The sequence below is a fragment of the Gastrolobium bilobum genome, unplaced genomic scaffold, assembly GCF_033153095.1.
Source record: "Gastrolobium bilobum isolate Gb01-03AN ecotype WA unplaced genomic scaffold, APGP_CSIRO_Gbil_v1 utg12345, whole genome shotgun sequence".
NCBI lineage: Eukaryota > Viridiplantae > Streptophyta > Magnoliopsida > Fabales > Fabaceae > Gastrolobium > Gastrolobium bilobum.
The window spans coordinates 295340-366105 of record NW_026898413.1 but is presented as its reverse complement, the minus strand read 5'-3'; the positions used below and the strand labels follow the sequence as shown (position 1 = coordinate 366105).

Below are 70766 nucleotides of genomic sequence, written 5' to 3'. Positions count from 1 at the left end.
TATAACTAAGTAGTACGGACAAATATTTGGAAAGTTTTACTGAAATTTTTTATGATGGAAGAAATCAGTTTTTGTATTAATAATAAATTTTTGTAACACTGATAATATTTTATTGAACTTTGCTAGTGAATGACAAAAAGAATTTTAATTTGAAAAGGGTTAGTCCATGAGAGTCACTAACTACTTTTATAATACCTGCTTCACGCACTTTGGTACTTTTGCTTAAACTAAATTTTAATTCTGTGCTAATAAATTTTTTATTTGAATATTTATTTTTTTAGTTAATTATTAAATTCAATTCTTTCATAGCGAAAAAACAAAATTATATTAGATGTCAGAGATAATATCATTAAATTATGTGATGAAATAAATAATGCTTAAACATGGATGTAAGTTTTTTTTTTGTGTGCTTATCATCTATAATAAATTGTTTATATTCTGCTTCCCGCTATTTGCCTACGACTCTTATACTGTAATACAATGAACTTATTTTGTATACCTTGTATAATTGTAATAACACCTCTTATAATTGACAAACATCGTAACATCATATAATTAGGAAAATCTAAAGAAAATAGTACTTTTAAAAAAAGAAGTTAAAATAGTATTTTTTTTTTTTTAATGTCGTAAAGAGTGGCTGAAACCTAATTCAAGTTTGGGCCAGTCTGGAGGTCCAAAATCACTAAATTATATGTTCGCAAAATGAAGTGGATGAACAGTGAAATCAAGAGGGTTTCGAGAAGTCTCAAAGTTGATGAATTATAATTAATGATATTAACATTGGTTATATTTCTCTTAAGTTCTAAAAAGAAACAAATTTTTTATGGAAAAATATTTGTCCTTTTAAAAGATATAATTTGTGTCATTTTAGATCCTAACTGTTGATTTCCGTCAATCAACGGTAAAAATTTATTGAGTTTTATTGCGAATTACTAATTAATTAATAAGTTTGATCCAATAAATTCTAATCGTTGATTGACGAAAATCAACGGTTAAGATCTAAAATGACACAAAATTATATCCTTTAAAAGGACAAACGTTTTCCCCATTTTTTATATACACAAAAGAGGGGTGTATCTCACTTCTATTTTTTTTTTCTTGCCTCTTAGCTGTGGATCTTATTTGTAATTTTATTTCTATTACATGAGATAACTCTTTTACTACAACATAAGAAAATTATTTCTCATTAAAATAATATATAATCCCTTTGATTGTCATGCCAAAATAAAGGATCAACACTTTTTCTTTATTTTTGGTATCCAAGGATTGACACTTTTAACTTGGCTGGCAGCTCGCTGATGTTTCGACCTCAATCGTAAATTATTGATATATGATAACGGGTATAATGAGTAAAATGAATAATCAGAAGCCATCAGAACTATTAGTTCTTATATCTCTTATCTTCTCTATATTTATGTGTTAACATATTTGAATGTTGCCGTGTCCCTCAATTAACAACACAAATGAAAATTAGGGTGACTATTAACAGACTTGGTTTTATATATGAAATAATAGCTAGTCTTAGGAATGGTGTAATGCACTACTTGGGAACTTTGCTCTTGTAAAGATCGGCTTCTATCTGATCTGGTTTTCAACGCAACAGAAACAAAAGGATTCATGTGTAAGGCAAAAAAACAATAAATGTTAGAAGGGATTCAGTTGCTTTTGTAACTCTTCGTTGAGTACAGTGCTAAACGCTCAATTTTTTCTTCCGAACATTTAGCAGCAACAGCAAAAAATAAATGAATGGCAAAAAGTTTCAAAATTACCACGATTTTGTATGTGGTGAGATAATAAAAACAAGATGGCTCATGAATGAAGTAATAGTCATGAGCTGATGCTATTTTTTGTTCCAGTTCTGCTCCCATAAAAATTTGGTATCAGTGACTCTAATGTTACTCAGCACCTTAGGATCACCAATAATCTCCACAAGTGCATTTTCCATCCTCAAATCTGTGGAACCGGTTATTGTCCCTCACAATGATTACCCTTCCAGTACATTTGCTAATAAACTTGATCGCAGTGTGGCAATCACCACAAACACGCAAATTCTTCATTACTCTGATTGGTCGTTCCTGAGGGAAAGTAATAAGGCCAAATGCTATGGCTAACCTTTCACTATGATACCTAATAGTTTGACTCTTCTCATCGCCATCCACTTCTTTTAACACAAAAGACGTGTCTGCAACATAACCAGCTTTTGCCATTTCTTCTCCTAACTCCTCTAGCTTCTTATAAATTTCCACTGTTTTCCCATGTGACATATCCCCAGCAGCAAATGTGTGAACTCTATTTCCCTCCTCCACCCAACTCAAACCAGTTTCCTTCTTTATTCCTTGGTCCCTCAGCATCTTTCTTGCTTTTGCTGCTTCCTCCCATCTTCCAGCAGCAGCATAAGCATTAGACAGTAGGACATGAAGGCCAGAGCTTACAGGACCCAACTCAAAAACTCTATCAGCCACATAGGATGCCAATTCAGTATTCCCATGTATTCTACACCCTGTCAATAAAGCTCCCCAAACAGATTCCGTCGGTTCCACAGGCATTTCTCTAATCATCTTAACTGCATCCTGCAATTTTCCAGCACGACCAAGCAAATCCACCATGGTGGCATAATGTTGTGACCCTGGTTCAATACCATACTCTTTCATCAGCTCAAAGTAATGTTGTCCCCTCTCTACCAACCCTGCATGGCTGCAAGCATAAAGCACGCACAGAAAGGTGATGAAATTAGGCTTCATCCCAACACTTTGCATCTGCAAGAACAGCTCAAAGGTTTTACTCGTGTGCGCATGCTGAGCACATGCAATCATCATTGCATTCCACATGCCAAGGTTCCTAACCTTAATCTCCTCAAAAATCTCGTAAGCTCCTTCAACAACCCCGCACTTAGAATACAAGGAGATCAAAGAACTACCCACGAAGCACGATGCATCAAAGCTTGTCTTAAAGCACAATCCATGCACCTGCTTCCCCAACTCAAGCAGCGTGGAAGCGCTGCAAACCCTTAAAACACTAGACAAAGTAAAATCATTAACACCCACATCTTCAACCAGCGCCTGCTTAAACAGCCTTAGAGCCTCCTCATCCTCACCCATTTGAGCGTAACCATATATCATCCCACTCCAAGAAACCACATTCTTGTCAGGCATGTCATCAAACACTTTCCGAGCATACCCAATTTCTCCACATTTCGCATACATGTCAACAATGGAGCTCCCAACAAACACGTCGAAATCATACCGAGTTTTGAGCACGAAACAGTGCAGGGACTGGCCAACATCGACTATTGAGAGAATGGCGCAGGACTTGGTGGCACTGGGGAATGTATGGTCATCGGGGCGAACCCCATGACGGAGCATGCGGCGGAAGAAGTGGAGAGCTAGGAAAGGGAGGTCATTTTGGGCGAAAGAAGAGATTAGGGAGCTCCAACTAGTGGAAGACCTTTGAGGCAATTCGTCGAACACTTGGCGAGAGGAATAGGGAAGTTGAGTTTTAGAATACAAATTGATGAGGTGATGTGAGACCAGAGGAATGGCTTCAAGACCCGATTTGATGATGTGGGCATGCAGCTGAATCCCTTTGGGAAGTGACCGTGAGTGGGTTACACTGAGAAGGAGGTTGCAGATGTTTCGGTACTTTTCCGAGAATGGTTGTTGCAGCTGCAATATTCGAGTATCAACCTCAACCATTAGAGTATAACCACATCACAATCACAGTATGGGAAGAGTTTGAAAATGTTCGAACGACCCTTGTGTGAGTAAATTATTAAAATCCCGTAATGAAAATGTTATGTGACATGCTCACATGCATTTAACATCTAACAATACTATTACTAAGTAATAAATCATATTCAAATGGAAAATTAATAATTTTCTTACTTATTATGCTAATCCTCTACTTAAATTCATTTATTCTCTTAATTATAATAATATCAATATCAACAATACCTTTATCACAAACTAATCGAGGTTGATGTAAGATGAATCCAAATAAAAAATACGAAAAGATTGAAAAAGGATAGAAATGAAATTTAAGTATATATATATGAAGAGGTAAATAATTAAAAGGGAGGGATTTGAATCTCTTCTTTTCTCGGTTCTCATCAAACCAAAAGATATATATAAAGAGTGTAATGTTAAAAAAATAAAGTTGTTATAATCTCTCTTAATTTTCTTCTTTTGTGTTCGGCCTGTGGGTATCCCAAGGAACTTTTGGGGATGTTCCCTTATAAGAAAGCCATGGAGACGACTAAGGAAAAGGAGAGAAAGCCCCCAGACGAGATGGTCCATCTGGTGACCTTAGGAGACTTCCGTGGACCAGGGTTTGAAGAAGAAGGAAAATCATAACTGGGTGTACAGATAGCAAGGATTGATAATATTGTAGTTGAGACCATGGATGGAGAAATGGTGGAGAGAACAAGTGAGACAAGGGTAGAAAGGACCCCGAGACCTGGGGAAGCCCCAGGCATAACCAGAAGTATGCCAGTTTCTATTGACAGACACGTGGTCTCTTATAAAGATATAGTCCTCCAGCTAAATGGAAATGAGGACGACTTATGCAGTGGGAAGAGGACTGGATGACCATCCAGAGAAAGGAAGAGGAAGAGGATGATATCCTAGAAGAGGTTTGCCCTGAGAAACAAGTCAATCCGCTTTGTCCAGTGCATTACTTCTCAAAGAAACAGCATAAAGAGGATTGTAGAAGGTGGAGGAAAGCTCTTATAATCAAACTTATGGGCAGAAAAATTAGAAACCGTTTTTTGATGACTAGATTGAAGAACCAATGGAGACTCGGAGGGGGTATAGAGGTTGCCGATCTAGATAACGATTACATACTGATTAACTTCAAAGAGGAAAAGGACTACCAAAACGTCCTACATGGAGGCCCCTGGATAGTGGTGGACCACTACGTGGTAGTGCAGAGATGGAGGCCAATGTTTGACCCTTATGAGGAGGAAGTTACAAGAATAGTTGTTTGGGTTTGTATTCCGGGCCTGCCGATGAAATTCTACACAACCCATCACCTATGGAGAATAGGTAACCTCTTGGGCAAGACCCTCAAAGTACACAAAAATCTCCTGAGGAAATCTAATGGAAGGGAGGGAGAATACACAGAGAAAGCCAAGTATGCAAGGATTTGCATCGAGGTTGATATGAGGAAAAGCTTCGTATCCCAATTTCAGTTAGGAGAACTAGGTGACAAGATTTTATATGTGGCCTATGAAGGTTTGCATTTAATATGTTTCAGATGTGGACGCTACGGACACAGACAAGATATATGTAGTGGAGGGATATACACAGAGAAAACACCAGATATGGTCCAGGCAGGGATCCAGGTTTAGCTGCAGGGACCACATCACGACCACGGCTTCAGGAACGTCTCAAAGGAAGCATTTGGCTCCTGGATGGTCGTTCAGAAGCAGAACAGAGGGAGGAGATCTAAGAACATTCACCAAGGCTTACCGGAGGGGAAGAACAGAGTACAATCGGTAGAAAGAGCTGTTGGCCAAACCCCAAAGATTTTGATGGTGAGGGGCCCCAGTGGTGGTAGTTCCAATACCAGATTTGATATCTTGGTAGAAACAGACGAAAATGCAGACGTAGACTTGGTAAGTAGATTAGAACAGGGATCAGTCCCTATCAAAGAAGGGACCTCTTCGAATAGAGGCGGCGGACCAGCGGTTAAACACACAAAGTCAGTACAGGCTAGGCACGCAAAAGGATCTGATGGGAAAGGGAAGGCTATATCCCAAATGGATAGGGGTATGAATTACAATCCAAAACTGGCCCAAAAGGGGAATATGGGCCCAACTATTCAAACCAGCAAAGCTAGAGCTAGTGTTAAGGGCTTGGCCCAAGTTAAGACTCAATCCTTTACGAGCAACACATGTCCGACACCGTCGGTGACTGAAGCCACGTTAGCAGAGGAAAAAGGAGAGGAAGCTCAACTTAAACACCTAAAGGGAAAAGCGGAGAAAGAAATGCTCTCCCAAATGAGATACATGGATACCGCTCTAGACGAAGAGTGTAACACCCCGTATATATCCGGTAATGTTATCATTCTATCGTATTAAACTGCGCTTAATTAAAATGCGGAATATCTTTTTCTTTTCAATTATGATGTCATTAATCATTATCAACTTGATTACTTAACCATTTTCAAAACATTGCCTGTATGTATATTGCAATAAACAGCTAACTGGAATACCTCATTAATTAAATAAAATAAGTATGTCTCTAGACACGGAACTACAACACGTAGACCGGTCCAACTAGCAGTTTATACAACTCCAACTATAAGTACTAACATCAGTGACATTGACAATCCCCATGCTCACACACATAAGGCAACAAAGCCCACACCGTCTCAACAACAGTAACATAATAAAAGTAAGCTAATACATCAAATTAGCAGATATAACCAGCATCCAACATGTCAGTATAAATAACAGCAATATCATCAACTAAGGTCTGGCCTTCTGCCGCCAGAGACATCATCCCCCAAATTACCTGAACCTGAAATAAGCATTCCCCAAACGTGGGGTGAGATCTCTAAACAAGAAATCTCAGTAAGACAAAGGGTCCTCAAGGATCTTCCACCCCAAGCTCACTTACATGTGCAATATAAGTTCAAAAGAAGTTCATCAATATCATTTCTAAAACAGTGCAATGCAGCAGATAATCATGTCATATGTGTCAATACTATTCTACTGATCAGAGAAATGCAAGAATACGTCTATTACCCACACAATATGCAAGACGCTACTTGCACCCACCCACGGACTCACCATCTTGTATGACGCTACATACTCAGGCTTACCGACTAAGTGGAAACAACACATATATATTATAAGCCATTGCACATACCAGCTCAAAAGCATTTCAAAATATCCAAAGCATGTAACACAACATGCATATAACCATACCCCCATGGGACATGGTGAAACCACAACATGGCTAAACCGAGGACACGAAAGCTTACCTTGCGAGCTAACACTCCAAGCCAAGGGTCTAACCAATCCTCAAAGTCCAAACACAGTAGAATCACAATCTGATATGGACCAAATAATAAATCAATAAACATGCACTACAAGCATACATCATAAAGACAACGCCTTTCTTATACGTTTTACGTCTGGAGGCTTCACACAAAGCCATAAGCCCTTAGTCACTTGATTCTGACTTAGTCCAATTAATACAGAAGTTCAACTTCCTCAATCTAGGGTCCACAAACCCCCAATAGCTTACTGTATGAACAGTACAGCTACTGTTCTTCAAAATCTCAGAATATCCGGATATTCGTCGGGGACATATCCAGATATCAATATCCGGATATCAAAGCCCCCATATCCGGATATCAATATCCGGATACACATATCCGGATATTTCGTGACAGACAGCAGCTTCTGCATTCGCGAAGATATCCATCCAAGGTACCATTTTTAACACTTTAAAACGTCAAAGCATGCATTTTAAATCTGTTTTAGGTCCACATACCAGTTGGTTACTTGCTTAACCCATTTACATGCAAAGACATCACCTTTAAACCATTAAAACTCATAATCAAGGTTGGTACAACTTACCAAAGCTCAAAATAGAAAAGCAAAGGCTCTTGGAGCTCTCCAAACTGCCTTCAAGGTTCAGACTACCAAGGAATACGAAATGACAACACAAGCTTTGACCTTTCAACACAAAGGAAGCTTCTTGAAGCTCAAAATGCCACCACAATGGCTCCAACAACACCAACCCCCAAAATCAGCACCAAAAGCACCCAAGGACAACCCACCAACTCAGAATAACAAGCCTCTCACTCAACCCAACACAACCACAAGGTGTTTACAAGAAAGAACCAAGAGAAAAGATGATCATTTGGTGGTTTCCCATGAAGAAATGGTGAAGGCAAGGGAAAGAGACCCACACTCAGCAGCCACTCACGCACAAAAATTGATAAATCAAGCTAGGGTTGTGTGCATAAGTTGTATATATAGTCACTTAACAATTAAACACACAGTATTAACATTAATAGCTACGCTTAGCATTTTAATCACAAACTCAGGATTCTTAACCTACTCAATTTTACAAGAATTATTATATTTTTCTCATATTTTTCGCAGCACCTTTCCGGTACGCGCTTTTCATACCAATATCAGTTTCTGGCACTAGTTCTCATTATTTTAACTTGAAACTCGTTTTACAAGTCCTATATATTATTCTAGGAATTATCATGCACTTATTATATTTTTCCGGGATACTTTTTCGGTACGCATTTATACCGACTAGCAGAATCGGTATCTGCACTTTTCGTCAGAAAAACGACTTTCAACATTATTACTCACTTACTATAATTATTAAAGTCTCATAATAATTATTAGGGTCAATTATGGAATTATCTCATTAAACTTATAATTAACTGATTAATTTCCTTAATTAACGATGCAGGTTCTTACAAAAGAGGCTATGAGCAGAGGAATTGCCTGCATGCAACCCAGGACTTTGGTGATCCCACCCTCGGCAAGAAAGGAGAACTTACCTCCAGAAAGGCAAAAGGAGAAGGGGATTCAGAGATCGAGGAGTAATAGCCCAGCAAAATTGCTGATGGAGACCAGAGAATTGCAACCTCTTGTAGAAAGGAAGGCTAATGGGAGGAATGGGCCGCAGACACCCACCAAAACCCCCTCAGGTGTCCAATGAATGTTCTAGTATGGAACTGCTGAGGAGCGGCCAAGAAGCGGTTCAAAGGTATTATGGGAACAATGTCTAAGAAGCATAAGTGTGATATGGCTGTGATCCTAGAGCCGAAGGTGAGTGGTGTGCATGCCGCAAAAATTATTCGAAGTCTGGGGTACGATGATTCCATAATTGAGGAGGCAGTGGGATTTTCCAGAGGGATATGGATCCTCTGGAACCAGTCCAGCTGCTCGGTGAAGATAATTGAGAAGAGGGACCAATTTATTTTGATTCAAGTTTCCATTCCCAATAAGCAACCATTTTTGTTCATAGCTATATATGCCAATCCCAGAATTGAAATTCGTCAGACCCTATGGGACGATCTTCGTCGGCTTCATGCGTCGTTTGAGGAACCATGGTTACTTGCGGGTGATTTCAATGAGATTCTCACGGCGAGTGAAAAAAGAGGGGGAACACCTGTTAATCTCAGCAGATGTTCTGAGTTCTCCTCTGTGCTAGATGACTCTAAGCTACTGGACCTTGGTAGCTGTGGTTCTCGCTTTACATGGAAGGGTCCCAAGTTCTCCCACCTTGATCGTGTTTTCAAGAGACTGGACAGAGCAATGGCCAACACCCAGTGGAGGCTGTGTTATGAAGAAGTTGTGGTTAAGGTCCTCCCCAGGTTGTACTCTGATCATAGCCCTCTCCTTATTTCTCTGTTTAATTCTTCAACTGATTGGACTCCAAGACCATTTAGACTGTTCCCTCCTTCGCTAGAGCATCCTAACTTCAAGCAAGTTTTGGAGGAGAATTGGGACTCTCATTCTGAGACTTCTGCAAACCTCTCCAGATTAGTGCCCATTCTGAGAGACTAGAACTATAATAACTTTGGTATCATCAGTAGAAAGAAAAACTCCTTGATTCGAAGGATTGAAGGATTACAAAGGAAACTAGACTATGGTTTTAATCATTTCTTAATTAAGCTGGATATCTCCTTGAGATGCGAGCTTGAGGATACTTTGGAGATGGAATAACAACTGTGGTATCACAAAGCTAGAACGTTTTGGATTAGAAACACAAAGTTCTATCACACTGTGGCTATCACTAGGAGACGTAGGAATAAGATCCTGGCTCTAAGGAACGAAGTGGGGTTATGGGTTAGAAGTGATGAAGCTCTGAAAAATATAGTGACCAGTTTCTATGTCAACCTATTCACTGAAGACCAGCCAGTCAGGTGTTGGAGAAGTTCCTCAACCTCTTGGCCCCGTCTTGATCCCAAAGAGGTTCAGAATTTAAACAAACCTTTTTCGGATGGAGAAATTAGGATTGGCTTTTTCCAAATGGGCCCGCACAAGGCGCCTGGGCCCGATGGCTTTCCGGCAGCCTTTTATCAAAGCAACTGGATTTTTCTGGCAAACAAAATGTGCAATGATGTTAGAAACTACATTGAGAAGCCAGAGGATATCTGTAACATCAATGAAACTTAGTGGTTTTGATTCCCAAAGTTGATAAGCCGGAGAGAGTTGAACAATTTCGGCCTATAGCTCTGTGTAACGTTTTGTACAAAGCAATAACCAAGCTTATTGTCAATAGACTGAAACCAGTGATGGACAAACTAATCTCTCCTTTCCAAACTAGCTTTGTCCCAGGGAGAATTATCCATGATAATGTGATCATAGCGCAGGAGATGACACACCCCATGAATAGGCTAACTGGTAAGTGAGCATACATGTCTGTCAAGATTGATCTAGCCAAAGCGTACGACCGTTTGAATTGGAAGTTTGTTAACTATATTCTGTTAGAGGCTGGCATCCCCTAGCACCTGGATAATATTATTGAGACTTGTATAAACTCAACTAATTTTCAGGTTTTGTGGAATGGCAGCCCCTCGAACAAGTTTAGTCCAACTAGAGGCATTAGACAAGGCGACCTGATCTCTCCATATCTGTTTGTGCTATGTATGGATAAGCTATCCCACCTTATTGCTGAAGCGGTCCGAAGTAAGAGGTGGAAACCGATGAAAGTAGGTAGGAAGGGTCCCCTTATTTCCCACCTTATGTTCGCAGATGACTTAGTCCTCTTTGGGGAAGCGAACCTTGAACAGTTAGGGGTGATGATGGACTGTCTAAAGGAATTTTGTGACATGTCTGGCCAACTAGTGAGTATTGAAAAGACAGTGATTTATTTTTCTAAGAATACTCCTCCTGCAGTTAAAGAAGAAATTTCCAGAACGAGTGGCTTCTCGGCAGCCAGCTTTTTAGGAAAGTGCCTAGGATCAATGTTATACCATGGTCGGGGGAGAAGAAGGAATTATGCTGGTGTCCTGGATGGGGTCAAAATGAGATTGGCCAAGTGGAAGAGTCAGCTCCTTTCATTTGCAGGGAGGGTTACTCTTGCCAATTCTGTTCTTAGCTCTATTCCAGTGTATCATATGCAACATGGAGACCTTCCTATCTCTATTTGCAAGGAGATTGAGCAAATCCAACGTGCATTTATTTGGGGAGACCCAAGGGAGAAGAAAAAAGTGCACCTTATAGCTTGAGAATCTTTGTGCAAGCCTAGACAGGTAGGAGGGCTGGGAATCCATAATCTGAAGGTCCATAATGCTGCCTTTATGCACAAGCTCGCCTAGAGACTGATAAACACTAAGGACTCTTTATGGGTGCAGGTTCTTAGAGGCAAATACGAAAGAAAGATGTATCTCAGAAGACAGGTTAAAGTTCAATCCTACGACTCTTCCTTGTGGAAAGGGGTGGGTAGTGTGTGGAATGAATTTTTGGACAGTATGCAGTGGTATGTAGGTAATGGGAAGGACATCCAATTTTGGCATGACAAATGGACCTACCTAGAGAGACCCATATTTGAGTACTCCTTGGTAAATTCGTTGCTAATTGATACTGATATCAGAGTGGCAGAGCTGAGAAATCACAGAACAGGTGATTGGGACATGGATATTCTGAAACTGATGGTTCCGGATGAGGCTATGAACTCTATTAAAGCTATCCTCCCTCCCTCAGAGGAAGGGGAGAAGACTGCCTGATTGGGGGGGAATCTGGGTTCCCAAAAGAACGTGGTTAAGTTAGCCTATAATCATCTGATGAAATTTGATTTCCTGGAGGTAGACCCAACTTGGCAGGCAATTTGGAATTGGAGAGGACCCCAAAGAATCCGCTGTTTTACGTGGATGGTTTACCATGGGCGAATTCTAATGAAGGAGCAAACAGCCAAATGGAGTGGATCCCCCCTTTGTCATGTCTGTGTCTCTAAAGTTGAGAGTATCTCCCACGTGCTCCGAGACTGCAGCAAGGCTACATCTGTGTGGCTGGAGTGGTTCGCAGGTAAGCCCCTTTCTGATTTCTTCTCTCTGACTACTAGTGACTGGCTCAAGAAAAACCTGGGGAAGGGATGGCCGACTTGTCAGTTGTCGGATTGGAGGGATATTTTTCCTACCACTATCTGGTTCCTCTGGAGATGGCAAAATAATGAAATCCATGATACTTCCTTCTCTAGACTAGTTAACCCCATCCTTGTTATTTCAGCCTACATTAGAGATATTAGAGCTAGTATGTTGTACCGCAACCAGATGCAAGACCACACTCAGGCCAGATTGTGTGCGAAATGGGTAGCCCCCCCATGGATGGTGGAAACTTAATGTGGACACTGCTGTGAAGCAGGGACCTGTCCTTGCGGTTTGTGGAGGGCTTATAAGGGATGAGCAGGGCTGCTGGGTCTCTGGTTTTATGTACAAGGTTGGTAGCTGCTCTCCCTTAATAGCAGAACTTTGGGCTATATTAATGGGAGTTCAAATGGCGTGGGATTGTCATGCGCAACACCTTATTGTGGAGAGTGACTGCCTTATTGCCATCCAAGCAATTAACTGGGTAGATGGAGTTGGCCTTCAGCATCAGCTTATCAACAGCATTAAGAGCTGGGCTAACAGAGACTGGTCAATAAATTTCATTCATGTGAGTAGGAAATGCAATGCAGGAGCTGACCGCCTTGCAAAGCTAGCTTTTACTACTAGGGAGTCCTTCGTATTGTTACCTTATGCTCCCTCTGAATTGAATCCTATTTTGGATTCAAATTTTTCTTCTTTGTAGCTTCTTTTGGGCATTTGCCCCTCTGAAATACTAAAAATAAAAATAAAAAGGGAAAATGTACTAAGGTAAACTAAAGATAGATATCAAGGTTGTTGAATCTCAATACTATCGTGTATCGTTTGATCGGGCTTTTATATCGTGTATCGTATCGAATCGTAATATACAGAAATATAATAAAAAATAATTTAAAAATATATAATATAATTAATATCATATAAATCCAAATTCTAAAAAGGATCTAATAAGCAAAATACATAAGTAATTAAACTGCAAACCAATTATTATCCTACTCATCAATCATTAAGATTAATATTATTTCTACTATTATTATCGGTATCTATCAGTGACGTAACTAATTCATCATCCTCTTTAAAAATGGATCCTTTTAGGTTTTTTTTTTGATTTAAATCGCAAATCAAATTTTATTTCTTTTTTTATATTAAAAATTACATACTTTGATTAATTGTGGTATCGTATGATACACGTATAATATCATATCGTAAGATACAACATCATATCGTTCGACATAAATCCTTTTCTGATAAACCCCACGATATGTATCTCAACGCTTATTAATCGCATTGTATTGTATGAATAATATCGTATATTGCAAGATACTGATAACTACGATAGAGATGTATAAAAGGGCAAAAGCCAAAAAGAGAGTAAGAAAGTAAGAAAAAAATGACAATATAAGGAATTAAAATAATTTTTTTTTTCAATATCCCAGGTGGTTGGACATAAAGGAACTTCGCAATTATAATATAAATTTTAGAAGGTCATTTAAGCCTTATAAACCTTAGTATTTTATTCACACACGTCCAAAATTATAAAAGTTTTACATAAAAAATACAAAAATATCAGACCAGACCAATAATTATTTACATCCAATAATATTATTTACAAACTTTTATATATATATATATAGTGACGGACCCGTATGGAATAGAACATGCTGAGCCAAATCTATGGAAAATCTGCTTTGTTTAGATCGAGAAAATCGTACGTTTGGGCATAGCGGGCCCCGGCGGGAGGCCTGCATGACGGGCTATTAGCTCAGTGGTAGAGCGCGCCCCCGAACACAGCTTACAACTTTCATCGTACTGTGCTCTCCAAAGAGCAACTCTTGGATCTCACCTGAATCGCCCCATCTATCTTCCTGAGGAGAAGTTTGGTTTCTTTTTGATTCTCGAAGAAAAGAATGGGGGGACAAAAGGATTGATCGAGAAATATTTCTTGTTCTTATTATAAGATCGTGATTGGAAAAATTTGCGGAAAACTGAACAATTATACAATATCTGCCTTATGTAACACGTTGGGAAACTCTGACATAATGAATCTATTTGATTGCATGGGTACATTTGATTTAATCGAAAAATCAATGCAATAGCTAAATGATGATGGGCAATATCGGTAAGCCATAAACTTTGTGGATCGACAAATTATTGGGCCGAACTGGATTTGAGCCAGCGTAGACATAGTGCCAACGAATTTACAGTCCGTCCCCATTGACTGCTCCAGCTTATCACCGGCAGTCTGCTCAGGGTTCCAAACTCAACGTTGGCAACTAAACACGGCTAACTCTGTGCCAGTAGCCGCGGTAAGACAAAGGATGCAAGCGTTATCCGGAATGATTGGGCGTAACCATAAAATTTAATTTATGTCCGCACACTTAAAGAAAGTGAATGCGTGGTGAAGGGGCTAGACACTTTCTATGCTAATTAAGAAGAAAGTCTTTTATTTAAGTACTCACCACATCAAAAACTGTCGTAAAATCAATAAGGATGCATGTTAATTTTCCTTTACCGTAAGCAAGAATCAAGCAGTCTATGATTCTGTCCAAAATTCCCAAGGTAAGAAAAATCTGGGTTGTGTGTTTACATTTCTAAATACCACTTTCTGGAAAGCATAGCATAAAATCGTGGATAATGAAACTCAATGCATGGATATAATAAATGACATAAAATTTGGTAATTTACCTCACACCTTCAACCCAACAAGAGAAAGGTTCTCTGTAAGTACTAGTAACGATCATAGGAGTACAATAACAAAATACATGTTTCCCTTCAAAGTTCCTACGTGCATTTCTCCCATTGCCTTGGTGTTCTTCAAAACCCCAATGTGGGTTCGCCAGTGTGTGTATATATATATATATGTATGAGAAAAATATTTCTCAATTAGTTTAAGATATATTTATCTTCGTCCAACTAAAAATTATGTCATTTTATTTATTTTCTTATATTAATTGATTCACCTTTAAATTGTTATGATTTCCTTTTATTTCTCTCTTCCTTTATCACTATTTATCATTTTTTGTACGGTTATGATTTAACAGTCAGAGATAAAGTTATCTCAAAATATTTGAGAAACGATAAACCTTATATATGTATATATATATATGAAAAATATTTTTACAGCTACTTTAGATAAGGTTATCTATAGATACCAAAAAACTACGTCGTTTTGATTAATGAAGGGTGTTTATGTAATTTTAGGTCAATTAATGAAGGGTGTTTCAGTAACATGAATATGATAAAAAAATAAGCAAAATTACGAAAACACCCTCTATTAATTCACCTAAAATTATAGAAACACCCTTCATTAATCAAAACGACATAGTTTTTGGGGTAGCTGTAGATAACCTTATCTAAAGTGGCTGTAGAAATATTTACACCCCCCCCACACACACACACATATATATATATATATATATATATATTATATTTTAGAATTAATATTTATCGTATGCGTAGGAGATAACATTATTTATCTTTTGCGCTAAGGGGGTAATGAACCAGACGATCTATCACGGGCCTATGACTTTTTGGGTCACTAGTCGGACCGGTGGATCACTGGTAAGATCGTTTGACCCAGATATATATAAAATATATATAAAAATGGGAATGAAGTTTTTAAAGTTACTTTAAAAAAATTTGTCTTATGTTCATCAAACCGATGTAGTTTTGATATTGAACGATTAAAAAATTAGAATGATAAAGACTATTATAACCCTGAAATAAATTAAAATTACAAACACACTATGATTTTCGCTCCAAAACGACATCGTTTTAGTGAACATTAGACAAATTTTTCTAAAGTAACTTTAGAAAAAAAATGAACCATGTAAAAATATATATAAATATGAATATATAAATTTAATTATATTCTCCGTAAGGAAGATTATACTTACAACCTGTTTTCGTTTACAACTACATCTTAACCGTTGATTTTCGTTAATTAACGATTATCATTTATTGCGAATTAATAATTAATTAATGAGTTTGATTTGTGAAAATAATAATCGTTGATTAGCGAAAATCAACAGTTAAGATATGGTTGTAAAATGTTGTAATTGAAAATAGGTTATGAGTATAACCTTTCTCATTCATAAAGCAATGCTCACTAAATAAACTTAAAAATTACCCAATCACAAGTTCATAAAGCACAAATAAATGAAATACACGCTATTACTATATCAGTTTAAATTGTAAAGAATTCCCATAAGCATACATCTCAATGATATTCAAAAGACCAGTTGTTGTGAACTCAAATTTTTCAAATTCATCTGCATTGAAATGATATGAAATGATATATGTCACATTCTCTTAATTTATTGTTCTACAAATTATTTTAGTATTGGAAGCTGAAATTTGAAATCATTGTAAAAAAATATATTATTAGCAAATAAAATTATAATTTTTTTTGAAAAGAGTTTTAATTTTTTTTTTACAAGTTGTAACAATTTTTATTTTTATTTTATTTTATAAAAATGCATGACACGACCGGGTGCGATTTTGGTATATTTTTGACCGGATCCGATACTTGACTTGAATCAGTCCAATGACCAGTTTGCCCGGTTTCGAGTCGACTCGGCCGGGTCAGACCGGATTTCACAACACAGATTTGCCTAGACTGACATTCGAGTCTATATTGTATTATTTATTTTAATTAAAATAAAATGATTTATTATTTCATTTATTTTTTATAATTCTTGATAAGTACCGAAGGCTTTAAATAAATGAATAGGCTTATGTTAAACATTTTAAAATTTTAATATAGGTCAAAGTCAAACCACATCTCTAATCTAACTTACACTAAACTTATTGGCTATGTCAAATTCAATTTTTTTTTATAGACTTGACCTATTTAACCTGCATATAGATGTAAGTAGGACTCATTTTTCCTTCTTTTTCCTTCTTCCTCATAGGATGCAGGGAGATACTAAAGAAATATTAAATCTTGTATTATAATTGATTTTCCGTGTTAACTTTGATTTTTTTACCTTAACGAAAATATAGAGAAATATCACTCTGGATTGGTGTATAGATGTAAGTAGGACTCATTTTTCCTTCTTTTTCCTTCTTCCTCATAGGATGCAGGGAGATACTGAAGAAATATTAAATCTTGTATTATAATTGATTTTCCGTGTTAACTTTGATTTTTTTACCTTAACGAAAATATAGAGAAATATCACTCTGGATTGGTGTGTTTCAAGCCTTATTCATTTTAAGGCTATGAGTTATTTTAATTTCTTTTAGGCAAATCCCTATTTAAAAAAATAAAAGTATTATAACAGATACAACGACGTCGTTTCTTGGAAGATGAAAAAAGCGATTTGATTTATGGTACAGGGGTTGGTCCATTAAGCAGAAACGAGAAACAGAGCCCTTCAGACTTGAGAGGACGATGGAAGAAGAAGAAGCTAGACAGCAAGAGTTGCTATGGAAATCGGAGCCCCGACCCGAAACCATAGTATCCGTGACGCTCGCACGTGCCATGACTTGCCTTCTCAGTACCCGTCCGAAGAAGCTCCACGACTCTATTTCTCGCCTTTCATCACACTCGCACCCTCCAACGCCTTCAACGGCTTCTCTCGAGGACTCTCTCTGGTTCTTCCACAACTACGTAACAGACGCCGCAAAAAACAACCGTTCCTTCGATCAAGTTCTCGTTCCCATCATCGATAACGCATTGAAGTGCAAAGACTCCTCCAAGCACGGTGGCCAAGCCATGATTCTGATGAACTGGCTCTTTCAGGATGAGCTTCTTTTCGAACCCGTCGCTCAAGGCCTTGCTGGCATCGTCACTTCCAGAAAGGACGATCGCTATTTGTTGTTCGGTTGGTGCCTCCTTATTCGGAGTCTCGTCGAATTCGAGAATTCTGTTCATCAATCCATGTTTGGTGGTGAGTTTGCAGTTTTCACTCTTCCTGCTTCAACTGTTAATAGAAAAATATGTGTTAATGTGCTTCTTCTTTTCGGTGTAATTGACTTGTGTATGGTAGGAATAAGGGAGAGGTATGGTGATTTGTTGAAGATATTCTCCACTCGCATTCCGGATTTGGCAGGCATTGTGAGTAAAGGAAGGTATTGTTATTTCTGATGAATCTCTTTTTGCTTTTTAAAGAATAATGTAAATGGAAGTTAATGTTGCTTAGTGGTTGATTTTGCTTATACGCAATGTAATTATATGTTTATCATTTATCAGATATGTTGCCGAAATGAATTTCTTAGCTTCTATCTTCAGTGAATAATAAGAGCATTTATGTTTCTTATTTGGTTACCTTCTGTATTGGCTAATTAATATATTTTAGTTATCTTGCATCATTAATCCGAGCGTTCATCGAAATTGTGCCTTTCTCTCTTTTTTCTCCTCCCCATCCCTATCTTTTATTGTTATAATTTTATAAAAAGGATGCCTGAAACTAATGCATGTTAGTCAACCTATGTGGTTGCATTTGAGTCAATGTAGCAGTTTGCTGTCGGGAGATAACATTTTGTTGGCTGGAAACATTTGACTGATTATTGATGTGGTGTAATGATAATATCAGTTCTAAACAGCTGTTTATCTTCATAACTCTGCTGTTTTGTGTTTGTTGGTGTAACATGATATCCATTTATTTTTCCAATGTCAACTCTATATCTCTTCCTCTTGTCCCTTTTATTGTTTAGCATCTAATTTTTCTTTTTATTAATTCTTTAACTATTCTATCAATTTTTGTTATCTGAACACTGGCTCTTCAGCACTTTGCAGGATGGTTTTGAGTTGCCATCTCGCCTTGGAGTGTCTGCTGCTGATTGTTTGTTGACCCTTTCTGGAGCATTAACTAAAACGACTGAGCTTCAAGGTAAGAAGTCAAAATTAAACACAAGAGCAAAAGATCGAGCAATTACTTTTGTACAATCTCCTACTGTTGACAAGAAGGAGAAACTGGATTCAAAATCTTTGATGATGTCAAAGGTTGAAAAGGAATATACCCTGTGGCATCATTTAGATGACATTATTTGTTTGGTGCAAAGACTCCTTGCTGTAAGTTATATACTTTTAAATCTTGTCTGAATCATTTATCTTTTAGACAATGTGCCATATATTGATAATATGCAACTAACCAATTATGATATCCAATTAGGAAAGTTATATTGAATAAATGAACATTAGAAAGTGATGGCATTATTTAACTGTACAGTCCATGGACAAGAGATTTAGAAGGTCATCCGTGGGAGCATTTTTTATCATGTTGAATTTTGAAACAAAATCTGTTCTGATTTTAGGTTCATGGCTATTCATAAGCGCCATTATTGTGTACTTATAGCTTGTTTGGATCTTTTTTTTTTTTTAAGCTAGAAGCTACTTTTAAGCTAAAACTAAAAAAAAGAGCTTAAAAAAAGAAGCTAAAAGCTGTTTGGTGATTATATAAAATTTTTCGCTTAAAAGTTACTTTATAGCACATATTTCACGAAAAGCCTCTCTCTCTCTACGGCTCTTCATTAAAAAAAAAACACAATTCAAGAAAAGCTGATAAGAGCTTAAAAAAAAACTCCTCCTAGGAGCTTTTGGCTTTTTTCTTCATTACAAAAAAAAGAGCTTTTCTCAAACCCTGTTTGGCCTAGCTTTTACTTATAAGGAGAAGAGAAGCTAAAAATAAGAGGATCCAAATAGGCACTTAACATTATATGGATCTGCATGTTGAGTAAATGGAATGAAAACAGAGGCTATTGAACTCTGTTCTTCCATTTATTGCATACTTCAATGTTGCCTTCTGTTGAACTTTGCACTGAACTTATTCTGTTGTTTGATATTTAACCCTAGTACCCTACATTGCAGTGGAGCAAAAAAAGTCGCTTTTTACATGCCAAAGGCTTGGAGCAAGTTCTTAAATGGTTGGAGGAGATAAAAGGTCACTATGGGTCCTTTCAAAATGAGGCAGGTTCTGGAATCAACACATTTTTCTTTGGCTACTTCATATTTAATTCATTTACTTAGTATTCTATGAATTATAATTTTTTTTTGTCTGCAACATTGAAGACAGATTCTAATGCTCTCAAGACTGGGGATTTACTACTCTCTTCTTGCTGGAAGCATTATAGCATGCTATTACACTTGGAAGATCAGAAATTTTCGCAGCATTACAAGGAACTGTTGGACCAGTATTTGTCTGGCATTCAGGTTTTATGCAATAGAGATTAGCTATAATGATGTTTCCAAATAATTTGAGCAATCTCCTTATGTCTCAATCTATGTCAGATGGTCGCTGTTGGATGTTTGCCAATGGAGATAAACTATTCATGACTAGTTTATCTTGTTTGCAAAGAGAATATATGCTGACTTGACATCATAATATAAAGATGTTTAGGCTTTAATGTATTTTCTGCATATATGGAAGGGAATGTGTCTCTGGATAGTGTATTTGATTGTATTCCCTCCTCACAAGCTTCAAGGTTTAAATATATTTTTCCCATGATCAAATAGGTTAGGTTGAGGGGTAAATGTATTATTCGATTGCAAGTGATGTGTAAGTTGACCATTGAAATTAATGTGCATACTGGACAGTATTGTAATAATCTGTTCACAGTTTAAGCTCTGCTCCAATTCAATGTATCATATTTGGTGTTTTAAATTTTAATTGTATGTTTGTGGTGTTGCACGTTCATTGGGACATAAAAATATAAAGTAGGTTGGTCTTTTGGTCTGATTAAAGTAATGTGATATCTTGGATACATTTGGTGATAGGTAACATTGGCATGAAATATATTGCGGATTTATGAAACTTCTGTTGACTTATGATGTCTTAACTCTTCCCAACCTTAATTAATAAGGTAACATCAGGAATGCAGTGAAAATAAAGAAACAAAAAGGATCGACATATTAGGTTTTTTGATGTAATTCTGCTAGAAATAAAAAAAATGTAGCGGAAAAAAAACTGATTATCCTTCTATCATCCTTTTCTGGGGTGGGGTAGGGTTTTTATGGGAGGAAGTGGTTGGAGAATTTCAAGTGATCTAGTGGAATGTTTGGGAGGATTTGGAGATAATTATTATTTCCGCAATCTTATTGTAAGTATGGGTGTTAGTGTGTTACATATCATCTTGCACTTTATGAAGTGGAAGTCTCGTCTTAACTCTGTAAAATATACTGATCATGTAATGTTAAGCTGGGAGTAGATGATATTTTGATTAACAAAGTAATATTATGCATTTGACATCTCTAGCAAATTTGTGGCGAGTGTTTTACTTACATTTTAGCACTTTATATGGTGAGTCGGTGACTGCTACTGGCTAGAGCCACATTTGTTTTAAGTGGGTTAGAAATTGATCAGTAGGTCATAGTATATGGTATGATGACATGTTAAATCAATTCTTTGGGGCTTCTTGCAATTGTATGTGATAGAATTGTTTATTTGCTGATATCCATGAAAACTGCAGTATTATATGGACAACCACTCTGGTGAGTATGCTGACAAGAAGGATGGTGGGTTGGAGACCAGAAAGTTTTTCCTGAATTGTTTATGCCTACTACTGGGACGCCTGGACAGCAAGAAATTTGAAAGCGTGGTGTCAGAATTCGGGATGAATATCTCACGCATTCTAGTCCCACAGGTACCTCACCGAAAGTTTAGAGGAAATATATTGCAGATATATTTATAAACAAGGCCATTGCACAACTATTTAATTCTGCAAATGAATGTTTTATATGTATTCTCCTTCAAAATCTTGCATATACTTTCCTATGCATCAGGTTTAATATTCAATTATTATCGTTTGAAATTTAGAATAAGGATATCATTTGTTAGTATTTTTGCTACACCTGTAGATTAGTTATTGTCTGTTCTGACTTCTGAGTTCTGACCTTATATGACATGGTATTGGCAGTGCCCTGAATGCTGTAATAATGCCCTTGGCATTTGAAAGACAGATCAATGCTCAAATTTTGAGCAGTGTAATTTGCAGGAGGCACTGATATTTTGTCAAGTTTTAGATAATATAGTTAACATTTGGCTTCCCGTGATGAATTGTCAAAGCAGAGCACTATTTGTAAAGAATCAATTCAACCCAAAAGCTTAAGCTGTTGGGTGAGGTTACATTAATGATTTTATATATCTCAACACACCCCCTCATACGAGAGCCCACTGGGCTTGAAGCGTGGACAATGCACAGGCCCACCTACTTGTGCTAAGAAATTCCACAAGAGAAAGCGGGGGGCGGTGAGGATCGAACCCGAGATACGAAGCTCTGATACCATGTAAAGAACCAATTCAACCCAAAAGCTTAAGCTGTTGGGTAAGGCTACATTAATGGTTTTATATATTGCTTAACTTAACAAATTCCAGAACTACCCGACATTCAAAATTTTAAGTTCACATAGTTGATAGAGATCTTTCTGACACGATGGTCTTGCTTTTAAGTTCTTTCAGGTCGTGTTAAGTGAAATGGTTTTAAAGAAAATGGGAATGGGATAATCATCCCTATTGGCATATATGAATTATGATATGGTAAAAAATAAAATGAATATTCTTTTTTATCCCTCCATGCCAAATTACACAAGAATAAATAAGATACTTCACGTTGATGGAGATGGGTGTGAGCACAATGGCAGTAGCAAATGGTGTAGATGTAGCAATTGCAGGTTAAGTGTCACAGATATATAAAAACCATTAATGTAGCCTCACCCAAAACCTTAAGGTTTTGGGTTGAAGTGGTTCTTTACATGGTATCAGAGCTTCAGTGACCACAAGGTCACGAGTTCGATCCTCGTCGCTCCTCACTTTCTCTTTGTGGAATTTCTTAGTGTAGATAGGCTGAGATTGATGCATCATCCACCCTTCAAGCCCAATGGGCTCTCGTGTGAGGGAGCGTGTTAGAGATATATATAAAAACCATTAATGTAGCCTCACCCAAGAGCTTAAACTTTTGGGTTGAATTGGTTCTTTACATTAAGGATGAGGATTTTGTAATTTAATAGGAAGACAAATGTTATACGTTTAAATTGAATCGATCCTTGATGTAATGGAATGTGAATTTCTTTGGATTCCATAGTAGCTACCAAACACTTTTATTCCGTTCCCATTCTCACCACCCCAATTCCAACAAATCAAACATATGACTAAATAGGGTATTGATCTTAATGTTAAAGAAAGATATGTTAGTTGTTTTGTCAAAGCTTTCTATGATGCCATTTGAGGTTGAGGGAAAGAAAAAAATAATTATTTCAATTTATTACTGTGTAATGCAGTTTTTCCTATTTCCTTGGAGCCTTTCTTGGTTCATCAGGACTTCTGGTTTTCCTTGGTGGATGATACAGACACTGTATCTGCTATGAGTAATTTGGCATATATTGCATATATGTATAGATTATATGATTTGCATGTTATCTAGCTTCTTTTGAGTTATGATGCACTTAGAAGTCAGTTATTAATCAAACTGTGGTTTAGTAATTTGGGTATAGATTTTCTTATCAAAGTGATAGTGGAACTTAATTTTAAATTTAATTGTCCCTCCTTTGTCTGTAGCTTAATTGCACTGATGAAGATTTGATAGTTGGGGTGGTTTCAATATTCAAGGCTATCATTTTGAAGCCAAATTACTCACAAGAAGATACACTTCCTGACAGTAGGCAGTCGAATATTGTGATGCCTTTTCTGCTTCACCTTCTAGATGAGCGGGATGGTACATCTAGAGCTGTTGTTATGCTGATAGCAGAATACTGCTCAATGTAGTCAGTCTTTCCTTTCTCATATGATACTGAGCAGGATTACTTTTAAGCCAAAACTCTTTCTGTTTTTAAAGTTAGAACTGATGTGCATGATAATCCACCAGGAGCAAAGATGATAAATGCCTAATGGCAATTCTAAAGCGCCTTGCTTCTGGAAACATTTCGCAGAGAAGAAATGCTATGGATGTTATATCGGAAATCTTCCATATATCATCAGGGTCACAAAAATTATTGCCTCATTCTGCTTGGTATGACTGCTTATATAGTTATACCATTAGTTTTAGTTGTTTGTATATTTATTTGTTTATATGTCTATTTTAGGCAAGATATAGCCAACAAATTGCTAGAGCGGCTTGGAGATGAAGAAATTGTGATTCGTGAGCAGGCATCCAAATTGCTTCCAGTGATAGGTTAGCATTAAAACTGAAATATAAGTTGTAGTTTTTATAATTTTTATGTGTATGTTATATAAATTAAAAAATTATCGGGCCTTCCTGTAATGGATGGACTTTTAGGATGATTGTTTCTTGACCTACTGTTGGAGCCTCTTTATCCGAATGATTAAGCATTTTTTCCAAACCATCATTCTTGTTTAAAATTAAATTTCAAGCACAAGATATTGTAGCTCTGTGCTTTATTCATGCCTCAAGTCCAAAGGACTTTCCTGTCAGGTGTGTGTGAAATGTAATTAAAAGCAATTTCTGAGCTCACACCTAATATCTTAATCGTTTAGGTTGATTGCTTCTTTTGCATTTTCCATCTTTTACTTCTCTCTTCCTTTATTTCCTCTGTTAAATGCTTCATTCTTTGTTATTATTTGTCGTGCTCCTTTCTCACCTTGACTTGCACATATCTATTTAAGCACTAATGTTTTCATATAGTCCCGCACCACATTATGGTAATCTAGTAAATGTCTTGTCACCAAAACATGTATACTAGCATATATGAATGTTTATGACGCCTACTGCTTTGTCCTACAAACATTTGGTGGTCATTACTCACATATATATTTGTCTTTTTTGGTAATTTTGTTTCCATTTTTTTATGGTGGCACATTCTCATTGCTGAATTACTTACTCTTGCAGACCCTTCATTGTACTTGCCTGCATTGGTTGGTCTTGTTTACTCTACAGATGAGAGCCAATCATCTGCTAGTGATGCCATCATTGGGGTCCTCAAACGTCACAACCAGAGAATTGAAGTCATATTGTTGCTTCTTGACTGTCTTAGGTATGTTTTCTTTTATTCGTTTCTCCTTCTACTGGGACTTTAAAATTGCAGAGCTGAACTTATAAAAGCATAAATCTGAAAACTTCTGTCTCTAGAGCTGGAGTTCGAAAACTATGAATCTTTTGATATGTGATGATATCAATGCTTGACTGAAAGCTTTGCATCCTTATCCTTGCAGCAACATCCGCGAAACCCTAGATCTTCCACAGTCCACTGAAGATAAAGGTAGTGTGTGTGTGTGTGTGTGTATATATATATATATATGGGATGATTATATTGACTATCTATTTAATTTTCCTACCCTTACTACCTTTTTTATCACCGTTGATTATATTTAAATTAATGGTCTCAAATATAATAATGTTTTTTATTTTATTTGTCTCTCCCTTATTTTTCTCAACTAATTACACCAATTGTTTATCACCGTTGATTTAAATATAATCAACAATGATAAAAAGGTAATAAGGGTAGGAAGATTAAATAGGTATGCAATATAACCGTCCCTATATATATATGTGTGTGTGTGTATTCCCCCTCCCATTCGACGTTACAATTTGACAGTCTATGCATGAGCTGGTTTCATTGTTTCCCTAGTTCTATTGTATATATCGTTATCTATATAACGGTAGGTTCAGCATTTATTGACACCTATATAAAAGTAGACTAGTTTTGTACCATTTAATAACTTCTCAAGGGTGATTTCTTACAAAAATCTTCTGTTATCGGATGTCATTGACTTGTAGATCATTTTTGTAAAATTTCATATCAATTTCAAATAGGTTTTTATGGCCGTAAGTATTACCTACAGCTAAAGTTCTTCAAGTTTTGATAAATTGAAGAAAGTATCACAGTTTGATGTGGAAAAAAATGCTTGCTTCATTTGAAATTGTGCTAGATCATTCAATAACTTGTTAAAATCCAACTGTCAGATTTATGAAAATCACATTCTGGATTTTAATTTAATAGTGTAAGCGTGCTCAGTTTTATTGTTGCCAGTTAATCCAGACAGGCGTATATAAGAATGTATATACATATTATTTTAATGTGTTTTATCAATACACACAGACATACACAGTACTGTCTATTTGAAATTGTGATAACTTATTGATATTCTTTTCTTTATTTACAACTGTGAATATAATATTAAGCAATAGGTAATCTCAGTTTCTAGGCTGTGCACTTCAGCATTCTATTCTTGTTGGTTAAAAACACTGCCTCCATTATGTTTTCTTCAATGTCAGGGTCAAAGTCGGATCCTGACCGAGTACTCAAACTGGTTCCAGAGTGGTCCAAAAGTGTAAGATTTATTATGCAATTATGAATATAGCTGTGTAGTGGCCACAATCTTATTTCTTTCTTTTTTAAAATGCTAGAACCTGATCTGCTGATCAAGAAATAGATGATTGATATATTTATTAGGGAAAAAAGTAAACCAGTTAACTTGATTAAAGGAAATCGTAGACTTCTAAGATATTATAGCAGTCATAAATGCAAATAGATTCTTTTAACATTTTAATTCTGCTAAAGCAATGTTGTGTACCAGAGTCCTTTTATCTTGTCAAGAACCAAATAATCCCAAAAGCTTGAGTTGTTAGGTGCACATCCGTTGATGGTTGTTTGTCTTTAATCTGCCCCCTTACATGAAAGCCCTTTGTGCTCCAAACATAGATGCCATGCCACTAGCCCACCTAACCTAGTTAAAATTTAATTTGATAATGAAGAGTTGGGGTGGCTACAATCAAACTCTTTAATTGTTTGGTAGAAGTTGTTCCAGTCCATGTTAAGAACCAAATCATCCCAAAGCTTAAGCAATTAGGTACAAGCCCAAGAATAGTTTCTTTTATCTCTAACAAAACTCAATCCCTGAAAGTTGAAGTTTGACACAAATTTTTGGTTTGAAGTTGTTTACTACCCTTTGACATCTATTTCCCCCTAGATATGCATCTGTGGCTTGACCATGTACATTCACATTTTGTCTATGTTCTGTTGGTTGTCTGTGATGCAATGATGTAAACATTTACTGCACAAATGGTAGTTCTTTGCTGTCTTTTTCTTTGTAGATTTTCTTAGCTGTTAATAACTTTGTTCCAATAAATGCACCTTCAGACACAGATAATTTAGATTAGTGAAAGTATTCTAATTTGTTAATTCCAATGTATAACAGGTTCAAAACTGGAACTTCTTAGTTGGACCACTGGTTGACAAGATGTTTGCAGATCCATCAAATGCAACCATTGTCAGATTCTTGAGTTATATAAGTGAAACCCTGGCAAATGTTGCTGATCTTGTGTTGCATCATGTTCTGTTGCGTGTTAGAGAACAGAAGAAGTGAGTATACGTATTACATTTTTTTTTTTTTACAAAAAAAAAATGCTTCTAACTACTTGTTTAAAGATCAGTAGTGTTATCGTCAACCTTTTAACCAATCAGTATAGCTGTTATATTTTCCCCTTATCTATAATTGTTAGCTAGAGAGCTTTACCTCTTAACACCTGTAAAGAACCTTGGGATACACCACCCCAAAAGCTAGCTCAAAGGGTGGGAGTACCCAAGGCCTTATAAACTCCACATTAATTGCACATACAACCAATGTGGGACTATATATCTCAACAACACCAAAGAGCTGTTTCTGTTTGTGTCATATCTGGGAACTGATCAGTCAAAATAAAACAGCTACATTTGTACTTGCAAAGTCAACGGCTGATAAAGAAACCTGTTGCCCTTTGCATTATTGAGAGTTTGAAGAAAGAATATTGACTTAATTGGAGAACCTGGGAGTGGGATATAATAGGGATGCTGCTTTCAGGATTTGTGTTCGGTTTCAAATGGAAGTGGTCTTTGTATACTCCTATGCAATGCCAAAGAAAGGGTTGGGAAGTATACAATCATGAGGACTGTATATTGATATTTAAGCTGTGCTGTACTTTATGGAGCCTTTGAGCATGGGGGCTTACATATTTGTTTTATGTTTTTGGTTGGTCGCTGTTATAAAACATTGAAGCTTAAGGGATCTCTAAAATATGTCTGATCTTACTAGCTAAGCTGTAGGCCTGAAAAGCAAAAGTAAAAATATCATCTGATTGTATGGAAGTTGTGGATTTGTCTGAATGTGTCTTTGTCTGTGATTGATAAATTAAGATGTCGTAGTAATTTTTTTGACGCCTATGATGCTGCTTACCTGACTCAATGGTTCCATCATTTTACAAACACAAGTTACATAATTATAACACCAGGCTCTGCAGTGGGTTAGCATCTCTTATTTATTGGGAAAGTGTAACTTAGTTTTATTGTAATTCAAGGACTGGAGAGCTTTGTTTTCTAGGTTTATAGCAATTCACAGTTCCGGTCAATTACCATTTTAAAACATAATGAACCTGAGGATCCTTTTGAGAAATGGTTCTTCCTGTTGATATATACTAGTGGTATGGGATATTTTTTGGTTTGGATAACCTTCAACTTCATCACTGCTATGTGGTTGGTTTTCCCATGCATGATATGTTGCTCCTTTGCTTTTCTATTTATTTTATATCCATATGAAGAGCATAATATCTGCATTTTTGGTCAAGATCAGAGTTTTGTTACTGCTTCCATTTTTAATATGATAGTAGCGCAACGATTGCATGAGGGATTTATGATGGCCCTATACAACTTTTCCGGTTGGATGCATTTTATTTCCGGAAATCAAATAGGATATTTATCTGTCATAACCATACAACATCCGCATTTGGGTTATTACAATATTAAATTCTTTTTGTCCATATATGCTGTCATCACGTTGAATATGTCTGTCTGCATAATTGCCTCAAAATTGGGAGAAATTTTTGTGTAGACCATGTCTCACAAATTGTGTAATCTAAATCAGCCAACAGCTGACAATTCATCACTTTAAATGTAAAATTATGTGTGGCTCAAAGATTTATGTGATAATTAATATGAACTGATGATGTATTAATTGTTTATTGGTTTAAGTCTTCACAACTTGTGAAGACATGGTCTACACAAGTCTCCCTCAAGAACTGGACTTAATGTGGTTCAATTCTGTAGCAGGATTGATGAAAGTTTCTTGTCAAGATGGGAGTGTAGAACCTATACCAGTGATGAGTTTGAAGAAATGCAGCGATCTCTGTTTGAGCATCTTTGCCCGTTGCTCATAATTAAGATGCTTCCCATGAAAACTTTCAATGACCTGAATTCATCAATTATGTATGGACATCTCAGTCAAAATATAATGCATGGTATATATTCATACCTTGTGTATCTCCCTTTCTGATTGTCTTGATTGCTATTTGTTCTACCATCTAATACTTCTAGATGTTGTTCGCATGTCCAATATTTAGTTGATCTGTTACTCTTTTTTTTTTTTTTTCACATGCAGACCTGATTTGTTAAACCTTTGAATTGATTTAATTATGTTTGATTCTGTCAGTACTTATCCTGTGAGATTTACTTGGTATTAAAGACAATTCATCGAATCTTCTGATCTGAAAATTAAAGGCTCATGGAATCATGGTTCTGTTCCTGTTTCTATTTTCTCATGAATTTTGAATTAAGAGCTGAAATTTGCTTTCTGAGCTTATTGAATTGATCTTACTGGAGTTTTATAAGCTTTCCAAACCTTGGATGGAAAAGTTGCAGACTTCGTGATTCTTTTTATAACCAAGTCTTGTAATAATGTTGTCTTCTATTCTTAAAATCTGAATTAGTGACTCAATTTTTATTGGATGTTCTGCAAATTTGTTTAAATATGTTCTCTCTTTCTTCACAAAATTCACAAGTGCATGTGATTGAAGTGCTTGAAACTATAGTAGCAACTGATGTTTCATGGAGAATGTTAAGAGTTAGTATTAAGCTATTGAGAGTATCTGGCCTTGGCCCATATGTACTTTGTACTGTGTTGTACGACACTCTTAACCTAATAGTATATATACCTAGGGAGACTGTTTTACAGATTATCCCGTTTAGTATAATTCTAGCCTCTACTCTTATCTACACTCTCCTCTACACAGAAGAAAATAAAAAAAATTGACAGAAGAAATCTGGATACATTAACATTTCATACTTAGGTTTTCAATTATCCAGATTCATGTCTTTGGATATTATTCCTATCTATAAATCCCAGGTTCTCGAGTATTGTGCATAAACTACTGTATGTCTATCAGAATAGAGGTTCTATCTTTTTTCTTTCAATACATTTTAATTCTCTTGTGAAGTCATTACAAAATGTATATTTTTATTGTGAGGAAGATACAGACAGCAGAGACACTGGGATTGGTTATGAGTGTATTGCTGCTCTCCTTCTAAACAGGTTGGTCCTTGTGCAACGAACATAGCGTTTATTTCCTTCCACTAAATGGTACAGGAGCTTGATGCATATTTCATGCTATTCATTTGCTTCAGGGCATTTTGTGAGTTTGAATTTGAAGATGTTCAGAAGCTTTCGGCTGAGCTGTGCGGACGCATTCATCCACAAGTAATTATTTTTTATTTTTTAAAAAATTGAATTCAAATTCGTGGAAGACATCGATAGTTTTATTTTTAAAGTGATAGCACGACCTTGGTTTTATTTAGATTTCACTTTGATATATTTTTTGGCATTGCTTTGTATATATAGCATGATTGAAAATTTAAGAAGCAATTCCTCAATTCTCAGGTTTACGTTTTTCATTTTGATGTAGTTCTTAGTTCGGTCAGTTTGGATAATTGGTCTGTGATTCCTATTTCAGTATAAAATGTATGAATCCTTAGATTACACTTGTTTCTCTTTATGACCGATATCCTATCGGAATCACATCATCTTCTGGCACCAAAGTAAACCTTATTATTACCTTATTGGCAGTTTTTAGGTATTACTTTAACATTTCATGGCGTTTGATTCTATAGGTTTTATTCCCATTTCTTTGCTCCAAGTTAGAGCACGCTGTTGATTCTGAAAACATACTGAAGATACGGGCCTGTTTATTTTCAATCTGTACATCCCTTGTGGTAATTATTTTCTTCCATCAATATTTAGATTGTCACGTTCTGCTTTTTAGAATTCTGTTTTCAGTTTCAGGCTGTATCTATCGATTCTACTTCAATTTAGCTTGTAGTAAAGTGGCCCTTTTGGATTTATAGGTCAGAGGTTGGGAGTCACTGTCTCATCCTTCGATGCATGCAATTAGAAGGTTGATTGAAACAGTGCTGTTATGGCCTTGTCTGAATGCTGATTCAGGTCTGAAACTATTTTTGTTTCTAATTTTCTTTCAATTTTGTATGAAATAAAACTAATTTTGATAGGCATAACTTTTTCTCCCAGTTTCTAAAGCACAACATGGATGCATTGATTGTCTAGCACTTATGGTATGTGCTGAACTACAAGCTCAGGAATCAATCACCGACACCATGCCAGACAGAATAAGGGTTGCTGGGAAGGAAGGTATTATTGATGTGTATGTTATCCTGAATATAAGCATGGAAATGCTAATAGGTAGTTGAATGTAACTTCTTCTCAAACCTGTTAAGAGTCTGCTGCTGCAGGGAATTCTGTTGTCACCTATGTGATCAATCGGTTCCTCAATGACAAGAAGGAACAATCTGAGTTGGGTGATGAAAACTCTGAATTTGTGGCTTCAGTTCCTCTCTCTTTTCGTCTGTGCATGGGTAATGTTCTCATCAGCACTTCCCAGAAGATTTCAGAATCTTGCAAGAAGCATTTTGCAGCACAAGTTCTTCCTTCTCTCCTTCATTCTCTTGAGGTACCATTGCATATTTAGTTTTTGATTGCTTGATTGCACGAGTTTGATAAGAGTTGTAGTTCTCGAAATTTACCATCAGTCTTGCTGGGTTATGGACTAAAATTTTGTCAACAGTTTGAAATGAAGTCAGAGATTAGAGCAGCATGCACCCAGGTCCTATTTTCAGCTGTCTATCATCTAAGATCTGCAGTTCTTCCCTTTGCATATGACCTTCTCAAAATCTCACTAATAGCCCTGAGAAAGGAGTCAGAGAAGGTAATTTACCTTCACTCTTCTACGTTAATAACACCATAGTTGTAATTTTATCAGGATAAAGTTTTTTACGCAAGTCTCTTAAATTTTTTTATCTACTTGATAAATCTAACATTGGGTTCGATGTATCAAATATATTGGTGGTGGATGTGTGGGAAACTTGTGGCGTGAAACTAATTACGGGGTCATTTAATAAGATTGTCACTGACCTTTTGGTGCAGTAACATTTATCTTTGCATATATTACATGTTTTGTTATCTTCCTTCTGTTTTTAATCCTTATAGTTAAATCCCCGTCCCCTGAAATGGCTTGCTGTGTTCTTTGTAGTTGTTTTTGTGAATGTTAGTGAACCATTTATAGTAGGCTTAACAGCCAAATTGTGTCACCATTATATAGGGTAGCCTATTCTCTTACACTCATTTTTTGCCATTAATTCAATTGTATACTATGGCTCACATAACTACAGAAATAGAGCCGTTTGATATATAAGTAGAATGGTTAAAATTAAAAAAGTAACTTACATCGATATAAAATGATCCTATATATATATATAGGGGTTGCTTTTTCTGCAGCGGTTGCAGATAGTTGCTGTCTGCAGCGGAGACAACGAAGTGGGCCCCACTGCTTTTTTATTTTTATTTTTAAAAAAAGCCAGGACTCGTATGGGTATGCTAACCTGTTGTATGTGCAGCGGCTGCAGAAATGATTTTGCCATATATATATATATAGGGATAGGATCAACTTACACCGGTGTAAGAGTAATAAATGTTACACCATATCTTAACCGTTGATTTTCGTGCATCAAACGGTTGAGATTTATTGGGAATTAAAATTTAATTAATGAGTGAGACCTAATAAATTTTAACCGTTAGATGCAGAAAATCAATGATTAAGATTTGGTGTAAGACTTATTATTTTTACACCAGTGTAAGATGATCTTGTCCCATATATATATATAAGGGTAAGATCTTTTTATACCAGTGTAAGATTAACAAGTCTTACACTGCATCTCAACCGTTAATGGACGGAAATCATCTGTTGTCATTTGTAGTGTAATTAATGATTAATTAATATTAATTAATTCGCATGACTTCCTAAATTATAACCGTTGGATGTACGAAAATCAACGGTTGAGATGCGGTGTAAGACTTATTAATCTTACACCGATGTAAAATGATCTTGATCCATATATATATATATTTATATATTTATATATATAGTAACTTCATGGAAAATATAGAGAAAAAAAGTAGATAACCAATAGAAATTTTTCTTGGAGAAAAAATATTCTAGTAGCTAAAAATGAAAATACGGTTTGACAATTGATTTTCAAATAGCTTGAGGGTCCTATTTAACGAGGTGCCGGTATTTTTCTGTAAAGAAGAGCACAAATGTGGAAGCCCATATGTTTTTTTTTTTTTAGTGTAGCCACATTATTTCTCTTAATGTATGCGGAAAAAGTCATACGATAAAGTTGGTGTATTATTAATGTTCAACAGGAAAGGATGGCAGGTGCGAAGCTTATAGCATCTCTTATGGCCAGCGAAGATGTGATTTTGGAGAACATATCTGGTGGACTATTAGAAGCAAGGTCTGTACTCTCTACCGTAAGTTCATCAGATCCTTCAGTCGAGTTACAACAGATTTGCCGCAAGTTGCTAGCATGCATATCTTCTGCGTGAGTTGCGACAAACTTATTACAAAAGTTCACACTTAGTTGCGGTATCACTCTTCTCTCCTTTTATTTATTTATTTGTTGAGTGTGCATATTTCACTTTTGTATGTGCAGATAAAATATTTTCTAAATAGGTTTCATTGCCTTCTTAAATAGTCATGGGTAGTAGATGATATAACGATGATAATGTTGTATACAATATAGAATAGCTGTTAATACTAGGTTAATGTAAAATTCAGGGATTTACACGCATCCATTTTATTTTATTTTTATTTTTGGTTCAGACATGCATAGCTATTTTGATGCATCAAATTCTTGGTGATTTTAATATTAGGGCTTAATATTTTTATATTGTAGCAAATAAATTTATCTCTTACACATAAAAGTATATAGGATTCATATGAGTCCATGTGAGTAGAAGAGAGAAAAAGAAGAAATACGGGCCCCACATATTTTTATGTGTATGTAAAAAATAAATTTATTTCTTACAACATAAAAAATATTAAACCCTTAATATTATGCCTATAAATTGCCAATATGAGTAGAAAATATTTTCAACTTTGTAATCCTACAGATTAGCCGATTTAGAGTGAGAATACATACCCTTTTTTTTCCCTCGTCACATATTTCTAAATGAAAAACTCAAGATTAATTCACATCATGCTCCTACCCAACTCTCTCTTGATGACTGATATACTTTCGGCATCGTAATCATATGCGTAGGAAAAAAGAAAAAAAAAAGACTATCGGTTTATCATCTCTATAATACTTTCAATTATTCACAAGAAATGAGACATCTCTTTGCTAATATGCATAATGAGAGAAATGATTCTAAAATCAAATTAATAAACTTTTTTGTTTGTCAATTTCGTAGTTTAAAAGGTGACTTGAAACTGGTGGATCGCTGCAAATTTGCAATGTTTTCTTTATTGATCGAATTAGCTAAAATTACTCACTTGTTTTGTTAGACTCTGAATGGTTTTAATTATATTAGTTCTCTCTCTCAGCCTTTTGAAAATGAAATATTTATGATGAGATGAAAGGCTATCCCGGAATTAGTAAACTTCAACTAGTTTTGCCATGATTCTTTCCATTTGAATCTCCACGAGCTTGACATTTTCTATCCAAACTTGTGTTAATTTTTCTTGAACAAATATATTTTAAAGATCAAAACATGATGGAATGCCATTTTCGGTCAGAAACTGGACGAATCGATTTTTACAGAAACTTATCCTTCCTATTCTCTCTAACAAAAAGGGATAATTTAATTTAATGTGAGCAAATTATATAGTGCCACTTTTTAAAAATAAATAAGTTTTTATTAGCAATCTAAAATCATAGTCACTAAAATCATATATTACATATAATAAATTTACATTGACAAATTTAAGTTGAACAGGGATTAAGTAAACGTAGATGGCCATTTGTTCCAGAATTTTTTGAGCTTACTAGCAATGGTATAGAATAGGGGTATGTTATATTTATTATTATTTTTTCTTATTATTTTTCCTTACTAATTTTATTATTGTTGGATTAAAATCAAATCAATGGTTACAAAATAACATCAAGTGAGAACCATTGATTTGATTTTGATCCAGTAATAACAAAATTGATAATAAGAGGTAGTAAGAAAAAATGGTAATAAGTATAATTTTTCCCGTATAAAATAACCTTTTATTATTTTGAATGACATGACAGGTTGTAATGCCGAAGTAATAACTAATTGGCTAAACAAAAAGAAAGAACGAAAAAAAATTGCGAGAAAACACTTTACTTTTTTTTTTAAAATTTTATTTAACCAAAAATAACTAAATAATAATAGGATTCTCTAAGCCTTAAATAGGCAAAATAAAATAATAAAAAAATAAATAATTATAATTATGCGCAATCAAAGAAGATATAATGCACAATCAATGTACATTCAAGCATAATTTAAAAATAATAAAAATGAAAATAATTAATAATTATTGAAAAATTCTAAATTATAGAATAAATTATAAAAAAACCCAATTCAAATCAGTCATCCAATATAGATGAGGTTATTACTGGAAGCTATTTATTAACAACAAACAACTTAGTAAAGTTCTAAAAGCCTATCCATTAATAATCAGACTGAGATTTTGAGGCATGAGATTCTTATAAAATATAAAATACTATTATATGTAAGCATATATGTTCCATTTTTTTTTTAAAAAAAGTTACGAATATATTTATAGTAGGCTAACCCCAAATAATTGGATATAATTTTATTTAAACAAATCTACAATGAGTACAATCATTTTAAAATAAAATAGTCCTATATTTTGTAAAAAAATAAAAATAAACTTTTATTTAAAAGATTCAATATATATTTTTTTGGTAATTAAAGATTCAATATATTAATCATTATCTAATCACGCATTTTTTTTATATAATATATATTTACAATGCTCATTGACTAGTTTCAACGTATGTTTTTGAGACACGAGTATCCATTCCCATAATCACCGCTAATAAATAAATAGGATTGTCTTCCCTTTTCCATAAGACGTGGACATATATTTGATTTGACCATGAATCATGATATATCAGATTCATAACCTAATGTTATTCGTGGCTCTAAATAACCATACTTGGCTCTGACTCTCAGAGAGAAAAAAGAAAAAGAAAAAATGCTGCAACTTTTGTTTGCTGTGGCCTTCTCTGCAGTGCCTCTGACCTTGTACATTCCGCCCATACGCAGCTTCAACCTTTTCGTCCACACCATCCAGAATTTTCTTCAAGACTACACCCTCTTATCCCTTCGTGTCTATCCTCGCATCAGACTCGCTCTTTCTCGCATCTTCAACTGGTAGATCCTCTCTTTTTTTATCTGTAGATTTTTCTCTGTTATGTCATTCCTTCTCTCTTTTTTTTGAGATTTTTGAGTTGGGGGTGTATTGTATGTACACGGATGTCTAGTAATATGTTATTGCCATGACATGATCGATTGATCAATAATCCTTACTTGTTTAATCTCGCTTTTTGTTTTGGATTATGTTGTTGTCTGGAATCTTTTATTCTTTTTCATTGAGAACCTTTCTTTAATTTTCGGTAGTTGTAGTATTACAGAATAATTTTGATGTTGTATTGTTGCAATATTTTTGCTTGATCGGATACTACTGAGATCCAATAAAATTCTCAATGGTCGTAGCTTTTTACATGGAAGCAAAAAAATGCAGACTTTATGAAAATTGATATATGGATTAAGAATATAGCTCGCGCCCAATTCTTATTTGAGGTTTTGAAGAAGACCCTTCTAATTTTTTACGTTGCCAAACTGGGAGAAAATGTCTCTCTCTTTTCTCTTGGAGATTCCCTTTGACTATTATTATTATTTTTATTTTATTATTATTATTATGGTTTTGATTGGTAGTTGGGGGTTGGCGTTTTCCAACTGACTTTTCCGCTGTTGGAAGGTGGCATTGGGGTGGATGAGGAATAGTGTTGTATACTTTCCAACATGATCCAGAATCATGGATGACTGTTTGTTGGGACATAGTACTATTTCAACAAATTGGGAATAAACCGTAGAATTGCATAACAAATGCAAATATGTTATGTTATTATTATCCTTATTACGCTTGCTAACTGTTCTGGTGGAAGCAAATTGCCATAAATTCAAATTTTGGTGGACAGGGAAGATGTGGCATTTAATTTCACCCCTAAAATTATGGTATTCCTGTTTTTATTTGAAGAAAACAAGTGTTGTCTTGCTTATTGTTGCTTTCTTTTTCATCGAAGCAATGGGTTGTAAAATAAATAGCTATTGGAGTCCAAACAGCATAAGCAATGGGAGTGGGACCGTGTATGTTCCCCACAGATATTTAATAATTTAACATTAGATACTACAACTTTACTCGATAATTTGAAATTCTTGCAAAATTAAAAGAATATTTCAAATAATATATCAAGTTGAATTATATATTTTATAATAAGTAACTTATATAAATGATTATTACATGAACAAGGTATCCCTCTTCATGGCATGAAAAATGGAAAAGTCAACGGTGTACTTGTCATGAAGCTATTTGTAATAACAATACGTTTAGTCAAACCTGGAAGCCTCCGCAACATAATGGCGAACATCATGTGGGCGCCTAGGTTTTTCCAGAGAGCCTTGTGCGATCGTTCAAGAAGCAATAACGTGGCCTTATGCACAATCTTCCAAATCACAAGCATCATTTGTATACCATAATTGTTTATTACTTTTTTAAAATAAAATATCTCAAAATAGAAGTATATATTCACTTTTCTTCTTCTTTTGAATGTCTAAGCAAAAAGAAAATTGTCTCATCTTAAAGGAATGAACCCGAAGACCTAGTCACCAATTGAGCCTACTATCATTTGCGTTCCAAGAATATGGTTAGAGATTATATAAAATTATTAATGTAGTCTTATATAATAGTTTAAACTTTTGAATTAAATTAATGCTTTATATGGTATCTAAAGCCTAACGAGAAGAATTTTAATCCGTTTTTTTTTTTCTCCGGTGAACCCATTTTTATTGCCTTTTCAAAATAAAATAAAATGGATGCTGTCTCTTTGTCAGCTTTCGGTCGTCTTTTGTTCTTGGGTCTTCTCTGCATTGTTGTCGGCCTTTTCTCCTTGAGAACCGCAGTCAAAAACCTATTGACCGTCGTTCCTTCATAGCTGACCACTGTCGTTCAGTGGTTTTTCTCTACAAATCACCCACTGTTGTGCTCGTCTCGGCAGAGCGATTCTCTTTATTCGGGTCACGTCACCATTCGATCAGCCACGCACTCTCATGCGCGTGTGGTAGTTACGCCCCTCCCTTTGGTTGGTCGACGCGTGACAGCACGTGGAGGCCCTTTTTCGGCAGCGACCAGTTGGATTTTTCCCCACTCCGAGACGGTCCTATGTTGCTTTGATGTTTCGACTTCCTTTAAGTTTAGTGAGCTCTCTTATGAGGAGACGTATTAGAGACACAAATTTATTTCAATGTTCCTTTCGTCTCTTATTACTTTACAAATACAAAGACACTTTATCAGGCTTTTTGACCCTTATAACTCTTTATTAATAATTAATTACCAAATTGACCTTCATTATAAACTATTTCAAAAATTTAACCCCGTCAAAAAACATAACACCAATCTGCCCCTGTTTGACCGTTGACCACCAAGCCTACCCGGGTATTTTTTGAAAATTTTTGCCTACCCGGATAGGGAGGGGTGTACCCGGGTATTGTTCTTGGCACCTGAGAAATTGTTTGAATTATTTATCCGGATAAAAAGGGGTGTACCCGGGTAAATCTCCATATCTTCGTCTTCATCTACGAGTTGGGTGTTGTTATTCACAGTGGCATCCTTTCAGGGCTAAGGGTCTTGTACCCTGTCAAGATGACATTTTGGTTTGACGTATTCAAAGTAAGTTTTGCCTTAAAGTGTTGTTATTCATAATTCTTAACTTGTTGCATTATTTATCACTGATGTTTTGTATTGACAAAGATCTCTTTTATCATTTCAGAATATAGACAAAATAAGGCATGTTAAGTGCCCAGTCTTAGTCATACATGTACGTATATCTTTCTATCTATGTTTCTTATTAGTTTCTACATTTATACCTCTTTCAGTGTTCAAGCTTGCTTAATAGTTTCTTTCTTGAGGCTTCTATCCTGAAGAGATTGTTATTTTTTTCTTTTTGGTTATATGAAGAGATTGTTTTATAATTCACTATTTTTCTCTGTCAGTGAGTTATTCATATGGAGGGTTGGTTGATCCCCTGGAAAAGTAGAAAATAATAAAACAATCAGGACTGTGTGGGTTATTTAGATTGATTTGTAATCACACTCATTATCAAAAGAAATCACACGTCACATAATGCATGCTAATTTACTTTTACTTACTAGATTGATGTCATCTGAATGAAGAACTCAGTGTTTAGGAACCTGTTGGTGTTTGCATTCAAGAAGTACTATTCTTTTTCATTCAATCAGCAAACTAGAAGAAAGTATTATGTACCCAGTATACCTTTTAACCAGTTTACAGAAAGTCTTTGGGTATTGTTACAAGGATGTAAAACTTTTTAGTCTATTATTTCTTCTTTTAAAAGAATAGACTAGCTTAAATACCTCTACAAAGTGCAAACAAATTTTACTTTATGGAGAAAAAACTGAAATGACAAACACTGGAGACAGCAGCTGAGATCATTTAAATTAAGTCCTGTTTTCAGAGCATTACTTAAATTTTTCTGGCTGACCTAAAGTTGTAAAGCAATATGTGGTTCAAATAAAAATGTTAAAACATAGAAAATGGCACGACACCCAACTCGTAGATGAAGATGAAGATGTGGAGATTTACCCGGGTACACTCTTCCCTACCCGGGTAAATAATTCAAGCAATTTACCAGGTGCCAAAAACAATACCCGGGTACACCACTCCTTACCCGGGTAGGCAAAAAATTTCAAAAAATACCCGGGTAGGGAGGAGTGTACCCGGGTAGGCTTGGTGGTCAACGGTCAAACAGGGACAGATTAGTGTTATATTTTTTGAGGAGGTTAAATTTTTGAAATAGTTTGTAATGAAGATCAATTTGATAATTAATTATTAATAAAGTGTTATAAGGGTCAAAAAGTCCACTTTATCATGTTAACCTAATAATGATTTCAGTAAACAACAGGACAAGTACAACTAACGATTGCAGGCAAACCAAGGCCTACAAATTACATCGGGTGCCCAAACACGCATGAATCGTGAGGAACTTTTGTGAATGAATCCGCTAGTACTTTTTCTTCTCTCTTAGAAAGAGTTTAACTTGAATTACGTGGGAGTGATAATTTAGGGAATAAATTCTCTGATGTCTTATCTTAACATGTTCAAATAATGTGAAATATATTTATTTATGGATGAATGGTCAACTATTAAAGTGATAATTCTCACTTTCTCTTTTTACCAACTTCTGTATTAAAATTGTGATAGTTGATATGTGAATAAATGACTGACATATATGATAACGTTAAAACACGACATCAGATGATTCATTTTCAAAAATTTAGAAAAAAATTTATTTAAAATATTTTTTAAAGTAGGTAAATTATATTTATTCATACAAATTAGAGTTGAAGTTATGATAATTTTTTTTTAAACACAAGTTATGATAAATTTGAAAATAAATTAAAAAAATAGTCTACCAAAAAAAATATTATTTATTTAAATTAGAGACAAAGTCTATCCAAACAAGAAAGTAGAATTTATTCCCACCTTCACGTTGTAGATGTCATCAAATAAGTATAACACTATATGCATTAAATAGGTTTGGTTCATATGGCAAAAGACACCGGAATCGAAGTATTTACCCTCGCATTAAGCTAGTTCTTTTTTCTTTTTTAATTCTTTTCAAAGTCAAACTTGGTGCCAAATAACACATTAAGGGATAAATGATTAGTATAACCCTTCCAAGAACGTTGCAAATTGTTGTGCTTTGAAAAAAGAAATGCTGAAGTAATGTCCAACATAACATTTAAATGATTAGTATAATGTGTAGGTGCGGTCGCTTTTGTAAGACTGATGATCATATATTTTCCAGTGCCTATTTCATATGTCTTATTTTCAGTTATTTTTTTCAAAAGTTTAGTCATATATAACTTTACAAAAACTCTTATCATAAAAAAGTTTTTTTTTTGTAAGTCACTAGGATTGGTCCAGTTGTAAGGAATTTGGGTAGGTTGTATTAGGTTATGTTTTCAATTTTCACTTTATTAAAAAAATACTTTTTTTATAATAAATAAAAAAGGAAAAACCTAAATATTCCTAAGAGGAGTTTTTTTTTCAAAGATGTATGTCAATTTTTTGAAATCTTCATTTTATTTTTTAGTTTTATCCTTATTCTATTTACCCTTTACCTTAATGATAAATCATTCTATGTATTCTCCTCAAAATTCGAAGAACATAATCAAAATTTTATATAATCACCAAATTACTTTTAATCTTATTTTTTAAGCTTTTTTTATTTTTATTTTTTAAGTTAAGCTTAAAAATGATTTTTGACTTAAAAAAAAAAATATGCCAAACATATTCTTAAATAATACGCTTTACACAGATGTATCAAGTTCGATCTACTCACCCTCCTTAAATTATTGCCAGCTTGTGTTCGACATAAGCATAACCATGTCAGTGTTGTCTTCTAAGCTTATCAGCACTATCTCTGTAATGGTCATGACTACTTAACCGTTATGGCATCACATTTTATCATTTGGTATGATGTGGGAATTTTCGAGCATCAGTGGCAAGAAGGTAATTCATGATGACATGCAGATAGAGAGAGCAAGCATGGGATAAAGGTGAACCAAGTCTCGAGAATCAGGTTGTGTATGGCAGGACAACATGTGAAATATAGGTCGTGAATTAGAAAATGTTGAGGTCGGTCTTATTTAAAATCCTTCTCCTCATGTGTAGTAATCGAATCCAAGGATGAGTGTCAGAGTTCATTAAACACATTCACTTCATGACTTGCAAAAAAGGTCTTGCAAATATTCTAGTAACCACCTCAACAACATTCAATTCAATACCCCCTTTTCTCTCTCCATCTCTAATATTAAAGAGTTATGACCTTTAAAACTTCAAAGAAAAAAAAAAAAAACAGTTTATGATTTTAAGGTTATTGTGGTGTCCAATAGGAATAAATTTTTGGTACTACTGCTGTAGCAAAAATTCAGTGCATCCCACCAATGAAAATATTACATGTCAGTTAAAATTTCTTTTTTTCTGTCAAATTTTTTTCTCTCATCTAATGTGTAATGTTCTCATTGATGGAATACACTGAATCTAAGTACAGCAGTAGTACCAAAGATTTATTCGTCCAATAGGAGGTTTTGTTGGCAGGTACCAAACCCTTGTACGGAATAGAATTGTCATTGTAGTATAGGCCTGTGTAAACTTGATCCCACCAACCATTCAAATTCAAAATCATGGGGTAACTAAGCTTCGGAGATTTGCATAAATCATTTATCCTAAAAATAAGCAAACTTTTACTTGTATTTTAGTTTCTTTGTCTTAATTAAAGTATAAACAATATTCAATGAATAATATCCGAGCTCCACATAACGTATGACCCGTGAGAACCAAACCAAAAAAAGAATATGTAAGATGAAATGAACAATAAATGAAAGACAACGTTTAAGGGCTCTTATCAAGTATTGCATTGAAGAATATTACATGGATTATCAAGTATCTGGCACTGACTATCAAATATCATCAAACGGGGATTGCAGTGAAGTATCTTGCACAGTGGAACTGATGATGAGTTCTGTGAGGTAGTAGCATTGCAGGCAATGTAAGACCTATGATTTCAACATTCCCCTTGTTATTTAAGGGAATTATTGTATTATGTTGCTACAAGGAAAAATTATCTGCCATAGTATATATTTATAATATTAAAGTTTTTTTTTCTCTTTCCTCAAACATTATCAGCTGATGTAATGGAGAGAAAAAAAATAATTTTACCATTATAGTTATGTATTACTCATAGTCCATAGTTATAATGAGTTATTGCAAATAATTTTACCATTATTTAAGGGTGTAGTTTCGTTTATCTCTTCATTTTCTAAAATAACTAAATGTTGTCTTGTTTGTGAAGTAAACAAACATATAATTATCTACCATGTTTTAAAACCATGCATGCACATGATGCTGTTAATAACATTAACAACCACCACAAAAGCCCCAGAATTTTTAGTAAGAAAAAAGAAAAACAGGATTTGAAACAATCACAGTATAGACTCAGTAACGGTCACATGGGATTTGATACTTCTGCAAACGTGATAGCATTTATAACGAACTATACTCATGCTCCTACATATCCCGCGCCTTATATTATACATTACATGCAGTTCCAAGTATCACCAAAACACTGAAACCCTATCACTTTCACTTGTTCAACTATCAACCATGGATACTCGTAGAAAGTCTCCCTTGAAGCCATGGAAGAAAGGGCCAACCAGAGGGAAAGGTGGCCCCCAGAATGCTACGTGTGAGTATCGAGGCGTTCGGCAGAGAACATGGGGAAAATGGGTTGCTGAGATAAGAGAGCCAAAGAAGAGAACCAGACTTTGGCTTGGTTCTTTTGCCACAGCTGAAGAAGCTGCCATGGCTTATGATGAGGCTGCAAGGAGACTCTATGGACCAGATGCATACCTTAATCTTCCCCACCTCCAACCCAACACAAATTCACCTATCAAATCTGGAAAGTTCAAATGGTTGCCTTCAAAGAACTTCATTTCAATGTTTCCTTCTTGTGGATTACTCAATGTAAATGCTCAACCTAGTGTTCATTTAATCCATCAGAGGCTACAAGAGCTTAAGCAGAACGCAGTAGCAAGTCAATCCCCTTCTAGTTCATACAGTAGTCCAAAGGCAGAAATTCAGAATGTGGATAGCAAAAATCATGCAAAAGATGCTCAAACATCACAGGAGATGCTTGGAGATCTTCAAGAGAAACCCCAGATAGACCTCCATGAGTTTCTTCAACAGCTGGGAATTCTAAAAGAAGAAAGACAGACAGAAGGAACTGATAGTGCAGGAAGTTCGACAGCGCCTGAAGCTGTGTGGAGAGATAACAATGATCAACTGGGAGTGTTTTCTGACACGAGTGTTAACTGGGAGGCATTGATGGAGATGCATGGAATTGCAGGTATTCAAGAATCAGAAGCCACCCAACTTGAAGCATATGATCCAAATGATGAGCTTACTTTCTCAACCTCCATTTGGAACTTTCCAGATACATAGCTGGTTTTTCAAGAAAAGAAAACTACCTTAGCTTAGCTTATATGGAGTTGAGCTCTATTTAGATATGGGTATTTAGTATATCAGCCTAAGCTATAGATTCAGATGGTTTTGGTTCTACTACTAATCTATTCCTGTTGTCTTATCACTGCTGAATTTCAATCTGTTTTGCACAATGTAAGAGTAGGAAAGTAGCTATAATAGAAGAGTACTAGAGCGAGAAAGGAGCATATCTCAGTAGTCGTGGTGACAGAGAATGGAGACAAGAATATCAGTCTGCAAGTAGTAAAATAATTTGACTTATTACTAGCACTTGGGTGATTGTTAACTTCTAACTTTCTTCAGTTACTTCCACCTTTTGCTTTTTGTTCAGGCAAAGAACCAAACTCTGGTATATCATATTGAGGAATCTGACACGGCTACTAGCAGATCACGTCCAACATTACATTAGTTGGGTTAATAATAGAAACCTATTTGTTAACTAACAGGAGACAACATAAAAAAACAAGCAGTATAATGGTACCAGTGATTAAAAAATATATAGTACGCTAGAATCCTGCTAAAAAGTTTTTAGTCTTTTATCTCCTAAGGATTGCTACTAGTATAAAAAAAACTACTTTTTCCCCCATAGAACAAGATTATGTCTCATTCACGCATAATTAAACAAATTTTAAGATTTTGACAGTATAAGTTTAGCAAAAGTATTTTAAACTAAACATATGACCTGGGTATAGGCAACATATTAAATATCAAAAAGATACATAACAAGGATAGCACAGGAAGTCAGGAAGTAAAAGTAAAAATTCTACTTCCAGATGATTCAAAAATAATAGTGGTATTACTAGATATGAAGAATTTTTTTTCTTCTAAATAAAATGGTTTCACATAAACCAACAAATTCCTTCAATTCCAAATAGTACATGAAAGATTGAGAAACCTTCACAGATCAGCTAGCCATATCACAAAAATCAACAAATTGATCATCCGGGGAGCAACAATAGCAATATTAACCTTGGGAATTTGGCCTACTCATTCTGGTACTCAGATGCACTCAGATACTCTGCATGCTCTTCAAAATACTCAATCAATCGCTTTAGAAACCCATCACTACTGACTGTCTCAGTGTCACAGACAAGACAGCATTGCCTTCTTGCCCTTGTCACAGCCACATTCATTCTCCGGCGATCACTCAGAAAGCCCACCTGAAACATATATTGCAAGTCTCTTCTATTAATCTTCATGGCATGCTAACAAAACCTATTACATAAAACCTGTATGAAGCAATTAAAAAGTAGAAGACTTTTTAGAAATACCTCTTTTTTTGAGTTTGATCGAACCATTGATATAATAATGGCCTCCTTCTCCCTTCCCTGAAAGCCATCAACTGTTGAGATTTCCACATCCTTCATCCGGTTATCCTTGTTTTTCAACATCTTGAGTAAAACAACCTGCAATACTAGTTACCATAAGTTAGGAAAAACATCTACCATATTCTCATCCTTAATAAAATTACTAGAATATGAAGAGCTCATGCTGCTGAACATTCATAGTAAAGGTTCACACAGAACAATTTTGTACCTGGGCTGCATATGGGGTAATAATTCCAATATCAGAAGGAAGCACCCCACTTTGCACTAGTCTCTTTGCATGAGCCATAGCAACCTCAGCTTCCCCTTCATTAAGAGTGCTCTCTTCTTCATCTTTCTTTTCTTCCATATCACATCTGAATCTCATCAATATGAGCAGTTTGATTACATTTTGTTTGAATACTCCCATGGATATCAAAGAACCTAATTTGCTTTATATGAAATATTATAACTTGTTTCTCTCTTCAGCTTCCTCATACCAGTTTGATCATACCTTAAAATTCTTGAATAGATAGAAAAAACCAGTGCACCAATTACTGAATATAGACTATTCAAAATGCCAAATCATTATATACAAAATGATGGTATATCAATTTCGATTAGGAAGAGAATGTCATGTCTTTTTCCACACGTCCAAACTAATCAAGCAGTTCTGAGAATATAGATTTTTCAACAAATGACATGATCCAACATACCCAGCTATGTCTATAAGAAGAAGGGTTGGTTCAGTTGAAGACGTCCTCTTCACATCCTCAATATCATATAGCATGTGTCCAGCAACACTTGGATGAGCCTTGATCTGTTATCACATAATGCCATGCATGACGTTCTAACAAAATGTTTGTCCAATTGTCCCCAATATAACCTGACTTTTCAGTTCAGGATTAATAATTTATGCTTTGTAAGGGATACAACAAGATTAGAAAATTAGGAGCACCTTATTGTTGTAAAGCTCTTTAGAAGACCAATCCATGATAAGTTCATGCATACGGTACTGGACAGTAAGCATACATGTGACTTCATCTCCATACATTTCTGCAAGTCGTTCAAATAGGGTTCTTCCTAAGCCTTTCTTCTCAGCTTCAACACTTTGAATGGTTGGAGGAAGTTGAAGATGGTCCCCTGCAAGTATACATCTCGAACCCTAAAACAATGAACTCTTCATTTAATTTATTATAATCAAAATGACATCAGGCATGCAATGATTAGAAAGCTACATATTTTAGAATCAAGCCCAGGTTTAGTATCAAGCTTTTAGTTTTGCCAGTCCAAAGCAATTTCTCTTTTGTAAAAGACAGCACGTTTGAATATTCAACTTCCCTTATAAAACTTCCAATTCAGGTCAGTTTGATCTTTGATTCTGATCTTTTGTATATCCTGTTGCATCTAGTCCAGGATGCTTTAGACATTATTAGAGGAATGGAGATACTGTTGGAAAACACTTTCTCTTTAGTATTATTATTATTAAAGTAACATTCAGTTTAGGATCAGTAGTAGTACATAATGCAACTCATGACATAAAATTTAAACATTTTTTGCTCTCAAATTCTGGTGTCTGAGATTTTATTGTCCCTAAATAAACCAACCTTGTCTTATTTTCAATATATCACTTCTCTATTTTCCGTCCCTCCCCCACCTACCACACACTGGCTATAATATGAAGTGTTCACATCAATAAAACATAACCTGACATGTGCATGTAATCAGGAGAAGATAAAAAGAAGTCTGAAGGTAATGGTTAGAATTAAATGTTTACAGCATACGTACAATGAGTTATATTTAAAAACATTTATAATGAGTGGTATAAGTTATTACTCGTTATATATCTGCTGATTATCCCACTTGTAATTAATACTCTATATACTGTTGTGGATAACATCAAATGTAGTGCATATGCCTTTAAAAATTACCTTCAGCAGAGGTATCCAGCATGCTATCTCAAGTGCTTGAGCAGCTTCATCAATAATCACCAAATCAAATGAAGTGTTTTCTAGTTTCTTAGAGAAAGACCCAATCAAAGTAGTTAGTACTACATCTGCACTTTTAATTACGTCTGTTACAGCAAGCTGCTGCCTTTTACGCTCCTCTTTGGATAGAGTCCGAAGTTCCTTCTGTATGTCCCTTCTTGTATTTCTGTCTTTGGTTTTCAACAGCTTTCCATTCAATGCCTGAAAAAAACACATCATATCCTGTGAAAAGTAATATTGCATAATTATATCTAATTATGCTAACATGAAGTTAATGCTGATTGCTGACATCAATGATAACATCTGAAGTAACAGTCATAGGAACAACAGCAAGATGACACTAACAATCTTGGCAGAATCATACTTAAAAAATTAAGATTTAGTTCTGTAACTTCTGTTCTAAAACCTCACCTTCATTTCTTTCCGAATGTCATTTGCAAGACCACTATTATCTCCTCGTAGTACCTAACATCAGAGAAATTCAATATGGAAGGGTGAAAAAAGAAGAATGATCCATGGCATATAAAACATTTTATTTAAAGCTCAAATGCCGGAGGAATACTAAGTAATTTAATCCATCATCAATTATTAAAACTAGAAAGCACCCAAAATAAGATGGATTGACAGATACATAGAGAAAGAAAGAGAGAGATAACAGAATATCTGACAGTTTAGCAGGAATCTTGCTTAAAGTAATTTTTTTGCATTGTTAAGTTGCTTGGAAGTTGTGAACTTGGCTCTTCAACATTTTAGGGGAGCAAGGAATCTTCTAGAATCTTTGAGTCCAATTTTGTCTTGTCATTTTAAAGGTTTTTGTCACAAGGAATGTAATGTTGTTTGGCAATATGCTTTGGTTGATGAGGTTTTGGTATGTGTACGGAGCACAACACCAAATTTTCTCCTTTCTCATCTTGTGTAGGACAGAATAGTTTTCTTGGCTTTTATGTGGGTGTCAGCCCATGGTTTTTTAAGGGGGGGGTTTATCGTGAATCTCCAGAGAGGTTGCAGAGCTCTTTTGAGATGATGGCTTTGCTTTTTTATCTTCTGTTTTTTATTTTGTAGCCCTAGAAAAATGTCTTATCCTCCTTCTTTGTACTTCTCTTCTTTCTCATGATTAAATCTTCTATGGAAAAAAAAAATTATAGGTTAACAGAGAATATGTACATAACACTGACATACATTTGGACATTTTACTGATGCTATTGCGGATTTTGGTGGTTTTTTTTGTTTTTTGTTTTGGGGTTGGGGGGGGGGGGGGGGGGGGGGGGGGGGGGGGGGGGGGGGGACACCATGAAGAGAGTAAATCAAATTTCAACATTTACATTAGTCATTGTGTACCTGAGCATCCAGTGCACTGTCCAGTACTTGAGGCAATAACCGTGCAGGATGACCCAATCTCACCAGCTTGACTCTAATGAAAAAAGTTGGATAACAAATTTTCAACAGGGGTACAAATAAATGCATTTACTTGTGTTGTCAAATGTAAAAGTGTAAAGAACCAATTCGCTACTATCACAACACTCCAATCAGAGCAAAACCAGCCAATTATTATAGTGCCAAACAGATAATAAAATAATCATACCTATGTGGAACTAGCCGCTCAACGATGTTGTCAACAGCAATATTTGAAGCAGCACAAGCAAGAATCTTGGATCCACGTTTCACTTCTTGTAATATAATTTCCACCACTGTTGTAGTTTTACCCGTTCCAGGAGGTCCATGTAGCAAGAACACATTCTTTGATGATAGGGCTTTTGAAATCGCATTTTTCTTTGGAGATAAAAACAGAAACACATAATTTTGTGAACAAAAGGCTGATGTACAAAGCAAAAATGATGAAATACTCATGCAGAAACACCAATATTATAATAACAGGTACATTATGTATTGGTTAATTGATATCCTAAAACCAATAAAAAATAAGACCCACAACATACTTAAACCACTTGAATATGATTTAGGGCTTTTAGAAAGCAAACTGCAATGCAAGAGTTTTCCCATGAAATTTTTTCACTTATCTCCAATGCCCTAACTATTCAATAATAAATGGGAAGCGAACAAGTTGCTGCCCAGGTGGATAAAACACTCTCATATCCATAGTTTTGACTGCTTCACTAATTAAGTAGCGATCATAACAAAATTTATAGCTAATTTTTAGGTCCACCTATTCTCAACAAGCTAAAATATGGAGCATGTGCTAGAAATCTGCAATATTCTACTATTCTAGCTTAGTTATATGGTGGTAATTAATAAAATTCATGTAAGTTCAATTCATTATTGTGATACTTTTCGTTATGATTAGATAAAACCCTAAAGTTATATTCTTTTAATTCTTGTTATGTTTCTTGCAGGTTTTAAAGTGGTCCAGTTAATGCCTTAAGAAGATTTTAAAAATTGTGAGCAGTGCCAAAATGCAAAACAATTATTATTACATATGTTTTAGAGAACAATGAATTAAGAACGCTTGGAGAAAAAATATCTAAATTGAGATCATTGACCACTAAAGTTGTTAGAGATATATAAAACCATTAATGTAGCCTCACCCAACAGCTTAAGTTTTTGGGTTAAATTGGTTCTTTACATAGTATCAGAGCCTCGGTGTCACGGATTCGATCCTCACCGCCCCCCATTATTCTTTTATGAAGTTTCTTAGCACAGGTAGGTTGGGCCGGATGCATCATCCACCCTTCAAGCCCAATGGGCTCTCGTGTGAGGGGGCATGTTAGAGATATATAAAACCATTAATGTATCCTCACCCAATAGCTTAAGCTTTTTAGTTGAATTGGTTTTTTAAAAAAGTGATGAATTATGTAAATATGTCCAATTATGTGGTGTACACATTAAACATGGTTGAATGTTATTAAACAATCTAGTGGTTAATGTTCCTAAGTTGAAAATATTTTTGCTTGGAGTCCTTAAATCATAATTTTTTTGTTTACCCTAAAGAAGAGGACTTATTGATAGTGATAGGCCTTAAGGGGGTGTTTGGTTCAAGTTTTTGGAGAGGATTACCGGTAATCCTTCTTTGGTAAGTGTAATTACCACGTTTGGTAGAAGGAATAAATTACGATTCCCGGATATCCAAGGATTACCGGTAATTTGATTTATAAAGAAAAGTCACTATTCAGATTACCAAAAATAATATGGTAATTCGGAATACCAATCAGAATACCAAGTAAAGGGAAAGCACAACAATAAATTTTGAGACAAAAATACCCCAATACACATAAAAATCTAGACCCAATCTATCAATTACAAAAGTAAAAATAGTTTGGGGTTATTTTTGTAAAATAACCTCATATTCCAAGTCATATTTCGTTCTAAACCAAATATGGAATCAGTAATTTTTACCCAGTATTCCCGGTAATATTTTGGCGAACCAAACACATCTTTCGTAAGATTCCAAGTAAACTCAATTTCTACTGAATTCCCATTAATCATGATTCCCGGTCACCAAAAAATTTCTCCTGTACCAAACACACCCTAAATGATGTAGAAATATGCTTTATGTTAATGACAAAGGCATAAACAACCTTAGATGAAACAATACAATGAAAGAAAATAGATTACAAAAAGTAGAAAACTGTTTGGAATATTTTTTTAAAAATAACAAATAAAATGGCCGTCCAAGAAATTAGGTTACACACCTGAGAGTGATCAAGATTGGTATTGAAGAGAGTGAAGGATACATCCTTCTTGGACACTGTTGGTGGTCTCTCCCCAAACAAGACAGGAATTAGATCAGCAGCAGGACCCTTATGCACTCCTTTACTCAATTGTATTAATGCATCTTTCATCCTACGATATGTCACCTGCATGAGCAATAAATATTTGCAACATGTAAGAGCCTGGGAGCAAGAAATTAATTATAAAAATGTAAAGCAAGATAACAAATGCTCTTTTACACAACAGAAAATGATAAACTAACTAACCAAAAGGGAGAGCAAAAGCTTCATATTAGTGTCCTATTACTGCATTTCATATATTTTATAAAGGGCCGACCCAGTTCAAATACCCACTTCGTGAGTGTCTGGGGAAGGGAATACTCTAGGCAGTCTTTCCCCTGCTTTGCATTTCATATATTTTATGTAAACCTAAAATTATAATAGATGTCAAAAATCACATGGCAAGGTTGATGAATTCAGTTAAAATAGTTTGAGAATTATATGATTAATAAATTTACTTTTTCTGACATTAATAACTCCAAATGAATGTTATAAAGCATCATGAAAAACTGAATCTCACTGTAGTAATTGAATTAGATATAATCAAACCATATAGCTATTATATTCAAGAAAAAATTATAAGCACCTATGAACTTATCAGCATACCTCATTTGCTACTTTTTCCAGCCTAAGGGGACTGTTTAAACCATCTTCTGGTATATCATCGAAAGCAACAGTTATTGATGAGTCCTGTTAGTAAATGTATCAAACCAGTAAGTCAAAGTAATATCCAAAGGTGGGACCATCAATAGCCAACATCATAAGTAATTTTTTTCTTTTTTCACAAAATGAAACAATCAGATACCTTTAACCTGTAAACTACGCCTTGTCCAAGAGCAGGAGAACCTAAATCAGCCTTGTTGAGTTTTAAAACGACAACATCATGACTACTAAACTGCAAAAAAGAAGACCTTATTACCTCCTGAAAGTAATACAATATTGATCAAATACTGCCACAAGATTGTTTTTGGCAACCTTTTTTCTGTCATGCCAGGGTCTCTGAATAGTGAATACTCGAAGCATGTACTTATACTGGGAATAAAAAAGGATAGGAGGGAGAAATGCATACAATAAAAGCAGGTTCATATAGGACACTACTAAAAAGCACTACTTATTTAAATTTGAGTCAACCAGTACAAATAGTTTGAGATCAAACAGATGACACTGATAAAAGAAAGTCAATCCTTTACCTTATGTGCAGGAAGAACATCTCCTTTTGTAGACTGGAACTCGATCAAAGATTTTCCCATAAGCCCTGTCTATTTTCAGAATAAAGAAGAGAAAGGAGAAGCAGGGGACAACATAAGAATACCATATGAATTGAAGTTCCACTTACTACTTAAATGCACAGGAAAACAAGAAACATAAACTGTTAAGTTTAGCTCCATTTTCTTGATACTCTTAAAATCTCAACGGTAATGAATTAAGATAAATATAAAAAATTCTACTCCCTCTTTCTTCTTTTTCTTTTTTGAATTCCATCTTTCTATTCCTTCGGATTGTCTTCATTTTCAAACCAACATATTATATGGTAGTTTAAATGAAGAAAGGGAAGAAAAAAAAAAAAAACGAATATATGGCCAGAAAAAATATATAGTGATGAACTGAAAAAACATGTAACCTGGACATCCACACATTTCAAGTTAAGGATTGTGGAACCCCTCTTTTGAGCAGTATCCAAATTCCTGGACGCGCCTGTGGCAATTGAGCTCGATATCTCAGCTTCCTAACCCCCAAAAAAAAGGAGAACAACAATCATTCACCCGTTCAGAAGCGACCCCATAAACCAGTCTTCCAAAAAGTTATGATCTTTTTCAATGTCCTAACCCGATAAACATAACCCATTGAACATTAGCTACTAGATGGCATAAAACTGGGCTTAAACTTGTAGATTGAGATACAGGGTCTCGGAAAGTTCCAAACTTTAATAGCAGCGTTTGGATAGTAAATTCGATTCAAGTAAGTGTGAGAGTGAAAGATTGGTACCTTTTCCAAGTCAAGAAGAGGGGTGGTAATAGAGATGAATTGCTCCAAAGAGAGAGGTGATGCTTTCTTCTTGCTGACCCCTCCCTCCATTGCCACTGTGACCTCTGCTATGTAAGGAGTGCACAATTGTTAAAAGAGTTCTATAGGACCTACACGCTACACATAATGGAATAGGTGTATGCCCATTTCATATTAACCCATTTTTTTGAGATTTTTTATTTTTTATTTTTATTTTTTATTTTTTTTATTATACAAAATGAAATTGATCTTCGAACCTATAAGTGTTATATAGATTATTCAAACCCTACATAAATTCTAGAGACTTTTTGCAAACAAAGGAGGGCACTATTGGCTAAGGGTTTGGTCCATATTCTTTAAGGGTATGGGTTCAAATCTCGCTGACCGATATGAAGACTTTATTGGTAGGTGATATGTAATTCCTCCCAAAAATCCTCAAAGAAGTTGGAGTCTTCTCTGACCCTAGTGAGATACCGATGTCTAACCTAACTTAAAGTTAATATTCAGAATATCCTCCTCTTTTAACATGTCTTAAACTCTTTCAAATCTTTATTTAAAATGACTTATATCTTAATTCTTGATGGAGCAGGGGACATTTTACTCGTTCGAAAAAGAAAAATGGATGAGAGAAGTTGATAGGTTTAATCAGATATCATAATACTTGGTAAGTTGGAAAATATCTTTCATGTATATTTCGTGAGTTTAATGTTACTTATATTTTAGGAGATAAATTTATTTATTATACATATATAAAAATAGAGAGTATCTAATATCATATTGTAGGAGATTTTCTTATGTCATAGACCCAATACATGATAGGTCTCACCATGTGTTAAAAAATAAAAAATAAATAAATAAAAGACACATTTATCGATGTATCTATAATATAAGATGATTCCCTCATATTACATGAGAGAATAATTTTCCATAAAAATATAGGTATTATATATATATATATATATATATATATATGAGATAAATTTATTTCTTATAATACAAGAATAATAAATCCGTCTTTCACGCTTAAGTACTATTAAGAATTCAGTATATCTTTTGTTAATTTAGTTTATAACATATAATGACAAAATTATATTTAAATCTTATAAATTCAGACCAAAAAGATTATGATCACAGTGAGCTATTTTAATCTTCAAGTACTTGGCAATGATTGCCCATATATTTTGGATAGTATGCTTATTAGCCAAAACCAAATAATCAAAAATTCGCTTATCAGGATACAGGTACACAAAGTCCTCAATTGTGCTATACAAGGATAGCCCTCATGCAATAAGACTCTTGGAAAATGGAAATGATTTTTTTTTTCATATGAATTTTTCACATGATAGAATTTCTGAAGAGAAATAAACACATACATTAAATAAGTAGAATTCTTTAAGGCTTTGTAAAGCCTTGGTTAAGATATTTGTATGTATCTCTCTCTTCATATGACCTTGGCACATCTTGTCTTTAATCATCAAATAAGGACATAGCCTGTTACTTGGTGGAAACCAAATAATAGGTAGAGTGGTCAGACATCAATATCCTTCCCAAGAAAGAGATCCCATTGGATTCAAGGCCACCAATTTCTCTAAACAGCCCCGGCAGATGCAAATGAACAAGATGGAGGGCAAAATTCTTCCCTTACATTATAAATAGTATGCCCATAACCCTACAAAAAAGAAACACTTCTTTAATTTAAGTCACTCATTATAAATAGTTTTGAGATTGAACAGATTACATTGATAAAAAAACATTTACCTTGTTGAACAAGGGAGGAGATAAAAAAAAGAATACCATATTAGTTGAAGCTCCATCTTCTGAAATAGCACAATACAACTGAAATGCTTCTTTTATATATGTTGAAGAGATTCCACAGAAACACTGGATATCTCTCAGATGAGAGTACGGAACATTAGTAGAAGAAAATGAAAGGAAGTGTAAAAAAACACACTCAATTCCCAGAAATGTGAGCCCAAGCCACACTAGCTGAAATTTCCCCAAATTTTTATTATGTCCCCTCCTTTCTCTTCCCATTTCTCAACAACTAACTTCACCAACTCACCCCCCTTCTCTCTCTCGTCCCTTCCCATAACAACTTCCCTTGTTCCCCTCCTTCAACTTCAAGTGTTCCCTTTCTCTTCATAGTTTTTGAAGTATAACTTTCCAAGTTTTAGGCCTCATTACAAAATAGCCCTATCAATTGGACCAAAACCTCTTCAGTATAAAGAAGATTCCTATCATTCTTAATTTGTTTGAACAATTTTTCTTGCTCTACTCACTTCCTGTATAGATTGTCCAGGTTTCTATTATACTTTTATAGTTAGCAGAGACAGAAAGTGAATATTCAGAATTTCTATACATTTTCATGTCCAATATGGGTGATGGAATGCTAATATGGAAGTCAGAGAATTGGACATCCCTTTGCATGTACACCTGGAGCTGTGGGGCATTTGGCCAAAGGGCAGTGGTCATTGGCATCAAGACCCCACCAGGTTGGACCAAAAATACCATAAGACTGTAGGGTAAAGTAGAGGATCACACTCATGAAAGCAACTCCAGCATCTAAAGCAGCAGAGAGGATGTAAGTATGTCTAGCCCACCATGCCTTCAACTTCCTATAAACATAGAAATTGAAGAAGATTCCAACAATTCCCCAAGTAATATAATTCACAGATCTGGCTGGAGGGATGTTGGATGCCGTAGTGATAATGGGAATGTTGATGAGTTGAATCCACTTTTGGTTGGGGAATTTGCGAGAAAGCAACCACACTGGAATAGGAGCAAGTAGACCAATGAGGAAAAACCAATTCATACCAGGGTAAACACCATCTTTGGTAAACATTCTCTGTGGCCCTACTACTCCCCATATGATTGAAGCATTATAAAACACTTCATCACTAGGGCATGTCCATGGACTACCATTTGGCAACAATGCTTCATCACATATGTTCTCAATCGATGTGAGAAGCCACCATGCTGTGACAAAGTGGACAGACGAAGCAACTACCGTGCCTACCAACTGCACCATGAACATAGATTTTGGAGGAATTTTCATATAGTGGCCTAATTTGAAGTCACCAAGAAACCCAAGTGCTTGTAGCATGCTGATGTGCCCGTAAGTCTTGAAGGCTACATTAGCAAGGGGCTTTCCTGGATAAATGAATCCAATTATTAACTCTGAGACCACATTGAGTCCTATTTGGATATTTGTTGTTGCTTGAATGACCCCAATTGGCAATGTGAAAACTAATGCAATTGCTAGAGAAAGTAAGATTCCCCACCATGGCAGTTGAAGCTCCTTGCCAAAGCCTTCAAAAGCTACTAAGGCCACAATAACCATTAGAATCAAAATGGAGACAAACCACCATTCAGGGACTTGTTCATAGTTTTTCTTCATAATTCTTGTATGCACATCCCCAAGTTGTCCTTTTAGTGCACTTGTTGTCTTCCTCCACATCTGAAGAATCGCTTCACCATGGAAGAGGACAACGTGTGAAATAGTGGCAGTCAGAGTTGCAAAGCTCAATCCATACTCCAATGCAAATGTAACACTGAGATAGATCTTGCTGTAGTTGTTATAACTATCCAAATCAATGTCAAAAGTCTTGGCATTTAGAATCCGAGTAACATTATATAGTGCACCGGTAGAGTCAAATGTTTGAGAACTAATGAGGGGAAATTTTTTGGCATCATATAAATTGTTCCAATAGGCAAGGGGAATTAAAACATAGATATAAAACACAAATCCAGCCAAGATGTTGATGATAGCAAAACCAGGTACAGCTAAAGGACTGCCTAAGAAGCCAGCAACGGTGTTCCAGTCAAGGCCAAATGAGCCAAGGCCAAGGCCTTTCATTCCTGAACCAATCTGTTGAGCGGTGATGGAATTTTTCCAAACCAAGCAAACAAAAGAGACAGTTGATATTGCTTGGAATAAGTAGCCTGGAACAATGGAATAAGCAAAGCTTGCTGCAAAGACCAGGAAAAAGAATTGCAGCCTAGTGTGTCCTCCTTTAGGCCTTTTTTCTTTTTCATGAAATGCCCTGAATAGAGACACTTGCACAAGATTTGCAGGCCACCACATGTAAGGGGAGTCAACAAGGAATTTTCTGAAAATTCCAGCCCATCCATACCCAAGCATTTGGGTCGATAGCGCTAACAAGAAAGCCCCTATCGGATGGATGCTCCTATGATAGAAAGCCTTAACAATTGTGATGATGTTAATTGCATAAACAGCAGTAGATCCAGAGCTAGCAAAGATGGTGATCAGCACATGTTCCTTCAAAGAGAATGGCCCTGGATTCAAAGAAAAATACCATTTTGTGAATGGGACTTGAATCTGTTTTGTGGGAAGTGTTGCAGCCATCAGTTTCCCAAGTGGGAGGGTAATAATCTGAGCTGAGACAGAAGAGATTTTTAGAGGGTTGGTCCTGTAGCCCAAAAATTGGTTCACAAAGGCAAGAAGCACACATGATGCCAACCCCAGAACCCATGTCCGGAATGTTAGTGCTGGCTGAGTAGGGTCGTCTGTTATTGGAATTGTTAGCCTCACTTGCTCAATGGGAGAGTCATCAACACTGAATTCTTCATTCTCTGCATCCTCTAGGACCCTCTTTTGAGACCCTCCTGTGCTAGATATCTCAGCTTCCTAATCCAGAAACAAAACAAACGAGAACAACAAATCCCATAAACCAAACTTTCAAAGTTGTTACGATCTTTATCACTCTTCCAATCATTCAACACTTGCAATTAGATGGCATAAAATTGGACTTAAATTTTTAAATTCAGAAGCAAGGTCTCAGAAAGTTCAAAGCTTTAATTTCAGCATCAAAGTCTGTTCCATAATATTTACGCAGAATGAAAAGGAAAAATCCATTAAATAAAGCCTAAGATGAATAATGGATAAAAGGAACAAAGATTCATGCGGGAGGAATGAGATGAATAAACAATGAAAGTAAAGCGTAGGCATTGAATTATTGGAGTGGAAGAGTGAAAGTAGATGTTACCTTTTCCAACTCAAGAAGAGGGGTGGTAATAGAGATGAATTGGTGCAGAGAGAGAGGTGATGCTTTCTTCTTTCTGGCCACTCTCTCCATTGCTGCTATGTAAGAGTTCTAATAATATGGTATCGTATCATTTCTTTTTTGTGATGAGTACAATCTGGTATTAAATAGAGACTACAATCTAATTTGAAATATAGACTTGAGATACTCGAGGATAGGATAGTAGCGCAGAACATCCAAACAGGAAAGACTATGACAACAAAAAAAAAAAAACTGTCATGTAATTCTATCCTGACAGCTGCTGCTCTCTTTGGAAAAATTACATAGTGTTGATGGTTTCGCCACTCGTCGAATTCGGGACAGGTCCAATATCAAAGTTTTAAATTCCTTTCAAAGATGACAAGAGACTAGAGAGGATCAAATATGCTCCTCAACTCCTATGTACCAACTAAGCTACCATTATTAAAAAACTCTGACATGTGATGTCATGCACTTCCTGACACTCTAATACTTATTGCAGAAACTCAATAAAGTATTCAAAATTTACGTTGCATTACGTTTTTAGTTCCAACTATTCATTCGTTGGATTACGATTACTATTTTGTATATTTAATATAATATACACTAAATAAATTAAAAATATTATTTAATATCAAAACGTGTCATAATGTATCGAAATATAATATTTTTTAGAATTAACGTGTCGGAGTGTCATAATGTGTCGATAGAACGTAGCACACAGCATACTTATATATTTGTTATTTGATAAGAACCTCGGGATACACCACTCCAAAAGCTAGCTCAAAGGGTGGGAGTGCTCAAGGTCTTATAAACTCCACATTAGTTGTCCATATAACCAATGTAGAACTATATATCTCAACAATATTTCCATAGGCTCATTTCATTTTGTAACTCTTTTTGTGAGACATTTTGAACTCATATTCAAATCTTTTAGTTAATATGAATAATATCAGTCAATAGAGTATGAAATTCAAGCTTGCTGCATGAACCTGGACAGAGTAAGCGTGCTCAACTAACTCTTTTATTATTAATATAATGTATTTGGTTACATTATTTAGTGTGAATATTTTGACTTTATTAAATTAGTTTGCTGCTTTGATTATATAGGGCGGCTGGGGAAGGAGATTAGCACGTTTCCATATTTGAATTTAAAAAAATAACAACAATGATAACTTATAACTTGCATTACATACCCAAGGTGCGAGTTACACCAACTCCCCCTCAATTTTTTTTTATTTTTTTTTTCTGTTCTGCTTTTATAATCTACTACTTTGAGAAAAATGAAAAATAACAAAGAAGGGAAATAATTTTATGGGAGGGGTACGAGGAAACCACATACAATTACTATAAAAGGCTCCCTGAGCCTTTGAAATTGGAGAGGATACAGGAATGTTTGCAATGGAACTGCAGGGTAGGTCCAAAAACTGGTACTCTCAATATGCTTCTTCTTAATCTTCAACTTCTTATTATGCATGACATGTATCTAAATTTTTGCAGTGAAAGTGAAATGTTTTGTGCATGTTGCTCTAGTGGCATAGTTAGAGGAAATATTTTATCATCAATCATTTTGGATATATTTACAAGTTTACCTTCTTTGTTTCAATTATGGAACATTTCCCAACATCAAAAATCACTTCGAAGCCTTTTTTAAGCATCTAACCGATACTTAGAGAATTCGAGTTTAAGTGTTATAGTCTCATTTTGGTTAATGATTAATTAAGTGTATGTATAAGTAAAAAAAATTACTAAACTCAATGTTTAAAATATTAGGTTGAGATATGACCACGAATTGATGGATTGTTTGGTTCATTGATGATAATGTTGTTATGCGCTTCCTCTGACCTTTATTAAATTATTTAAGAATTATTATGTTATATAAATAATTTGAGGATTATGTTATTTGTTTAATATATTTTGAGATATTATCTTTAATAAAAAATTTATTTAAAAATTATTATATCAAAATTTTCTATTTCATTAGATTTGATTGTGAACTATAGTCAAAAATACACTAACAAAATATCGTTACTTACACTATCCTACCTGTAAGTTAAGATCTTGCTATGCTAAAGGGAGCATTCAAGTCCATAGTCTTCATCTTTTGGTCAATCGAGCCAAACCATAGGCACATGATCATGTTGGGTTATAATAATTCACAAACCACAATGATCCTTCACATTTCCGCCTATCAATTATATCCAATTATTCCTTCGTACCAAACAAAAAGAACCCATCTCAATCGGATAAGTACATAACAAAATAACAAAATTACACGTGTTTTCTAAGGTCTCCACCATAAACACTTCTGCCCTTGACTCTCCGACAACCTCAAAGCAATGTACTTCCTTTGGTGCAAAACCAAACGAATTCTTCAAGACCGAACAAATTTCGATTTCATATTTAGAAAACTATTATTACATTAGAATTTAGTGTCTAATGCCTTACTCATATTTTGACATTGAATAATAAAAACTATTTGAGTTGAATTCTGAAAATTTTTGCGTATTGGAAATAAGAAACTTTCTGGATGTACAAAAATAAAAATCAAGCCTTAAAAGATTCATGATCACAATTCGGAGATATTAGAAAGCGGATGCCTGAAGCCTCTGAGTCGTTAAAGTACAACATTATTTTCTGCTACAAGAGTAACAGCTTAGGACAGATGTTATCACCATAGAAGATGAAAAGGTGAAAACTCCCTGTATCAAACCAAACCCCACAGAAGATGGATAACAACATAATACATCAAGTAGGTAATCCTCACTAGTCACTTCAAATGCGTTTTCGTCCCAAATCTCTCAAAGTTAGAGGGAACAAATACTAGTACCGCAAAAAGCTTCAACTTGCCTATAGTGGAATTCAAATGTGAACTCATTTGTATATGAGGGCATCACGTCCAGGCCCAACACCAATGTAGTGGATAGGGAGACCAACATGTTCTTCTATCCTTTCCACATATTGCCGTGCAGTTTTTGGAAGGTCAGAGTAGTTTCTGATGGAAGAAATATCAGACTTCCATCCAGGAAGTACTTCATATTCCACCTAAAACATAAAAAAACAAATAACCATAAGAAAATACAATATAAAATATTCCCAAGCAATTAAGGACATCTATCATTACTTCACATTTTGATTTATAATCAAATAAAAGCAGATGGTTATGTTATCCAGAACTTTGGCCAAGTTAGAGGAATGGAGTGGAAGGAAATGATAGAAAAGTTTACCTTCAATTGCTCAAGAAGACGGAGATCTGAAGGGAATGATTTGACTGGGGTACCATCAGCATGTTTATAAGAGACACCTAACTGTATTTCATCAAGATCAGATAAAACATCCAGCTTGGTGAGATTCAATGAAGAAAAACCATTGATCTGACAAGAGTATCTTAATGCAACTATATCCAGCCAACCACACCGTCGAGGACGGCCTGTAGTTGTTCCAAACTCCTGCCCAGCAAATCTGAGGAGATCACCTCCTGGTCCCAAAATTTCTGTTGGAAAAGGACCGGAACCAACTCTCGTAGTGTATGCTTTCACCTGCACGGTCAAAATAAAATTAATAAACCATTTTGCCTGTGTTAAATATGCTTAAATTGTTGACATTATATTTGTTGAATACACAAAAACAGAAAAATCTTGAAGCTCTTGATCTAAGCAGTAAGGCACAATAACTTACAAGAAGCATACGCTATTAGGCTTCTTCTTGGGTACAAAATTCAAACAATATAAGAAAAGATCACCAAGAACTCCAACAAACAATTAAGAAAAGATAAATATACACATACCACTCCTATTAAATCACCAACTACTCTTGGAGCGATACCAAGTCCAGTGCATATCCCACCTGCTGATGGGCTAGAAGAAGTAACAAAGGGATAAGTTCCAAAATCAATGTCCAACATGGCTGCTTGTCCTCCTTCAACCAAAATCTTCTTCTTTTGTGATATAGCATCATTCATGACATGCACAGTATCAGCAACAAAGGGTTCCAACCTCTCAGCATATCTCTTGTATTTTTCAACTTCTTCCCTGAGCATGTCAGGACCATAGTTAAAATCTTTGAACCTCGATGCTGCATCTGATAACAAAAAATCAAGCTTCTGAGGAAAAGTATCCATGTGCTTCAAATCACATACTCTAATGCCATTCCGGTTAACCTTGCTGGAGTAGCACGGTCCAATGCCTCTCTTGGTCGTGCCAATGAAAGATTTAGCAAGCTCAGCTTCTCTTAGCCCATCCACTACTTGGTGGAAATCAAACAAGAGGTGAGCGCGATCAGATATCAATATCCTTCCCTTGCAAGACACCCCATTCGATTCAAGCCCATCAATTTCTTCAAACAGCCCCGGCAGATGGACCACAACTCCATTCCCAATTACACACAGAGTATCCTCATTGAGGATACCAGAAGGAACAAGATGAAGGGCAAACTTCTTCCCTTCAGCATTATAAATAGTATGCCCAGCATTAGCTCCACCCTGATAACATATAATAATCACAAATTATCAGTGCAAAATAATAAATAAAAAAAATAAAAAATCATCAACCAACACCAAGTGAAACCACTTATAACAAAAGATCATAAATCATAAGGCTATCTTCCAAGTAAGCAAGTGCATCAATCAGAATGTCCATTTTAGCCTAACTATTCCAAAATCTTAAATAAAGGCATAGATTCATACATGTGAACATGTATACTTAGCTAGTAAGCAAATGGATTAATGAGCATAAATAAATTAAAATACACCATTGCAATTAACCCTAACACAACACCACCACCACCAAATAGTCAAACACTAATTTCATTGATTACCCACGATTTGCAGCGAAGAAAAAAGAGGTAAAAAAGTAAAAAGGAAGGAACTTGAAGGTAACAGTAGTAGTACCTGACAACGAGCAACGATTTCGAAGTGTTGGGCTAAGATGTCGACGAGTTTCCCTTTACCCTCATCGCCCCATTGGCAACCCAGAACGCCGGAAACCTGACTCAGCGACCCAATTCGACCGCCGGAGGTGTCGGCGGCGCTGAGCTTAGTGGGAGGAGGAGCGACAGGCTTCGCGGCGCATACGACGACGTTCCGTGTGGGACGATGGTGGCGGAAGGAGAAGGAGCGTTGAGTGTTGCATATTGTGTGAGAATCAAGCGTCAGATATGAGATGCTGCTCATTGCGAACTCAAACACAAACACAAGTGTGAGAGAGAAAGAGAGAGAGAAAGAGAGAGAGAATAACAGATACTGTGACGCGTTGAAGAGACTCGAAAAGGGTTCAAAAAAGGTTGCGTTGCGATTTATTTCCAACTACTAACGTTGGATGTTTACAAAAAAAAATAAAAATAAACTACTAACGTTGGATTACGATTACAACGAATATTTTGTCTAATTTTTTATATAATTTTATTTATTTCTCTTTGTACTCTTAAACTACAATTTCATTCTCATTTTCATTTTGTCACGGATATTCTACCTATCATTTTTTCTGTCTACTTTTGTCTATCACTCTTTGATACCGTTAGATTAGAATCTTAAGAGAAGAGAGAAAGATAAAGATTAGTTGAGATTCTGATCTAATGGTATTTTAAAATAGTAGGCAAAGGTAGGCAGAAAAATGATAGGTAGAATAACTTATCTCATCTTTCTAATGATGATTGAAATTGTAATCCAATATTCTATCCACAAATAAAATAAATATAATATGGGAAAAATATTTCTTCAATCACCGGAGATAAAGTTATCTTTAGTGAGCTCAAAACGACTTTTTAGGTTATAAGATTAAAAAATTATAATGATAAAGACTAATATAACCCTGTAATATATTATAATTAAAAAACACCTTAATTTCCTCTTCAAAACGACATCGTTTTGAGTTCACCGAAGATAACTTATCTTCATTGACGAATAAATTCTTTTACACATACTTAATATGCAAATTGGATTTAATAATGGTTAATTTCTTGATAAATATTTCAAATTTCATTATATATCAATAAAAATCTAATAGATATTTTACCGTACTGGTATTCATAAAAATTAAAAATAATGCATAATAAATCTCAGTTGGAGTGTGTGAGAGATTTTCATTTTGAAACATAATGATAAATTATTTATATTTTATGATTTTTTGTAAAATTATATATATTATGATTAGACTTTAAGATTAATATTTCTTATGTTATAGAAAATAATTTTATTTTTTACACACAAATAAAAATATGTGAAGTCGTACGAAGAAAAAAAAAATTCTCACATGTGAGTGTAGCAGTGTAGAAAATAAATTTTATTTCTTATGATATAAAAAATATTATTCCCTTAAACTTTTTAAGAACTTTATTTTGATACTCTTTTCTTTTAATATACATACGTGAACTCTTTTTTATTTTTTAATACATAAAGGAAGAAAGAAGAATTAGGAGACAATGACAATTTACCAATATCTATTGGTACCCATAGATTAAAATTCCGTTGTAATTTGACTTTAGTATCATCAAAGATTCGTTTTCGTCTATGATAGATTTTTTTTTTTTTTTTGAAACGTCATTGATAATTTCTGACAAGTTACGTATTAAGGTACTTTAGATTATTTATAGTAGTCCTGGCACACCTACTTCTTCCATTGAGAGCTGTCACTTAGAGAAAAAAACAAAATTTCTCTCTCCTTCACGTAAACAAGTCCGAAAATACTAATTTTTAATTGACTTGGACCTGTTGGAAATCGACAATCACACAGAATTGAGAAAACCGAAAAAAAGATAAGAGTAGAGAGATTAGACACAGCGATTTACCCTGGTTCTCCCAATATATGCTACGTCCAGCTTGTTTATACTATATTCACCTCACCGCCACTCGTTACAAGTCTCTCGGTTTACAAGGCAAATATAAATAGAACTACAAAACCCTAACAACAGCTATTCATGGGCCCAAGTCCAAACTGCTAAGAAGATTACGATGAAACATAGCGGAACTCCAGTTGCCTTTCTGCTGATCCTGATAATTAAGGCCGACGTCCACTCGGTGAATGCTTTGCATATTTCTTCAATCCCAATAGAATTGTACACCCATTCAAACTTATCTGAAGACAACTAAACAAATATTTCTTCTTGTCATAAATCATGAATTTTCCTCAACCACTGTCTTACAACCAGAAACTGTTCTGCACAATAACTTTTTTTTATTACAGTAACTCTAAGAAATTCAATAAAAATATATGATAATAGCACCATTATAGTTAACAAAATCCTATACAAAACCGAATCAAATACACTGACACTCTACTTCATTCACTGACGTTTGTTCAATTTGATTCTGTTCCATTGTTCAATGTTGTCCCTTCTTGACAACAAGTAGAGGCACCCTTTCCCTGTGTCCCACAGTCTCCTTCAATTCTTCTGACACTCCACTTTTGGTTGGAGCATTCTCAGTTGCACCTTTCTTGGAACCCTTCCTTGCTAGCCTCTTCAATTCAGAGCAGAATCCAGTGATCTGACCCAGAATTTCTCTACCACCCAACAAATTTTGTGCTGAGAAAGTACTCTTTAGCTTCGATTTTCGATGACTTTCAACAGGATACTCCTTTGAACCATTCAACTGTTCTGAGTTCTCCTTGATTGGCCTCATCAATGGCTTTTTCAGCTTGTTGGTCCTACCATTAGGATGTGTAGCAGAAAAGTTTGGATTTTTATTCTCAATGTCTTCATCAAATTTTGTTGAACAACTGGGTCTTCTTGGTTTCTCAAAAGACTTAGCATAGGAACTTTCTGCAGCTGAAGAATTTTCCCTGATATAAAAACATAAAATCAAGGCTAAGCATATAGTTTTTTATTTTATTTTTTTAATTCCCATTTTTCTTCTTTTTGCTTATAGATATGGTAACGTGGAACGTACCTTCGGTTTCTGTCCCTAAAGGGAAGAATATCAGAAATGGTTACAAATCTTAATAGCTTCGTCTGCATGAGATAATGAAGAGGAAAAAGTGGATTAATTTCTATAGAAAAAGGAATTTAATTTATGAGAATAAAAGAAACTAAAATTGAGGTTGCAACCTTGGAATTGGTTGTGGTTGTGGGTTTAAGAAAATCTTGAGCAGTTTTTGGATGCTTGCAATCTGCAAGTGAAGTGAAAAACTCAGCAACAGAGAAAACCCCAGAAAGGAAATTCAAAGTAGACCCTTGTAAAAGACCTCACCCTGAGTGCAAAACCAGGAATCATGATCAACAACAAGAAGCTCATCAGAAGCAGAGAGATCAACCCATTTAGGCGCGTCGAAGTTCTCGTACGTGTCATCTTGAATGAATGTGGAGTCGATGTTGTCCCAGTCAATGTTTTCTGGTTCCATCTTCAGTGAAGAATCTGCAGAGTTTAAGCCAAAAAGAGAATTAGAAGTGAAGTAGAAAAGCAGAATAGAAAGGAAAAGACAGTGGAAAATTGCTGCAAATGTGAAGGTCCCAGGATGTCTTGTTCTTTGAAAGAGGTCGAAATGAACGAAAGAAGCTGTGGTTAGTGGTGGTTTCTATACTGTAGTTAACTAGGATTTGGATTCAGTAACGTTTGAAGCATCACATTGACAATCGTTGTTTGAAACAAATTCGACCGTTGGGCCACTCTTCATTTTCTGACCTTTGTTTTGTCTTTTTATAATTCAATATTTTATGACCACTCTTCTTTTAATCCTTTGTGGAGTTTTTAAACAAAGTTGGGTCAAACCTTGAAACAAGCTAGCCCAACTTCAAACCCAAAGTTGTTTTTAAACTTTATACTAGGTCTATTTGATTATTGGTAATAGTATAATTAAACACTCTCCTAAGAAAATTATGAATAACAATGTGTGTTAAGAGTGTGTGTAGTGTAGGGTGTTGTGTTCAATTCCTTGTAACCTGCAAAAAAAAAAGAAAATTATGAATAACAAAATAGCAAGTTGTTTAAACTTTAAAGAAGAAAAAGACAACCAATAATCTGTTCTACTAGAACATAGTGTATCAGTCTCTTTTTTAAGCTAGAAGCTAGAAGCTACTGTAAGCTAAAGCTAAGAAAAAGAGTTTAAAAAAAACTAAAATTTATTTGATGATTACATAAAAAATTTAGTTTAAAAGTTACGTAAAAATACATATTTCAAGAAAACTTCCACTTTATTTATCTTTATATCTCTTCATTTAAAAAAAAGCATACAATTCAATAAAAGTTGATAATAGTTTAAAAAAAACTCCTCTTAGGACTTTTTAACTTTTAGCTTTTTTAATTATAAAAAAAGATTTTTTTTTTATAAAAGCTATTTTCAAAACCTATTTGACCTACCTTTTATTTATAAGTAGATCCTAAGTTAAAAATAAAAATAAAAAATCCAACCATATACTTAATCATGGGAAGAGTGACCAATGTACCACACATTGGTCACTTTTTTACCAGTATGTCCCGCGAACAGTAATATTTGTCAAAATGCCACGCGTCCGAGTTCGTTACAGCAGGCAGCGAACTCGATTTACTGATGTGGCGTGCTTCTGGTTGCCATCTAGTTCGCTACTGGGGTGTAACGAACTAGGTGACAATTAATACCCCTCTACTCTGACAAAAATAAAACACGTGACAATATTATAAAAATTCGCTGAGATAATAGCAAACTAAGTAAAAATAACTTTTGAAATATATGTTAGATACATATAAATTCGCTACACTAGATAGCGAACTATGTGCTAAAAGGTACCCATCAAGCTTGTCAAAGGGTGACCGTGGCTACTGATTTGCTTTTGTGATTATTGCTTGTATTGATAGATGTGACGTGAAGTCCGAACAGATAGATATATAGCACTTTTCCACCTTGAATTATTGACGAACCCATGCTTTTGCCCAGGGGATATATGCGTCAATTACCAAAAGAGCATCACTTGTCACGGATTTTTTTATTATGCTCCAGCTGCGCAATAAAAATTGATGGTCCTTTACTAAAAAGGAAAATGTTTATTTTATTTATATCTCTTTCTTTCATTTAAATCTCCTCCCAATTTTTTTTCTTTTCTATTTTTGAAAAAGGCCGACGAGGGCCTTGCTCATGATAAATGAGCTCCACTTGTCACCATTTTCTTTGTAGAAAGCATCGAGTAAAATCAACTTTCTTGTCTGACTCTTCTAGTCTTTTCGTAACTATTACAATATATAAGTTTTGTTGCATTTTTGTAACTCCTAAATATTTCTTTCTCATTTTACTCTGTTATTCTTTTTCTTTTTTAATTTTATCTTTTTATTTATACTAAAGAATCATTTAAAAAATAATGGTCTCGAACACGATAAATTCTCTCAAGGTAATTCGGAACAGTGATATAATAATATAATAATGCAACAAAAATATCTCTATTCAGAACAGTGAAAGAGTATTATAAAAATGCAACGAAAAGTCGAAAATTATATATTATAATAGTTACAAAAGGTTTAGCAGAGTCAGAATACAATAATATAATAATTTTTTAATATATTAAAGTATGCTTTTGAATTTCAACAGATATATCCTGTTGTTTTATTATGGCACGCTTCCAAATCCGACAATATACGCTATATATTCCGCCGGATTCCGAAAATTTTATAAATGTAACATTTTATATATAAATAAAATACATAGTTATATTTATAAATTTTTTATTTACGAATTATATTATGTATTTTGACAAGTACATTTAGAATATATTTCTCAAAATACATAGTGTAATTTGTAAATAAATAGTTTGTAAATAATAAATTTGTAAATATAATTATATCATATGCGTCTAAAGTTTCTTTATATAACTATATATAATGTTCATCAAAATACACACAAAAAAGTGTCTAGGGCTCTCTTTTTTCTCTCTTTTTTCACATGGATCCACATGGACCTCACACATTTTTTAATGTGTATTTTGGTGAACATTAGATAAATTTATCTAAGGTAACTTCAGAAGTTTTAAACCCTTTATATATATATATATATATATATATATATGGAACATGATCCGTTTACAAACTATTTTTGCAATTAAACTAATGTAGGACCGGCCGTACACTGTGTGATTAATGTAGGACCGGTCCTGCATAATGTAGTTTGTAAACAAAAAAGTTTGTAAATATAACCTACCCCTATATATATATATATATATATGTACTACCAGAAGTACATTGTTATAAATGCTACAACTACTTTAAATAAGGTTATCTACAGGTACCATTTAAAGTAGATAACAATGGTAGCATTTATAACAATGTACTTCTGGTAGTACATATATATATATATATATATATATATATATATATGATAATATTATTTTTGCAGACGCTTTACGTACAACAGTAACAAGTGTTATGATTCATCACATTTAATGTTTTTCCTTTTTGTATGATTATGATTTCTCATATTTAATACTTTCATGTATATATATGACAAGTATTTGACTGATGTATAAACAGCAGCTGTAGAAATATAAACCCTACATAATGCCTGACAATTTGCAATAGTTAATGATTGTCCCCATAAACTAACACGAGACTTTTTAGGGTGTTTTGTCCTTACTCACACATTTTTTGGAAAAAAATTTCAGGAGGTCACTCATCTCATAATTGCTCCAAGTTAAGCACGCTTAACTACAGAGTTCTTTCGTTCCAGAATGTCGAAAAGTATATGCATCTTGTTAGTATATGTAGTACCAATTAATTCTTGTAAGTTATCCCCAACTGTACAGTCTCATATCTGCATAGTCTTTGGAATCTCTTTCTTTCGGGTGTTGATTCGATCCATTCATGTACCTACAGCTGCAAGATTTGGCATGAACCGCTCATTGTCTGTGCCTCTTTTTGCACCAGCAATCACTCCCTGCTAGGGGTGTTAACGGGCCAAGGCGAGCTGAGCTTTGGTCTTGAAAGGCTAAGCTTGTGTTTAAATATGTCAGCCTGACCTTTTATGAATATAATTATCGACCTGTGGCCTGACTTATTTACAAAAAATAAAATTCTGATTTAGCCTGTTTAAAAAAATATGACAAAATTTTTTTATCAAAACAAAGTATACAATCAACAACACTATTAATTCCATAAATATTCATAAAATCATTGTATATCCAAACAACATAATATAAAACAAAATCATTCAAAATAAAATGTGTGAAATGGATTGAGGAGAGAGAGGGCTATTACAAGTAGTATAAAATAAAAATAAAAATAAATATATTAGGTCAATCTGAGAGGCTCTAAGGCCGAGCTTTTGAATTGAAGCCTGAGGCCTTTTTATTAAATGAACTTTTATAGAAGTCAAAGTCTAGTTTCAA

General features: G+C 34.9%; 9 protein-coding genes across 12 annotated transcripts; 4 read left to right on the top strand and 5 right to left on the bottom strand.

Annotated features, from left to right (window-relative positions):
* Window positions 1-1714: 1714 nt before the first annotated feature.
* Window positions 1715-3692, bottom strand: LOC133316027 (putative pentatricopeptide repeat-containing protein At5g52630). Its single transcript, XM_061517721.1, has one exon. It carries the CDS (start codon window positions 3690-3692, stop codon window positions 1914-1916), a length of 1779 nt encoding a protein of 592 aa, XP_061373705.1. The 3' UTR covers window positions 1715-1913.
* Window positions 3693-4558: 866 nt separating this feature from the next.
* LOC133316037 (uncharacterized) lies at window positions 4559-5344 on the top strand. Its single transcript, XM_061517731.1, has one exon. The coding sequence runs from the start codon at window positions 4559-4561 to the stop codon at window positions 5342-5344; it is 786 nt and encodes a 261-aa protein (XP_061373715.1).
* Window positions 5345-8755: 3411 nt separating this feature from the next.
* Window positions 8756-9544, top strand: LOC133316036 (uncharacterized). The gene has a single exon (XM_061517730.1). It carries the CDS (start codon window positions 8756-8758, stop codon window positions 9542-9544), a length of 789 nt encoding a protein of 262 aa, XP_061373714.1.
* A 7888-nt stretch (window positions 9545-17432) lies between these two features.
* LOC133316013 (uncharacterized) lies at window positions 17433-33893 on the top strand. 4 transcript variants are annotated; one of them, XM_061517701.1, is made up of 22 exons: window positions 17433-17954; window positions 18054-18135; window positions 18793-19078; window positions 19874-19976; window positions 20079-20215; window positions 21472-21645; window positions 23556-23758; window positions 23863-24006; window positions 24080-24168; window positions 24844-24988; window positions 25167-25213; window positions 26230-26285; window positions 27153-27316; window positions 29036-29223; window positions 30233-30293; window positions 30386-30458; window positions 30869-30970; window positions 31103-31199; window positions 31284-31403; window positions 31490-31722; window positions 31837-31977; window positions 33474-33893. In XM_061517701.1, exons 1-22 carry the CDS (start codon window positions 17456-17458, stop codon window positions 33654-33656), a joined length of 3327 nt encoding a protein of 1108 aa, XP_061373685.1. In that variant the 5' UTR covers window positions 17433-17455; the 3' UTR covers window positions 33657-33893. The 4 variants fall into 4 exon arrangements, with proteins under 4 accessions (XP_061373685.1, XP_061373686.1, XP_061373687.1 ...); XM_061517702.1 differs by having other exon boundaries at window positions 29033-29223; window positions 30239-30293; XM_061517703.1 differs by having other exon boundaries at window positions 29033-29223; window positions 31505-31722.
* A 9679-nt stretch (window positions 33894-43572) lies between these two features.
* LOC133316035 (dehydration-responsive element-binding protein 2F) lies at window positions 43573-44409 on the top strand. Its single transcript, XM_061517729.1, has one exon. The coding sequence runs from the start codon at window positions 43573-43575 to the stop codon at window positions 44407-44409; it is 837 nt and encodes a 278-aa protein (XP_061373713.1).
* A 724-nt stretch (window positions 44410-45133) lies between these two features.
* On the bottom strand, window positions 45134-53564 carry LOC133316016 (uncharacterized). Its single transcript, XM_061517707.1, has 15 exons — window positions 53452-53564; window positions 53087-53191; window positions 52656-52724; window positions 52271-52360; window positions 52072-52155; window positions 51388-51552; window positions 49323-49510; window positions 49079-49151; window positions 48152-48205; window positions 47684-47941; window positions 46711-46917; window positions 46469-46572; window positions 45985-46129; window positions 45720-45854; window positions 45134-45608 (listed from the first exon to the last, which is right to left on the bottom strand). Exons 1-15 carry the CDS (start codon window positions 53539-53541, stop codon window positions 45432-45434), a joined length of 1944 nt encoding a protein of 647 aa, XP_061373691.1. The 5' UTR covers window positions 53542-53564; the 3' UTR covers window positions 45134-45431.
* Window positions 53565-55583: 2019 nt separating this feature from the next.
* Window positions 55584-58577, bottom strand: LOC133316043 (oligopeptide transporter 5-like). Its single transcript, XM_061517735.1, has 2 exons — window positions 58476-58577; window positions 55584-58117 (listed from the first exon to the last, which is right to left on the bottom strand). The coding sequence occupies exons 1-2, from the start codon at window positions 58563-58565 to the stop codon at window positions 55871-55873; spliced, it is 2337 nt and encodes a 778-aa protein (XP_061373719.1). The 5' UTR covers window positions 58566-58577; the 3' UTR covers window positions 55584-55870.
* Window positions 58578-61047: 2470 nt separating this feature from the next.
* LOC133316020 (adenylosuccinate synthetase 2, chloroplastic) lies at window positions 61048-63707 on the bottom strand. Its single transcript, XM_061517712.1, has 4 exons — window positions 63379-63707; window positions 62278-62970; window positions 61718-62029; window positions 61048-61535 (listed from the first exon to the last, which is right to left on the bottom strand). Exons 1-4 carry the CDS (start codon window positions 63658-63660, stop codon window positions 61365-61367), a joined length of 1458 nt encoding a protein of 485 aa, XP_061373696.1. The 5' UTR covers window positions 63661-63707; the 3' UTR covers window positions 61048-61364.
* Window positions 63708-65805: 2098 nt separating this feature from the next.
* Window positions 65806-66851, bottom strand: LOC133316034 (uncharacterized). Its single transcript, XM_061517728.1, has 4 exons — window positions 66673-66851; window positions 66531-66592; window positions 66373-66434; window positions 65806-66265 (listed from the first exon to the last, which is right to left on the bottom strand). Exons 1-4 carry the CDS (start codon window positions 66821-66823, stop codon window positions 65806-65808), a joined length of 735 nt encoding a protein of 244 aa, XP_061373712.1. The 5' UTR covers window positions 66824-66851.
* Between the last annotated feature and the right edge of the window lie 3915 nt (window positions 66852-70766).

Bases quoted from the DNA above. Each gene is read 5' to 3' on its own strand.
- LOC133316027 (XM_061517721.1), bottom strand. From the start codon at position 3,692: ATGGTTGAGGTTGATACTCGAATATTGCAGCTGCAACAACCATTCTCG.
- LOC133316037 (XM_061517731.1), top strand. From the start codon at position 4,559: ATGCAGTGGGAAGAGGACTGGATGACCATCCAGAGAAAGGAAGAGGAA.
- LOC133316036 (XM_061517730.1), top strand. From the start codon at position 8,756: ATGTCTAAGAAGCATAAGTGTGATATGGCTGTGATCCTAGAGCCGAAG.
- LOC133316013 (XM_061517700.1), top strand. From the start codon at position 17,456: ATGGAAGAAGAAGAAGCTAGACAGCAAGAGTTGCTATGGAAATCGGAG. The intron at 19,079-19,873 runs GTAAGTTATATA...CCTACATTGCAG, and splicing joins TGGTGCAAAGACTCCTTGCT to TGGAGCAAAAAAAGTCGCTT. The intron at 24,989-25,166 runs GTATGTTTTCTT...TTATCCTTGCAG, and splicing joins TTGCTTCTTGACTGTCTTAG to CAACATCCGCGAAACCCTAG.
- LOC133316035 (XM_061517729.1), top strand. From the start codon at position 43,573: ATGGATACTCGTAGAAAGTCTCCCTTGAAGCCATGGAAGAAAGGGCCA.
- LOC133316016 (XM_061517707.1), bottom strand. From the start codon at position 53,541: ATGGAGGGAGGGGTCAGCAAGAAGAAAGCATCACCTCTCTCTTTGGAG. The intron at 52,725-53,086 runs GTTACATGTTTT...TTCTGAAAATAG, and splicing joins TGAAATGTGTGGATGTCCAG to ACAGGGCTTATGGGAAAATC. The intron at 47,942-48,151 runs GTGAGGTTTTAG...TGTTTTTTTCAG, and splicing joins ACATTCGGAAAGAAATGAAG to GCATTGAATGGAAAGCTGTT.
- LOC133316043 (XM_061517735.1), bottom strand. From the start codon at position 58,565: ATGGAGAGAGTGGCCAGAAAGAAGAAAGCATCACCTCTCTCTCTGCAC. The intron at 58,118-58,475 runs GTAACATCTACT...TTTCTGGATTAG, and splicing joins CTCTTCTTGAGTTGGAAAAG to GAAGCTGAGATATCTAGCAC.
- LOC133316020 (XM_061517712.1), bottom strand. From the start codon at position 63,660: ATGAGCAGCATCTCATATCTGACGCTTGATTCTCACACAATATGCAAC. The intron at 62,971-63,378 runs GTACTACTACTG...ATATGTTATCAG, and splicing joins AAATCGTTGCTCGTTGTCAG to GGTGGAGCTAATGCTGGGCA. The intron at 62,030-62,277 runs GTATGTGTATAT...TTGACCGTGCAG, and splicing joins TTGGTGATTTAATAGGAGTG to GTGAAAGCATACACTACGAG.
- LOC133316034 (XM_061517728.1), bottom strand. From the start codon at position 66,823: ATGGAACCAGAAAACATTGACTGGGACAACATCGACTCCACATTCATT. The intron at 66,593-66,672 runs GTGAGGTCTTTT...CTTCACTTGCAG, and splicing joins TTCCTGGTTTTGCACTCAGG to ATTGCAAGCATCCAAAAACT. The intron at 66,435-66,530 runs GTTGCAACCTCA...TATCTCATGCAG, and splicing joins CAACCACAACCAATTCCAAG to ACGAAGCTATTAAGATTTGT.